Below are 72,089 nucleotides of genomic sequence, written 5' to 3'. Positions count from 1 at the left end.
GTGCCACAGGAATGAAAACTTCTGGAGGAATGAAGCCTGTCCTTGCAAACCCAGGGCACTGCAGACATGCAAATGGGACGATTGTTGAGGTCACCACAAAGTCGGGCTTGCTGCCAAAAAGAGAACTTGGGATGAACAAAAGAAACCCAAAGCTCCAGTCTCTGAACTGACTTATTCCTTGTGCTACCTTCTGCAGGGCAGGACAGAGAATGGGAGGGAACGTGATGGAGGGACAGGGGGACCAGGATCTCTCTTCCAGCTATTACTTTATCTCCCATCTCCTCTCTCATCCTTGGGCTTTAATTCTAGACCTCCAGGTGGGGAATGACTACTTGGGCCCCAGAAGAAAGTCAGAACAAGTCCCCAGGGGGCAAAGCCTGGGCTCTGAGTCTCTTGCTGCCATCTGGAAGGGGGAAGCAGGTGAGTGTACTGGAGGATGAAGGAGGAATCACAAACATGCTCAGCCTTTAGTGCAATCATGCTCCGCCAAAAGCTGAAAAGGGAACGAGTGGGAACACGGTGCAGTGTATGCCAAGGGGCATCTGGGACCTGGTGAGAGATAAGGGGCTGGGCTGCCAAGTCGAAGAAATCCTTCTGCTTTGATCTGACCAGCACCCAATACAACAATGATAAAGCCCCCAATACTATGAGCTTGTCATGACTCCATTATTCACTTAGAGCAACTTATTCTCCCAGACATGAAAGTCTCACTCTACACTCTAAGTCACGCACAACCTCAACTAAGGTAGTCTAAGGAACAAAGGTACAGTGATAAAGTATCTCAGAGACTAACCCGATCTTCTGATTTTATAGATAAGAAGACTGAGGCCCACAGAGGCAATGCAGCTCATCCAAGTTTACCCAATCAGTGAGTGAATAGCCAGGATGAATGCCCAAGTCTCTCACCCCAGGGATCTGTCCATATACTCTACTGTCCTTCCTGTGAAGCATCGTTATAGGTTTGCTTGGTCTTTAGTAAAGGAAGGCAAACGTGCAAGTAAATGCCAGGCACTGTGCTAAGGGCTTGAATATATATTATCTCCAAAAGATTAAAAACTAACCTACCTCAACAAAAGTTTACAAATAAACCTTTTGTCGAAAAGAAAGTTTGGCTCTGATTCTGGCTCTGCCACTTTTCAACTGTATGACAATGGATTGGTCACTGTACTTTTCTAGGTGCCATTCTGCCCCCGTCACCTGTAGAACCTCCATATATCATTCACCAAATCACAGAATGAGGACTAGTCTGGTCCAAAGCAGAAAGGAAAAGACAAGGCGAAGGAAAACTAGATCAGGGATGTGAATGATCTAGGTTCCATTTCCTCTCACAAATGCCTGGAGGAAGCAGAATTGTGATGATGGCCCACTTAGAACCTACTCCACATCCTTGAGTGAGCCATAAAACACCTCCATGTCTGTACGTGGGAACTACTCATCCTATCCATTGCCTATGAGAGTCATTCCATGAGTTGAAACACTCCAAGCTGTTCCCAGAAAAGAACTGTAGGAGATGCAAGGACCATCTCCCTAGGTTGTTTCAACCTTCCTCCCAAGAACTGAGTCCCTAAAGATTCAAACAATCTGAAACTTCCTCATCCCACACAGGGCTCCTCCCTTGGAGGGAAAGCAAATTAGCTCTTCGTGTCATTTAAGTTAAGCACAACTTTGAGAAGCATGCTCATTCTAGCAGTTGGCACTTGGAAAAAACATGAACTGTGACTCACTAGTCATTTTGAGCCAAGTATTTTGAATTGGCTCAGGGCAGGAAAATGGCCAGGGGTGTGGATGGGGAGGGGAGAGGAGGACGCAAGTAGATGATGGCTGAGAACTACCCAACTCTGTTCCAAAAAGGCAAGTACAGGGGATACTCTCAGAATTTATGCTCCCGTTCTTGTTGTTTCACTGCCAGGAACCTCCTAAATCATTGTGAAATGGCTGCTTTCTGCTTGCTTCCATCATGTATTATGGGACATTAATAAATAATGGGAGGTTGTATGACCAAAAGGCAGGAAAACCCAAAGGGAAGGTGATGGAGAAGTATAATTTAACAAGTAAATGAAAGAAGCTATTAAATCATTGTTAAATTATGCTGGCACTGGCCAAAAAAAAAAAAAAAGGGAAAAAAAAGAAAAGGATTTCCTGTTGTAAAGTGCTTTTAATAAAAGATTGAAATTTCTCTCCTGGCTGCCAGAGGTACCTCCCAATCATAAGGATAGGAGTCTGAAGCCTACAGCTCCATTAGATACTGAGCTCGGGCAAGGGCTCTGAGGAAGGAGAGTTTCAAGGTGCTTCTCAGTACATACTTTTCCTAGGATGAGTCCACATTCAATATTTGATGCCCCATCTATTATCCAACTATTGCTAGTGGTCTCAGTAACCAGTTGGCTATTTTATGCCTATTTCTCCATTGACTCCCTTTGGCACATTTTGGGGTTCCCACCTTAGAGGAGGGGAAATTGAGGTTGCCAAAGTTGTAACTTAAAAATAACTCTTTGACTGTATGTACAGTGTTCTACTTTCTCAAGTACCATCATATCAATTAAAACTTTGACATTTACTATAACGCTTCCAGGTAGGGGGTGAACTCTTTCAACAGGGAAGCTATATCATGTTTATCTTTGTGCACCCAGAACTCAGAAAACTGCACACTTTATAAAATTGAGTTGGACGAATGGGTAGATGCATCATGCCTGGAAAGGTGGGCGAATGAATGAATTCTCATGTTACAGCTAAGATGCATAGGAGCAGTTAAGTGACTTGCCTAAGACTGAACTATGCAGAGTGGGAGCTGTAACCAAGCAGCCACACTTTCAAAAACTCAACCCTGTGCTCTTTCAACACAGCATGTCATCTCTCTTCAAGGTCACACAGTAAACTAGATCAGAGCTAGTACACACACAAGCAAAAGAAGACACATTTTTCTCTGTTGGGATTGGGTTTTTGTGGCATAGACTGCTATAGAGTACTTGAAGGACCTTGAGGGTCTCTATCTGAAGGAAGTTTCTGGAATACTTTGGCAGAAGATCCACACGGAAGCCAGGCCACTTCACAGTAAGGATCTCCCTTTCCTTGTTTCCAGGAATGTCTGTTCTGGTCTTGGCAGGAAAAGTTGCTTCCATTCAATTTCTCAGACATGCTGGGGCCCCAAGCCCCAATGGGAGAAGCATGTGTATCAACATGCCAGGGGAATAAAGTCATGGAAGAGTAGATTTGTTTGGACAGGCAGGCTTAGCAGTCTGACAGGGTGTGCAAGACATCCATGCTACCCTGCATTTTAAAAAAGAGCTACTTGGCAAACATACCAGGTAGCTAGGGGATAAGTTTATACAGGGTCCCTGAATGGTCGGGGGTACAGAGGTTGGTTGGAGCATCTTTCAATACAGTGAAGGGGCCTCCGAACCTCTCTCCAGACAGCAGCAGCTCGACCAAACTATGCTTGCTTGGAAGAATCTTTAGGCCACGAGAAAAGAAAAGAAAATTACCTAGAGGCCTGTACTTACGAACAAGAAACCTGGGACAGCAGGAAGAGACCCGGCAGTGGGCTTTGGAATCAGAGAGAACCAGGCTCTAGCACTTACAACTTGCTACTTAGGTAATTTTAAGCAAGTTATCTAACCTCTTTGAGCCCCAATTTCTTTTTCTTTTAAATGGGAATATTTGAATCTACTGTATCAATTAGGATTCAATTTAGCTACAAGTGACAGAAACTCTAAAACCCCAAGTGACCAAAATGAGATGTTAAAGAAAATAAAAATAACCTGGATGCAAGTAGTTTTAGATGAGTAGGATGGCTCCACAGGTTGTCAAGGCTCCCGGCTCCTTTTATCAGATTGCCCCACCTTCCTATAACACATACTTACTTACACCATGTGGTTCAAAATGACTTTGCAAGTTCCAGGCACTCTGTCCAAAGTCCAGTCATCAGGCAGAAGGGGAATGCACCATCTCCCCTTTAAGGATATTTCTCAGAAGTTCTCCACAGCCCTTCCTCTTATAGTTCACTGGCCAGAACTTAGTCACGTGGCCACATCTTTGTGCAAGATGGGCTGGGAGATTTAGTTTTTTATTTCTAGTATTCATGTACCCAGCCAAAGCTCAGAGGTTTCATTTCTCATTAAAAGCAGGAGTTCAGTATCAGGGCAACAATCAATAAAGTCTCTCATGTCTAATTTACAGGACAAAATGAAACAATGGTTGTAAATCATCTACTTCAGGTCCTAGCATGTAGGTAGGGCTTGGTAAATACTGATGTCTGCTATGGTTAAGGTTGATGTACCTTCACTCAGGAATAGATTTCTGTGGGAGAGTCTTCGTAATGCCCAATACTTGACTTCATCCCAAGGACACTGTGTAATCCTATCAAATTTATCACTGTGATCAAAGTGAATGTCCCAGTAATGTCAAATATTGAACTTGGAGAGGGCTCAGAGGAGAGAAATGAAGATGAGTAGAGCACTGATAAATAGCACTTCCAAAGGAGACATTAAGGAGATTACAACCAGAAGGCAGGGGTCTTCAAAGTTGCAATATCTATTTTATCAGTGATGGCAGCCAAATTCCACTTTCCTCCACTGACACTAAAAGCAAAGAAAAAGATATGAAACAAGGTAAGAGCTGGATGATATCTGGGGTTCTCATGTATATAGGTTTTCATGCAGGGGAAAGAGATGGAGTAGGTGAAGGGGGTTATTGTCAGTGTAAAGAAGAATCGTTTTATTGGCATGATCCCAGCACCCAATCGTTTTATTGCCACCTTGTGGCTGGCTATCCAGTATTTCTTGAAGAGAAGAAGAAACGGTAATCTCGCTGGAGGAATATGGGTATGAAGACTGTATCAGTCAAGGTTCTTCTTCAGAAGGAGCGAGACACAGAGAGATTGATTGATTTTAGGGAATTGGCTCATAAAACTGTGGAAGCTGGCAAGTCCCAATCTGCAGAGTTGGCCTGCTGACTGGAGACTCAGGGAAGAGTTGATATTGCAGTTTGAGTCCAAAGGCAATCTGCCACGTCCTGGGGAATTCTTTCTTCCTCAGAAGAGGACAGCATTTTTCTTAAGGTGTTCAACTGATTAGATAAGGCCACCCACGCGATGGAGGGTAATCTATTTTACCCTCTATTTTCAAAGTTTCTGGTGTCTAAATGTTAAACTCATCTAAAAAATACCTTCATAGCAACATCCAGACGTGTTTGACCAAATTTCCGGTTATCACGGTCTAGCCACTTTGACACAGAAAATCAACCATCACCAAGACGACTGGAGTCTTATCCAGCAACAGAATCATATTCAGTTGGGTAATTCTTTTTGCTGTTAGGGTCTTTTTGGTTAAAAAGTCTTTAGTAGACAAAACAAATAGATGACAAAAAAATACCTTGCAATATATTAAAATACAAAAAAGTGCATCAATGAAGGGGTCAGAATCGAGAAAAAGGAAATGGCTTTTCATTTCAGAGTCAATAAAAATTAAAATCAAATGCAAGGCAAGGGGGATGGGGGTGTTGGGCCTTCATACTGGACAGCATGGAACAGATTGAAATGATAGGAAATGATCACAACCAGGGGTGACTGATGGAGAGCCCTGACCCATGAAAAGCCTGTTCACTACTAAAGCAGTAGATGGATATTTCATGGAAATTAATTGACTTTTTGCCCTCATTGCTCCCAATGGAACCAAAGTAACTGGAGGAGGAGGTATAAGTGAGTGAGTGAATATGCTGAGTGTGTGAGTGTACATGTTTATATTTGAGATGTACTTAAACAAAAGAGAGAGGAATAGGCAGAAGAAGGGTAAGGATATTAATATTTTTAAAAATGTTTTATTGACGTATAGTTGATTTACAATGTTGTGTTAATTTCTACTGTACAGCAAAGTGACTCAGTTATACACATATATACATTCTTTTTTTTTATTCTTTTCCATTATGGTTTATCCCAGGATATTGAATATAGTTCCCTGTACTATACAGTAGGATCCTGATCTTTATCCATTCTATTCTATTTATAATAGGTTGCATCTACTAAACCCAAACTCCTAACCCGTCCCTCCCCTACTGCCCTCCCCCTTGGCAACCACAAGTCTATTCTCTATGCCGGTGAGTCTGTTTCTGTTTTGTAGGCAATTTCCTTTGTGTCATAGTTTAGATTCCACATATAAGTGATATCATATGGTATTCTTCTTTCTCTTTCTGACTTATTTCACTTAGTATGATAATCTCTATTTTTTTTTTTAATTGGAGTATAAGTGCTTTACAATGTTGTGCTAGTTTCTGCTATACAACAAAGTGTAGTTGCATCCATGTTGCTGCAAATGGCATTATTTCGTTCTTTTTTATGGCTGAGTAATATTCCATTGTATATATGTACCATCTTCTTTATCCATTCATCTGTCAATGGACACTTAGGTTGCTTCCATGTCTTGGCTATTTTGAATAGTGCTGCTATGAACACTGCGGTGCATGTATCTTTTTGAATTATAGTTTTGTCCAGATATATGCACAGGAGTGGGATTGCTGGATCATATGGTAATTCTATTTTTAGTTTTCTGAGGAAGGAAATATCAATATTTAAGAAAGCTTTACTTTCTTTCTTTTTTTTTTTTTTTTTTTTTTTTTTTTTTTTTTTTTTTTTTCATTACTCGGGCCTCTCACCATTGTGGCCTCTCCCATTGTGGAGCACAGGCTCCGGACACACAGGCTCAGTGGCCATGGCTCACGGGCCTAGCCGCTCCGCGGCATGAGGGATCTTCCCGGACCGGGGCACGAACCCATGTCCCCTCAATCGGCAGGCAGATTCTCAACCACTGCGCCACCAGGGAAGCCCGAAAGCTTTACTTTCTTGAAGTGAAATATAATATATGAAACTGAGGAAGTCTCAGTGTCCACCTTGACTTTCCATGACCAGAGGAAGAGAAGAGAACCTATGGGTGATTTGAGGGGTGCTGTGAAGACACCTATCATCTTCTTTCTCTGCTGTTCCTTCTTCTTGGAAGACCCGCTGTGAGTCACTCCCTTGCGCTGCAGCACTGGCTGGGCTGGCACATGGAGCAGAGGCCAGCCTGGCACTAAGAGCCCCAGGCCATTAAGCTCATGAAGGATTCCTTCAGCACAAATCCAAGTCCTGAGCAGAGTCCAGGAGATCTCCTCCAAAGCCCAGCTGTGGTCATGCCTTGTATAGCTCAGAAGACTTCAGAGGCTTCCATGGCCAAATGAATACAGTGCTGGTATCTCTGACTTCACAACATGGCCCTGACTTTCCATTCTGGCCTTACCTGCTGCTATGTCCCTGCCCATGACCAGCACTCCAACCAAGCCTTCCTAGTTCTGGCTCCCTGAGCCTTCTCAATGTTTGCCTGAGTCTGTGCTTTTCCTCGAGCTGTGTCTTCAGGCTGGAATTCTTCTTCCTGCCCCTCAGCCCATCCACAGAGCTTTTCAAATCCAGTCCCATGCTGCCTTTATCATGAAGTCCTTTCTTGTTCATTTTAATTGCAAAAAGAACAAACTGATCATAAATACTCATTCATATCAGGAAAGTATAAAGTAAAAGATTTCTCCATGCCATACCTCCCACCACCACTACCAAGAATGACAACCTGGCATCTCCCTGGTGCCAGGGATGAGGGTTTGATATGCTTGGTGGGCATCTAAAACCCTCTGATACCCCCATTTACGTAAGTGGGTAAGATCTCTCCAACCTCTGAAGTGCCCTGGCACTTAATATCCCTCTTACGATACTTTATCTTGTTCTGCATTATATTACAGTTGTATGTAGATTTATCTTAATTGACCTCCATACTCACTAAAATGTAACTTATCTGAGGGTCTTCTGTGTTTCCCCTTTGCAGAGCTTAGGACAGTTGGCTCCATATTTAGTTTAGCATATCAAATCTCTATAAGCACCTGTCCTGGACCCTATTCACCTAAGGACCAAAGAGGAAAAAGAAAACACAACCCAGCATTCAAGGAACCTGCAGCTTAGGTGACCTTTCTCTTCTACCAAATAACAAACAAAACTGTGTGTGGAATTTTTAGATACTAACTACATAGAAGCAATAGATCCTGTGGAGGCAGCACTTTGAGCAAAAAATGGCTTACCAAAAATATTGAGCACTTACAAAGCAATCATCAAATATGAACACATGACACTGAGTTCAAAATGAGGGCATGGAATGAGAAGGAATGTGGGTGGAGGGGGCTTCAGATGGAGGTTCTCTAGAGGACAGTGACTGAGGGGGTAGTTGGAGCACCTGGGACATTATTTACGATGCATTGAAAGCTGTCAACAGCATTCTTCCAGAGAATTCTGCCTGCAAGGGGAAATAATTTAAAAAGGAGGCCTGCCACACTGGAATGGATAAAGCCTTCCAGCTTCTAGTTTATTCCTTCTGATCCTGGAGATGAATTTCTATTTCTGTTGATCTTTCCTGGTCTTCTGTCAGCTACTATTATTTATAGTTTCAGTCAGTGTAGCATATATGTAGTGAAGAGGCTTTGATGTCAGAAAGACCAAGGTTCAAATGTCAACTCTGAGTTCACTGGGGACCAGAGCAACCAAGAGCCCAAATTTCCTCATCTGTAAAATGGGAGTAACAGTACCTAACACACATGGCTGTTATGAGATGAAATTTAATTGCATTTGGGCAATGGTTTAGCTCAGTAGGTTAGCACAAAGCAAGTGATCAATGAACAGGATCTATTTTTATTGTTAGACCCTTTACCTCTAACTAGAGCATAATCATTTTTAAGAGAGAGAGTCCATCTCCTGGCCCTCCTAGACACTAGCCAGATTCCCATGTGCTAAGAGCATTCATTAACTGCCACTGAGGTTCCTGCCTCTGCTTGAAGAATGCTTCTCCCAAAGGAGATGAAAATACACAAGTTCCCACACCAGCTCATCATGGATGGAGCGAAGAAGTGGGAGGGGTGGTCAACAATATCCCACAAAGTTTCAAAAGGATGGTTTACAAGCCAGAAAATGGATGGAAAGAGAGTATCAATATAAGCAGGAGTGTGAATCACCAAAGGACCTTTTCTATTAGACTGTGTGGGCGCCTGAAGTGCACTGCCCAAAACCCTCAAGACAGGTTTAAATAGGTAAAGAGAGAGTTTACATTTTGTTCCATAGAAAGAAGATATTTTTGTAAAATATGATGTCTTGTGCAAGAGGGCAAAGCCATGGCTTGTATGAAAATATGGCTATGAGGCAATGATCTGAAATCTTTAGAGAAGTGAGCTCAAAATTTTGCACTGACCCTGAGGAAAAAAATATTCCCACCAAAGAAGAGATGAATATGGAAGATTTGTTCCAGTTTCCTTGGGACTTATAAATGCATATTTTCATATCAAATCTCACTCTATGTACTATACACAAGATCAAACTTAGGGGAGATGAGACCAATATTGAAGCTCTGTCTGAGATCTCATCTCTTTACTACTGTTCTCATTTCCTTTAGTGGTAGAAATAGAGCTAATCTCTGTCTTTCAAAAAGTTGTTTTGCATTTTTTGATCGAGGAGAATTAAGTTGAATTAGATGGCTCTGGAGTGCTTATTAGAACCATTAGCTTTGGCATAATGGACATACCTAGAGAAAACATTTACATAAGGAAATCAAAGCTGGACTCATATTTTATCCAGTGTTCTGACCTCTATTTGATTCTGACAAGCAGAATTTAGATGAATATTTCTTAAGATGGTACATGTAACAGTAAAATGTATCCCCTAAAATATTTACATAAATCCACATTTCCTTTTGCTCAAAGGAAAAACTGCTGAGAGAGAGAGTGAGAGCGAGAGTGAGGGGTGGGGGGGGCTCTTCTCAAATATTTATAGGCATATTTTTCATCTGGGTCCTTATTTGAATTTTACTCTCATTTAGAATACAATTCTGACAACTCCATCATTAATACCAGCTCTGGCAATATTTCATGAAAAAAACAACAATATAACACAAAATCTAGTTGTGAAGAGGATTATGATGTCATATTTTAAAAAGTGGAAAGAAAATTAAAATGAGACCTATCTGAAACCATCAGAAATGAAATTCTCCTTGGGATAAAATGGTCTCTTCCAGAAATGCAGCCATTTAAAATAAGATTAAAGTGATATTTTATAAGAACTAAAGCAGAATATAAATGATCTCTCCCTGAATGAACTCATATTTGCATACAACGGAAGGTAAAAGAAAAAGAGGGCATTTTTAGGCTATCAGACTGAAGCTTCTCCACTTTGCTCAACAATTTCTCAACATACATTCCTACATCAATAACATCAGGGGTCTGTGTTAATGAAGAAAATTCTAGGGCTCCATGACCTCAGAATCAGAATCAGAATGTGTATGGGGGAGAGGAAGAGATTCTGCATTTTAAATTAGCCTCCAGGTGATTCTAAAACCCACTGATTTTGAGAACCTCTGGTTTGGAGGGTCTCTGGGGAGTACAGGTAGACCTGGACAGAATTCAAAGCAGCCTTCATATCCTAAGAACCACCAACTCTATTCAGTAGTCCTGAGTTCAAGCCATTCCTATTTCTACCAGTGACCTTAAACTTAATCACTTAATTGACAAGTCAATCTCCCAATTTTCTCATTTATAAAATGGGATCATTTGTTTCACAGGTTGCCTTGAGCCTTGAGAAGTCGATAGTCTTCTATAAAAGTTATTCCTTGTTACCATTATTGTTACTATGTGGACAACGGTGTGATAATAAATGATAACTTTGTTTAACTAGCAACATCCCCACTGTTAAGGGAAGGAATATAGAGATCACAAACTAAGTAGCTCAGAAAATAACTAGCTGGTAAAATTCTGTATGATCATCAAATATCTGTCAACAGTAAATATGAATCAGTCAGTTGGCACACACTGAGATGAAAAGAATATTGATGGGAATGACAAGGTAGAATTAAGTGGGGACAAAGCCATGATGGTACATGAATGATCAGACCAGGGTGGCTGCCAGGAAGTATGTGGTTTTGTTTCTCAGAGGCATCATAATGATGAGGATTGGTGAGTGGAAATATGGACAGGTGACTATCTGTCACCTGATCTGGGGACCAAAATCAGAGAGGAAAAAAGAAATTTCCAAACACCTGTGTCTGAGATGAAACACATCAAATGGAGGAAGGTGAGGTGGACATGGCAATTAGAAATCACAGCAAAGGAACAATGAAGAATCCTAAGGCTAACTTTTATTTCCAACTCTGAAGCAAATCATCAGAATACCAGAATAGAGGGAATTTTAAAATAGTTCCCTGATAACAAATGATGCAAGTTTAATTACTGAAAACCACAGCCTTGCTCTCCTTGCAGGTTCCCCATGTCTTTGGTAGGGGTAGGGGAGGAAAGGAGGGAAGGAGGGTGCTGTGCTTCTCCTGGAATGGGAACCAGAAACACCAGGACCCAGAGTAGCTTCACTCCAAAAGGGTAGAGCTCTGGCTTCCTTTGCGTCAAGCTCTTGGAGTTTAAACTTAAATACCTGAGGGTCTCTCCCCTTGAAGCCCAGATACATTGATGTCCTTCCTGGAAGTTCCGTCCTGTGCCCAGCTTTACCTCATTTTGTTCCCTTGTCTGAGAATGCCCTTCCTTGCCCCCGTCTCTGACCTTTGAAGTCCTAATTAATCCCTAACTACTGATTCTGTCAACTCACCCACCGCTCTCCTCTCCATTACATCCATCACTCCCTTCTCTCTGACCTATGTTAGTATTAGGCACCTGCATATGAGTTTAGGTTGAGAAAGTTCTTTGAGGTCAAGGACTACATCTGATTCACTATGTGTCTCTCTAGATGCCTTCTTCTGTATAGTAAGGATGCTCAAAACACATTGACAAAGATACCCCCTTCGTCCTATACCTTTACTGGACTTTGGGTTGTTGTTCAACCTGAACAGATAGAACATCATTCAACAGACCCAACATAGGAAGAAATAGCCATGGGATTCTCTGATCCTTACAGCAGGATCTAAAGAAGGCTGCTTCCATGCCAGCAAGCCAGAGGATCGCAGTAAAGGGATGTCTTCACCAGAGACCTTTGTTAGGAAAGATCATCTATTATTGAAGGTTGAGAGCCTGGGACACCTATCCAGCTTTTCTCAGCTGTCAGACTTACCCTTTCTCACACAACTGCATGTGGTCAGGACAGATGTCTCTGCTCAGTATACACTGGTAAGGTCTGGCCTATACATGGGATTCTCTCTATTGGTTGCCTGTTGTAGGAACTCCCTACTGACTAAAGTCATAACACAGATCAAATCAAGGAAAGTAAAAGATGTCAAGTGCCTGAGCATGGCTCCTTTGGACTCTAGCAGTTCATATGCTTATTTTCACCCAGGACTTGGCTTTGAACATCCTAGTGAGTGAGTCCATACCAATAGGGATTCTCAAGGAGAAAAATTCGATTCCAGCTTCTCTTCTTAGAGGGCTCAAAGACTGTCTGGTGCTGGAGGGGAATTTCAGATCACTCAATCCAACACCTTATTTCAGGAGGAGACCGAAGTCAGAGAAGGGAAGGTACATACTCTGTTACTGGCCAAAGTGAGACTAGAGCTCTGAAGTTTTTCAGCTTCTCCAGCGAGTCCTCCATCTCTAAGGAAAGCAACACTTCATCTTCCCATATAAAGTATCACAGGTCCTCACATCCATCTCTATCAGAGTCCGGCTTCCCACTTGGTTTACAAATAGGTCAAGAAAACCCCCTCTGTGTGAATGTAATGTATGCAAGGACAGCTCACTTGAACACGCAAACTTGTCCTGCTGAGGTGCTGGACCTCCGCTGCTTCTTTAGCATCCAACCCTCTTCCCTGCACGCCAGTCCACCTCCCACTACCTGGCTGTCTTCACGTATCACCTTCTCAGAGAGTGTTTCTCTGGCATCCTTATCCAAATTTTGCCCCAAATACACACATCCACCGATTGTATTATATCTTCCTGATTTTTCAATCTCCATGGAATTTTTGTGACTTGGGATTATGGTATTTAGTTAGTTCGTTTTTGTCCTCTCACACCAGAATGTAAGCCCCATGAGGTTAGGGACCTTCCTGTCTAATTCTCTTTGTGTCTCCAAACACCTAGAAGACTGCTTGGTACAGAGTTGGTACTTGGTTATTGCCTATTGTATAAAGGAGTGAATAAATGAACTGAAAAGCAATGAGACCCTGGCTGTTACTTATAGATACACAGAAACAGTCTGCACACAGACAGAGGGAGAGGGGAAATGATCGTTTTTATGGACACTACTGGCCAGTGAAATCTAGAATGTTAACAGCATGGCCACATTCTTAGTTAACTACAAATCAAGGGTGGAAAGGTGATAATGTCGGGCCAGACATTTTGACCACACTGTCTGATTTATTCAAAGAGCTGGTATGGAATTTTAGTCCAGTAAGGATACACCATTGTTGGCACTACACACATGCATACAAAGAGTGTGTACATACACATATACACTCACTCACACCCTCTTATTACCTCCTGCCTATTAGATATTCTAACAAAGCCCTCAAGCTAAAAATGACATGATGTCGTTAAGTTTCTCAGGAGAATCACCTACCCATGGAACTCAAGAGAGCAAAAAGTCTGGTCTACTGAGAAAAATAAGAGTCCAAAAACAATTATATTTGTCATTTTTTACTGAAAATATTTGTTTAGTCTGAGAACTAGCAAAGAAATGTTGAAAAGGCAGGGAAAAAAAAAAAAAAAAGAAAAGGCAGGGACTTTTTGACATCATTTATTTTTTTTCATACAGTTCTACGCCCTCTGCCTTGGAGATACATCTGGCATTAAGATGTAAACATCTTCCAAATTAAAAAAGAAAGAAACTTTTTTTTTTTTAAATAAAGACATGCCCACAACGCAACTTGTTTCTCATTAAGCACTGTATATGTCCAGCTATGGTGGAGAATTTAGAGGGAAACGAAATCCAACTCCAGTTTAATTTCCGTTTTCCTGTTTAGCTCCAAGCTCAGTATGTGATCTTATAAGTTGACAGGGGTAACATTGCACCTATTAGCGCTCGTCAACGGAAAGTAGATTGTTCAGGTTTCAATAAATGTTTTTTGAATTGGATTTAGGTTAGTGAGAAAATAAATTAAGTCATAAATTCTTTGAGGCAAATTACATACTGAAATGAACAGTTTGATGCACAACCCCTCCGTCACCCCCTGCCAGAAAAAAAGACAGAAAGAAAGGAAAAAAGCAGAAGTCTTGCTTTTCTACGCTCTGAGAACTTCTTCTGCTGTTGCATCTGTGAACACTTTACGAGGCAATATCCACAGTTGGATTTTAACAGCCCGTGTTTGATGGGAGCTTGAGTGACATCTGGGGCTGTATTTTTGGAGAAATTTCAAAGCTAATGGTTTCCAGTTTTTAATCACCAGAGTATTTATTTTCTACCAAAGCATAATTGCCCGTTGCTCCACAGTTATTTTCTATGGGAGCAGTGCAAAATGAAAATCAGGATGAATTACTAACTTGATCTTGTATCTCTCAAGGTTCAATGGCTCTTACCTGCTCTAGAGGCTAAAAGCCAAAGGTGCTGACCTCACCTAACTGTGCTGGAAAAATTGAGCACATGGCCGTTGTCAAGGACAAAACACCCTCAGTTATAAGAACAAAAGGAACAGCAAAGGCTAGTGAGGGAAGAGGCCATGCACCCCAGACAAGTACACAGCATCCTGCACCTCTGCTCAGACCTGGGTCATGTCTGTGGTCACAGGTGCCACAGGCAGAAGAGTGGGCTGTGCAGAAATCATTTTCACCCCTTTCTACTTAAAAAGGAAAACCTCACAGTGGATCAGCCTGCTCCTCCGCAAGGGAATGAGTAAGTGCTTGCTTTTCACTGTGGTTTAATCCAAAAGCTTGGTGTGCTTGAAACTAAGAACAAGAACAGAGGCTGCTCACCTGCAAACTGACCAGGGCTTCTACTGCCCAGCATTAGATTTGGGGTTTGGTTGTTTGGTGAGGTGGGGTGGAACAACAAAAAAGAGGGTAAAGTGAGGGTCTTAAATTTGTAAGAGCTGCATGACATGGAGGGGCTTTGAGGAAAATTGATGGATGGTGTTTTCAGTGTCCCCCTCCCCCCGCCCCCCACTGCCTCTTTCTGGCTTCACTTTTCACCAAGCCCTCCTTTACTCTGAGTTCCGTCTGGGCAAGTCCTGAGCTCCTGGAATGCATCTCTGCCTGCCTTATCTGGGAGCTAATCACTAAATAGCAGGTGGTGAAGATTCTGCTTTTCATCTCTTTTGCTCTCTCCCCTCCTCTCTTTTACTCATTTCCTCAGGGCTGTGAATCTCTGAATAATCTGAAGCAGGAAACCTCCCTGATTTGTTCACACCTGGAATACCACCCTCTCTTTGTTTGGAGAGGAAGGAGCAGGGAGAATCAAGAGAAGAAGCCCATTGTCTAGAGAAGGAAGAGAGATGTCAGCAGTTAAATATTAATATACACACTCAATGAGGCAGGGACACATTCACATATTTTAAGTCAAGCATCCTTTCTTTCAATTCCTATATTTCTCCACTCCCAAACAATGTCTTACAAGACAAATTTACTGTGTGTCACTTCAGTTATCAACACTCCACACAAATAGGTTGACAGAGGAAACAGGCAAAGTACCTTTGCAAGTCTGTTTGGGGTTGAAATACCAACTACACAGCCTAGAGGCTCCCAGAGATTAGCTTACTTTTTGCTCCTACAAATATTAGAAACTGGCTTTTGTGGAAAGCTGTCATCAACCTCCCCTTTTGCCGTGGGTGTTAGGAAGTCCCAGCCTTCCTTAAGTTGTACATTTTGTCCTCTTCGTAGACTTTCCATTCGACCTTTGGCATGTCAACTGGTGCAGGTTCCCACCTTTAGTTATCATGTGTCTCTAAACTCAGAGACTGGTATTTGTGGTCTGCTGAATACTAAGCTCCCTCGGGGGAAAATGGAAGAAAATATTGGATCCAAGGGTGGACATTTAAATCTGTGATTTCCAATCTGTGGGCCCTGGAACCCCACAGGGGCACCATCTTTGTGTGAATCAGTACCTATAGTTGTACATGAATCATACTATTTAGTCAACTATTCTGATACTTCTAATGTACTCATTTATTCATTCTACAAATATACATAAGGTGCCTACTTTGCACCAGGAACTGTGCTAGGTGCTGAGTACACAACAGATAGTGAACAAGGCAAATCAACTATGGCCTTGTGGGGTTTCCAGGCCAGTGGTGAAGACAAAGATTTACAGAAACACAGAAGGAAAGCAATAACTCAGATTTGGGATAGTATGTAGATAAGATGGTGATTAATAGCATTCAAATCCCCTTTAATGTGATAGCCTCTATTATTAATATTTGCTCTCCCAGTGCATTCCTAAAGTGTAAGTATCTTTATCTGCAGGTCTATAAATTTTTTGAAATTAAAATGTGCTCTCCATACTAAAATAGTCTGGACACCACTGACCTAAATCAGCCCCAAGAGATGTCTTTTCAATCGCAGATGAATGAATTAAATAGCACGAAGTGATATTTCACCAATATTCCAGCAACTCTCAGGTGGATAATTCTTCCCTAGGTCTAAGTTTGCATTGTTTCATTGAAAGTTAAACTCAGACTCTCTGTACCCCATCATCCAGGAATACCACCTCTCCGGGGAACCCTGGAGAAATCAAGAAAGAACATACCCATTTGGTCATAGATTCCTCCTCCCCACGGGGCAGAGAGCAGCCCCACCTATGCCCTGACTTGGGTGAGGTCGGAGGAAAGTCTTGTGGTTGATTTTGGTATGCTGGGGAATTGTAGGCCTGGAGCCATGGGACATGACTTGCTGCTCTATTAGACATGCTAGATAATCTCCTGAAACAAAGAAATAAAGCAAAGATTAGATGGGAGGATTTTCTTGTCAAGAATTATGAATGCAAAAATAACCCAGAAAATATAGCTAGATTTGAACAGGGACCAGGCAAGATAATGGACAGGAAGACCTGTTAAACGTGAGGTGCCATTTAAATCAAAATGAGCCGCCAACTCTGAGCTCCCAATTGGGCCTCTGTATGCATATTCCAGGGTAGAAATATTCTAGGGACATTATTACTGTATTAGACAATGTGGTGGGCACTGAACCTGCAAATAAAATATGGTCCTTCGAGAGGCTATTTTTTAGCAAAGAAAAGGTAAAGAGCAATGCTCATTTAAAAGATGATTAAACAGTAGTTTAGGCTTTGTGACAATAAGGCAGAACACCAGCATGGGGGGCAGCACCCAGTTTAGAGTCAAGAGACTGGATTTTATCCTGGTTCAACATCAAATTTGAGTCTTACATTTGGCAAGTCACTTCCCTCTTATCCTCAACTCAGTTTTCTGACCTGTAAGAGGACAAAGGTTATTTCCAGCTCCTAGTGCTATGATTCCAGGCCCCATATCAGAAAGCACTTCTTTTTTTAAAATTTATTTTTTATTGAAGTATAGTTGAATTACAATGTCGTGTTCATTACAGAAAAGACAAAGGGACAAAGGTCCCTTAACTTATTTGGTCACGGTTATCCTTCCTACAGAATTTGTCACAGCAGGACAGAAAATCCACCTATTTGCAATAGGCCTGGGTTGTAGGATAAGATATTTCCTGACAGACTCCAGAAGTATCCACAGGTCCTCTCCAAGTGACACCACAAGAAGACCTATTAAAGGAAGGAGATCAAAAAGCCAAATGGCTGGGATCTCCTGGTGGCGCAGTGGTTGAGAGTCCACCTGCCGATGCAGGGGACACGGGTTCGTGTCCCGGTCCGGGAGGATCCCACATGCCGCAGAGCGGCTGGGCCCGTGAGCCATGGCCTCTGAGCCTGCGCGTCCGGAGCCTGTGCTTCACAACGGGAGAGGCTGCAACAGTGAGAGGTCCGCGTACTGAAAAAAAAAAAAAAAAAAAGCCAAATGGTGAGGACAATTTGGGGGACCACTTGTCGGAAACGGATCCACTTATTTAGTAGGTGGAAACATAAATGCATGTATCATACACTTCGCCAATACCCCACTCCCACCACAAAAAGAAAGAACGCAGCAAAATCGTTGGCACTGTTAGACTGCACCCGTTTTCAGCCGTGGTCTTTCACTGAGGTAATTTCTTCATCTGCTGTCAACTTGACAGGTTGGTGTAGGTAACTGCTGCTTCATTCTGACTCATCACAATGTGCTTTGTGGCAGTGAACCCAGCAGCCATTGTTCCCTGGTGATCTCTGGCCTCCTTCTTCCAAATTGCCATCCGGCAGCCATGGAGCAATGGAGCTGAACTGACTTTCCCTCGGTTAGTCAACGGCCCTTGCCCAGCTCCCTCCTGATCCTCTTTAAACCCTCCTGAGAAGTCACAATGTAGAAGTTCTGGTAAAAACCTCCCACATTCTGCTAATTCAGTAACAGAATTTTAAAGAGTAAAGACTGGGCACCCCAAGCCCCTGTAAAGTGTCACATATGCCACACCCTCCAAAATCAGCTACTTGAGGAGATTAAGCAGAATGGGATGAGGGCTTGCATTCTGAAGTCAGATAAACTTCAATCAGATCAACCCCAGGGCAACACTGAACTGCTCATAGCTCCACATACCTTGCTATTTTTAATTCCACCCGTTGACTGTGCGATCTACTCTTTCTGAAATGCCCTGCCCCACCCCACATACTTTCTTCTAACTCCTGCTTATCCTTAACCCTCAGCTCAAACATCACCTTCTCCAGGAAGTCTTCCCTGACCCTCCCAAGCTGCATTAGATGTCCCCTTGGTGCTTAGCCCAATCCCCTATGTATAGCTCTATCATTTTACTTACCATGTTGCTGTATAATTGCTGTCTTCCTCTCCTAGACTGTGAATTTCTTGTCAACTAGAACCAACTCAACTTCTTTTTTTTTCTCTGCATAGCTTAAGGCATAATCTAGTTTGTTTACTGAATGAATAAATTATCTCATTCATCCACTTAGTAGTAGCCTGTTCTGGGCAATTTAATTTACTTCTCTGGGCCTCTAATTTCTCATCTGTAGATTGGAGATGACAATCCATTGCTCATTGAGATGTTGTTCAGACTTGGAGGTAACATACGTAAAGGCCTACCACAATGCTGATGCATAGGCATGGAGAATTAATGCACATAGGCCGTGGATCTGCACAGGGCGTGATGAAAAGGAAAGAGAACACAGCAAGCTCATTTGAGAGCAGTGAAGACTCCCACAGTCAGTCTGCCGTGCCTACCTCTATGGATGTATGTTCCCAGCCAGCAGCTGCCTCCCTATGGGGAAGCCTGGAAGTCCTTGTTTTTTGCCTTTTCTTAAATGAAAAATAGCAGATCATTCCTAAAAGTTTCCTGGGACTCCAGCATCTCCAGTTGGATTGATTGACTAGCACAGTAACTGTTATCATTTCTTGCATTGACAAAGGGCCCTGTAAGCCTAGGACACCCCCCCAACCCCCCCCCCCCCCGCAGACAACCCTCGACTCTATTGTAAATAGGTCCTTCCGTGGTGAGGTCAGGCTTACACAGAGAGTTTCTGGTGATTTATCTGCATACTTTTGGTAGGAAAAGAGGAAGCAGCTGTGGTCTGAGCCTCCTGGAAACTTGACAATTGCCCTGACACTTGGAGGGTTTGCTCAAGGTGTCTAGAAAAATTTCCAAATAATGGAGGTAAGGAAGCAGGGACAGCTTAGCAGAAGCTAGGTGGTCACCATGGCAGCAAGTGCTATTGGCCTGGCCCACCATATCATTACACAGGACTGTCCCCACATGCCCCGAGTTCCTGCAAAACACCCATGCACATGAACACACACACACACACACACACACACACACACACACACACACACACACACACACACTGCCTCCCTCCGGGAACATGCAGGGCCCTCCACTGGTCAAATCCTCCCAAATCCTCTGGTGAATCAAGCTGAATCAGACCCTCTGAGTCATCTAGGGCTCATGCAAGCCAGGGTTAATTTATTCAATGGTCATTTACTGAGCAAGTGCCAATGCCAGTTTTGTGCTAGGCACTGCAGGCCGATGCCTTCTAGAACATTCTTGAGAGAATTTCTCTCCAAGCTGCCCCATGGGGGAGAAACCACTTCTGTCAGAAAGTTGGTGAAGCAACGGCTTGACATGGAGGTATTGCCAAAGAAGAGATCTGTACTGAACTGGGCATGGATCATTATCAATCAACTCTTTCTGCAAGAACACACAAGAGGGTGCCAACACTTCCAGGGACCCACAAAATGGCCATCCAATGGCAAGTAAACAGTGGAGGGTCAATATTGAACAGGAGCAAATTCTCACAGAATTGCTGCCACTCTGAAACTCAGCCATGGCCAGAGAACCAAAAAGCACTTGAGCAACTTTCCTTTGGTAACCTCCAAATTATTCTGGGATCCCAGAAGTGAAGAGGAAGGAGCTTCTCTTAGGAAAAATGACAGAGAGTGATGGTGGGCTACTGTGGAGGTTTTAAAACATGTCTGAAAATATTCATACAGTCTTTCCAGGGAGAGGTAGGTTGATATCCCCTCCACCTGAATCTGGGCAGGCTTCTGGCTTGTTGTAGCCAATTGAATGTGGCAGAAATGATGCTCCATGATTTCTGCAGCTAGGTGGAAAAAGGCCTTGCAGCTTCTACCTTGTTTGCTGGAACACTTGCACTCTGAGCCCTGAACCCTGAGCCACTGTGTAAGGCTGCCCTTAGGCCACCATGCTGTGAGGAAGCTCAAGGATGTGGAGCAGCCATGTGTGTGTATTTTGCCCCGACAGCCACACTGAGGTCCCAGCCTATCGCCAGTACCCATGTCAGACTTGTGAACGGAGAAGCCTCCTAATGATCCCAGCCCCAAGGCCTTGAATTGCCCCCAGCTTTGGAGTCTTCCCAGCTGAAGCTCCAGACGTTGTGGAGCAGAGACAAAGCATCCCTGCCGTGCCCTGTGTGAACCCCTGCCCCACAGAATCCATGAGCAGAATGAAATGGTTGTTTTATGCCACTAAGTCTGGGCAATCTGTGGTGAGTGGCAGGACTTCATTGACCCAGTGATCCTGGAGGCGAGAGCGAACGGTATTAGAAAAAAGAAAGAGGAAAGTACAAACAAGGGAATGACACTAGGAGAAAAGGACAATGACCTGAATGATGCTGTTTGTACTCTGTTTTCTTTTCTGATGTGAAAAAGGAACCACATGTAATCACATTTCACAAGCAATCCCTAGGCTTAGCTTTCTGGTAGCCCAGCCTTGCAGTGGCCCCGGAGTACTCACACCCGGTGGTCCACAGCCTCCCATGGCATGGCCCTTCCCTTATTGCCCCTCAGGGAAGATAGGAGCATCCAGCATTTCAGAGGCCCCCCTCCGTGGGGGGAAGCCAAATGACTTCATGGTGGCTGAAGCTGAGGCTTCTTTCCCTTACCACCTCCCAGGGGTGCTCCAGGAGGAGGTGACAAGGACTGTGTCTGCCCAAAGGCAAGCTCAGTTATCCCTGAGACAGTTGGTAGTTATCATTCTAAAAGAGACCCTAACCAGCACTGAAAGTGTTAATTTCATCTGAGCTTCTGGGAGTTACTTGTGGCAAAGAGCTCTTTACTCTTTGAGTTTCTTCTAGTTCCGCTGCTAGGAAAAAAGACCACCTTCTTACCCCCATTCCTCCCACCAGACTGCTAGGAATATTTACCCTTGTTTAGACAGCCCTTTATTAGAACTCAAGTGAGTTTTAAGAAACCCCTTTGGGCTTCCCTGGTGGCGCAGTGGTTGAGAATCCGCCTGCCGATGCAGGAGACACGGGTTCGTGCCCTGGTCCGGGAAGATCCCACATGCCGCGGAGCAACTAAGCCCGTGAGCCATGGCCGCGGAGCCTGTGCTCCGCAACGGGAGAGGCCAGACAGTGAGAGGCCCGCATACTGCAAAAAAAAAAAAAAAAAGAAACCCCTTTGACACCCTTGCCCTAGAAGGAAAGGGAGGCGGCCTTTCAACAGGCCCAGCAGGGACCTCACCCAGTGGTCAGGTCCCAGATCAGGGAGCATCCAGGACCTCTGGAGTCCTTGAGGACAGGCCTGGTCAGAACTCACTACAGTCAGTGTAGCAGTGGGGAGGGTTCCCAGATCTGCAGGACTCACCCACTGGCCTTTGTTTTGGTTTTCTGAACAGCCCCATTTTCTGAAGGTTCACGCATATCATCAGAAGGCCTTTCTATCTGTCTTGGTTTGCTCCGATTTCAATCTCCTCCTTCAACTTAGTGGCTGAATTAGACCTGAAGTTATAGACTCTTTGAACTAGTTATAGACTCTTTGAACTAGTTATAGACTCTTTGAACTACCAAACGACCTTAAAAATCATCTAGGTCTACCCCCAGGAAGGGAAAGTGACTTGTCCAGGGTCACACAGCAAGGGTTCTTTAGTGTTAGAATAAGGACTGGAAATAGGGCCCCAGGCTCCCAAGCCAGGGCTCTTTGTACAGTGCTCTTGGTGCTGTCAGACTACCCAGATGGCTTGCTCCCTGGAGAGTATGAATTCAAAGAATCTGCTTGAACCCAACCAACCACAGGAATCCTGGGTTCCAAAGATCCTGTTTGCAAACCCCACTCCTTCCTCCTCTCCTCCCTACCTCAAACCCAACCTCGCAAACCTCTAGAATATTTTGGATGCAAGTAAAAAACAATCTGCCCAGGCAGTGTTCTACTTTGAGGCATCCTTAGAATTAAAGCTCCTGGTTGCTTTAGAAATTAAGACTTTCCCACCCACCTCTCTCTCTCTCCCCTTTTCATTCTCCTTCCCACCCTGGCTCTGATTTCATGTCTGCTTTTCTGTTTCCTTAGCTACATGAGGCATTTCACATGGCCAAGCTTCATATAGACTATTTCCTATAAATGCAAACACTGTCTTGGACACACCAATAAAACTTAATTTTGGTCAATGTGCTGTTTGGGGAATTTTTAATAAATTATACCCCTTGAACACATTTTTTAAAACATCTTTATTGGAGTATAATTGCTTTACAATAGTGTGTTAGTTTCTGCTTTACAACAAAGTGAATCAGTTATACATATACATATGTTCCCATATCTCTTCCCTTGAACACATTTGTGAACAAAATGAAATACCAGGAAAAGAAGAACATGGTTATTTGCAAACAGTGGAGGGACCACTTAGACATAAACGTTAGAATAGAGGGACAGACTGTCCTCCATTATAACTGTTTGGGTAAGTATCTATTTTTCTGACTGGAACTGACTCCTGAAGGGTTTACCTCATGTCTTTTTTTCAATTCTATGTCCCTCATAACCCCAAACATACCACTTTTCACATACAAGGGCCGATATAAATGTTTGTTAAATTGAATCTTTTTTTTTTTTTAATTTACTGAGAGCCTACTATGTAATAGGCAGAAGGCTAGATATTTTCATAGCTTTTTAAAAATTGATTCTCATGATCCCTCATCAGTTATTTCTTGCCACATTAATGATATTTTACAAACCACCCTAATAATCCTGACTCCGATTCCAATGGATGTGGGGTTTTCCCAAACCAACCAAGCAATTCTGCAACACCATCTGGGTGTCCTACAGTTCAACTTAATCCTGACACTATCTTCCTGGAGACAGCATCAGATCCACAGGTTGAGGGCTCAGTCCCACAGGACTGCCCCCCACTTCAGATGCCAATCACAAGCCCAGGCTGTCACCTATACTTATGACTGCCCGGCTCTAAATCAGAGGTTTCCAAAACCCCCTCCTTGGGTTTGACTAATTTGCTAGAGTGGCTCACAGAACTAACTCAGAGACACATTTTACTTACTAGACCACTGTTTTATTATAAAAGGATATAACTCAGGCACAGCCAGATGGAAGAGATACTGAGGGCAAGGCATGGGGAAAGTACATGGAGCTTCCATGCCCTCTCCAGGCATGCCCCTCTCCCCACAATTGTTCACCAACCAGAAGCTCTCTGAACCCTGTCCTTTTAGGGTTATATTGAGGCTTCATTACCTAGCATGATTGATTAAATCACTGACCATTGGTCATGACTGATTGAACCTCCAGCCCCCACTCTCCTCCCCAGAGGTCAGGGGGTGGGACTGAAAGAGCCAACCCTATAATCAGGTGGTTGGCTCTACTGTAAACCATCCCCCATCCTTAGGTGCTTCCCAAAGGTCACCTCATTAACATAACAAAAGACACTTTTATAGCTCTCCACACTTAGGAAATTCCAAGGATTTTAGGAGCTCTATGACAGGAAGGGGTGGAAGACCCAATGCCTATTCTTATTATAAATCAAAATAGCGTACACCCTAAAGCTTAGTAGCTTCCAACAGCCCCGTTCTGCTATATCTGTGTGTCTCCAGGCTGGCTTGCCAGTGCTGCTGATCCAGGCTGGGCTTGGCCAGTCTTGGTGAAGCTTAGCTGGAGGGCAGCTGGGCAGGCTGATCTATCGTGGCCCTAAGCCAGGGTGGCAAGAATGATTGGGGCCTCTCCCCCCATGATTTTCACTTTCCAGCAGGCTAGCCCAACCTTATCCTCCCAGTGGAGATAACAGGTTCCAAAAGAGCAAGCAGAAGCATGCAGGGTTGTTTGAGGTTTTGGCTCAGAACAGGCACACCTTCACAGTGACCACACTTTATGGGTCAAAGCGAGTCATAAGGCCAACCCCAGACTGAAGGGCGGGGGAAATCAATTCCACCTCTCAATGGAAGGAGCAAAAAAGTCATATCACAATATATAAAAGGATTAGGATTGAGGTCATTTTTGTAATAAATCCACCGTGTAAGTCCAATTGTAAGATGAAGGGAAAAAAAATGGAGAGAGGTTAAAAGATTTATAAAAAATGTTATAAAATTGCATTGTATCAATGGTTGCACAACTCTATACATTTACTGAAAATCATTGAACTGTACACCTACAATGGCTGACTTTTACAGTATGTAAATTATTCCTCAGTAAAGCTGTTTAAAAAAACTGAAAATAAATTAAACATTTACTGACAGTCATTCAACTAATAATTGTCCAAATCTGCATTTAAACTCAGGTATTCTAGCACAAAACTCAGTAATCTTTTCAATGCACTATATATGTCTTACCTAAAGTATTAGATTCTCAGAATCAAAGCATCTAAGAGCTAGAAAGAGCTCCTACTGACTATTTTGCCTACCCCTCTTCCTTCAAGCAGCTGAATGTGTAAGCCTTCTGGTGCAGGTGCAAGAATCCTCTTCTTAGGCTGAAAAACAGAAACAACAGTGCAGGAAACCTGAACCATTTGAAAAATACCCCTCATCTTCTCATACACTTTTGGGATCTCGAGTGATTAACATTGGAAAGAACTTGACCCACTGTTCTTTCTAGAACCAGAAGCTGCCGACAATTCTTTTGATTATGGCTCCCCTCATTTTATGCTGACCATATCATAAATAGCCAGGATCCCTAATGTGTCTAGATTCTGGTGTTAACAGTGAAGGCATTTTTCTTCTATTTCATTACTCAGTGTCCAAATGGGCTGAAGGCTGTATTCAAATTAAATGTAGCCCAAGGGACATCCTCTGTGGGTAAAAATCTCTGACATGAGGACTCTGGGAATAACAACAGTTAAAGAAAAAAAGGTGGATTGTGCACCGTGGTCCTTCTCTCATGAACATTAAGGCATCTGTGAGGATGATGAACACATGGGAAGTGACATGGTTTTGTCCTATAATTTGGACTTGTTTCTGGAAAGAAAAAGAGTGAAGTCCCGAGGAGATGCATCCAAGCCCTCCATAAACAGAGCTTTGAAAAGCAAATTGAGCAGCTTTCATCAATCACACACAGACCACATCAAAAGCTGCCTGAGGAGAAGCACTCACCCCATGTCAGGCAGGGTCAGGCAAACATTATCAAACGCTCTTTCAAGATATTACGAACCAGAATCAGAGAGAGAGAGAGAGAAAGGTAAAGAGGAGTGTCAAAAATAAGATCATGAAAGGAAGGGAGGCAAATAAGGTAGAGAATGTGATGCAGTAGGAAAGAGGATGAAGAGCGAGGACAAAGGGAGAAGAAGGGAAACAGGAGGATATCAGGAGAGATGGCAGGAGACAGAGCCAAAGGCAGAAGCTAAAGGAGGGTGTGGCAAAATGGAACAAAAGTAAATCAACAGCTAAAGAGAGGCAGAGAAAGGAAAGCTCAGAAGCAAAGTGGAGAGAAACAGCCTTTACACAGGGTGGAGGCCATGTTGGCAGCCATCTGTCCTGAGGACAAGTGGTCTACGTGGACTTCTGTGGAAAATTAGCCAGAACAGATCTATTTTCTCACCTAGAGGAGCATCATTAAGTCCCACTGAAAGGGGGTGGAACAGAAAACAAAGAAAAAAAATGAACACTCCAAACTTCTTCCTCTCCAGCTCCCCCAAATTATCTTTTATCTACTATGAAGGGCTCTTTGATCATCCTGGGTGGCTTTATGAAAATCGGAGGGAACAGTCATTAGAAACCCAGCCTGATGTCCACCCAAGCCTCCACTGGAGCGATTTCATCTTTTATTACAACAAAGCGAGGGCAGTCATGTATCAGCTCAGGTTATAAATCTGTCTTCTTCAAAGATCAAGTTCGATTTTCCAACTAATTGGAAGCAAACAAATCCACTCCTGGATCAAACCAGGCAAATTTCCCTTTCTCAGTAAAGGACCTGGCTCTGTCTTAATCAAGAGTTAAGGGTCCAGCAGTACTTCACCGAATGCATGTGTCACCAATTATTGAAGTAATTTCTTGGTGTTGGTCATTTCATTTTTTATTCTTAAAGATGATACTTTCAAAAACACCTTTGCCAAGAAAGAAAAAAAACAACAGGAGGTAAAGTTCCAGGTGCCTGGGTGTTCCCACGAGGAGCCCTGGGGGAGTCCAGGGTCAGTGGGAGGGTACCAGGTGTGAAAAAGGGAAACCTTTGCAACAAGGGGGAAGAGATGATAAGTGGGAAATGGAAGAGATGATAAGTTTCCTTCTCCAAAGCAAACTCTGCTCATTGTACATTTTAACCCCATAAAGTGATATTGGGAATAAGGATGCATTAAGAAACAGTGTCCTAGAGACGTCCTTGCTCTTGCCACTCTGTGCACATTTGTTGAAATAATGCAGGATACTAGGAATGATTTGCTAGTGGTTCCCAATCCTTGACTGCAGGGTCTAGATTGGAGCTGAGAGAATAACAGTGTCCAAATTTATGGAGGCAATCATTTTACTTGCATCATTTCATTTAATCCTCACAACAAACCTATGAGGCAGACATTCCGATTATTATTCCCCATTTTACTGATGAGGAAAGAGAAGCTCAGAGAGGTTAAATGACTGATCCAAAGTCCCAGAGTGAGAATCTGGTGGAGCAGAAATCTGAGCTGCAGCTAACCCCAGAGCTGGTCGTACATGGCCAGCGTTGCTCAAGTAACAGATGGAGGCGATGGAAGACCACTTTGTCCTTGTCCCCTTGGAGCAGCGTGCAGGATGGGAAGGAAGGAGATCCAAAACAACCTCAGTTCAGTTGGGCAGGATCAGGGTTTCAAGTAAGATGGTAACTAACAGTCCATGCTGCAAAATAGAAGCCAATGTATGCTATGAACATTTTTTGAGCTTGGGGATAAATGGTACAGCCATATACCAAGAAGAAGGTAGCATTACTATGGGCTGTGACAAGTGTGGGGAGCTCTTGAAATTCTTCGATTTCCCTTTATAAAAGCAAAAGACCAAAAAAATTATGCATAATTACAGAGCCATCAGCACTGAATTACAACATCTCTTGCATGGACCAACATGGCAAATGACTCCACAGCATCAATGAGTGTCCTAAGTTCCTCCTCCCACCCCCAACTCCACACTGGCATAAGCAGCCCACACCACACACAAGCAGGGTCCAGAACACAGGCTGTGTGGTTAGACAGCCATGTGTTCAGATCTTGTCTCTACCACTTACTACCTGAGTAACTTTAAACACTTTGTTCAAAGTCTCTGAGCCACAGTTTCCTCATCTGTAAAATGGGGGCTATAAAAATACCTGAGACCCAAGTAATGTTAGGATAAAATTAAAAGATGAATGCATAACATCTAGAACAATACCAAATACATAATAAGCACTCTTTTTCTTAAAATAAAAAAGCTATCATTATATTTTTCCATCTTCCTTATTTGAAGCTAAAAGAGGAAGAGGCAGATCAACAGAAATTGCTACATAAAAACCAGATAGAGCCTGGCTATTCCACCAGAGGCAATAATTATAAAGCTGCTTCAGAGCACAGAGAGTTCCAAGAACAGAATACACATTTGGAACAAGTTCATTAAAAGAAACTGCTTACTTATAAAAGCTGCTATCGTTATAGCCTGACAAATGGAAAACACAGCACTGATAAATAAGATGCCAGCGGTAAACAAGACAGCTACACCAAGAGGTCGCTTGATTTCTCTCTTCCCATCCTCCAACAGTTTCTTAACCTTTTATGGGATTATAATGACAAGTTCAGTTAGGTTTTATGTGCCTGTTTACTGAGTTTCTCCCAAACTCCACATCGAGGGAAGAAGCCTTAGACGTCTCTGCCAAGCCTCCAGGAATAGAATGAGGCAGGCATGGCACCCAGCAGGCCCTTTCTCACTTCTTTGCCGAGTCGAGTCAGCTCCAAGCTTTTCCAACCTCTTCAGCCTTTCTAGAGACCCCAAAACCCTCAGCATCTCTGCTCCAATGCTGCCCCTCATACCTCATTGATCCACTCCAAGAAGAACTCTCTCCTGGCCAGTCTGTGCCCTGTGCCTTCTTCGCCCAGCCTGAGTGGGTCACATTCCCGGTAGTAGAATGACTGCTAGATGGAAAGTCAGGAGACTTTATCACCCCAAGGTGATAATGCAGCTCAAGCCACTTAGCTGGACGTTGTCACTGAACTTCTCTGAGCCTCAGTTTTGTTGTCTACAAAATGGTAGTAACAACACCCCCGTCATGGTGTTTCTGTGTAGCTTCAGTAAGTTTATGGTCATGAACTTTCCCTGTAGAGTGCCTGGCACCAGCGGCAGCTGTTGCAGCCAGACAATGACAATGACTAAGCCCCCTGGAAAGTGGTGGTGGGGGAGGCCCCACACATGTGCCCTCACAACTCGCTAGAGATCACTGAGACTTTCAAAGAGTTTCTAGGTGCAGAAATGACCTGAGGAAACTCCGCTGTTCCTTCCCTGTCCCTGCCCTGCTCTAGCCCCAACAGACGTGGCTAGGTCTTATTCCCTTGCCAAAGAAGAGCCAGCAACATCAAAAGGAAGCAGGTTAGTGCTTTTACAGGGCCTGTGGCAAAACAGACTTTTGCCAGCATTTACCAGAAACCATGGCAAACCTTCTAAATTCTCACATAATGAAAACCAGCGATCTCCATCTACTCCTTTTTCACCCAATCACCACCTCCTTGACTACTGCTTTTCTGGAGGTTAAAACAAAAATTACGTGTCACTAAATCAAACCAATCAACAGCTAATTTAGGCTTTGAAAACTTTATTTCTTTTGTAAAAAGGGGACTAAACGCTAAGTAATACCTTTTGGGAGCCAAATCCTTCCGAAGCAAAATTTCCTGGACAACTGGCTTTCTGTGTGAGTGTGCTTGGAGACTGGATATGGCTGGCTTAGATTTGAATATGTAAATGCTAGGCTTTTAGGCAGCCACTCAATTATTCTAGAAATCTAGACGTCATTCTAGAAATTGAATACCCACTATGTGCAAAGCATTGCATTAGGTGCTGAGATACCGAGACAGATCCAACGCATGATTATTTCCTGTTCACCAGAAACAACTGGGGAGTTTTTAAATAATGAAGATGACTGGGTCTCACCACTAGATAATCTAATTTAATGGAAATGGGGTAAGGGCCGGCGTTTTGTTCCCCCGCAGGTGAATATCACGTGCATTCAAGGTGGATAAACACGGGCTATCAGGAATAGTACAGGTGGAGGAAAGACAGGAGTCCAGGCTGGAAAGGACCAGTCGTGGCAAGCTTGATTCATTCACTCTACAAAGAGCTACATATCAAGGACTGTGTTAGGTGCCGGGGGTACAAAGGAGCCAAAGAGCTGGCTCCTGCCATCAGGGACTGGACAGAATAATGAGACAGGTGCAATTATTCTGTGTGTAGGTTCTGTGATGAACTTGAACACAGAGGCAGCTCCTGGAGCACTCTGGTGAGTAACAAAAGCCTTCCCAGAGGAGATGATACCCAAACCATATCCTGACAGATGAGAAAGAGTTAAGCAAACACAGGGACAGACGTTGACAACATCCCTAGCTGAGAAAACTACCCCCACAAAAGTCCCAAGCGAGGCAAGAGAGAGCTCATTGAGATCTGGGGACCACAGCCGTTGTGCATAGCAGAGTTGGGGCCAATGAAGGGGCTGGATGGGCAGCGGGGAGGGACCAGAGCATGATGAGCTTCTCACATTTCAGACCACTTGATCATCACTGTGTCACTGACCCCCAGCTCCTAACACAGGGCCTGACACACAATAAACTTGCAACCACCATTAGTTGGATACATGAGAACAAGAAGAAACCTGAGGACAGAGCTCTGGGGGAACACAGACACTTAAAGGTTCACAGAGAGAATTGGCAAAAGAGAGGATGCAGTCAGAGAAAAAGGAGAAAATGAGATTAGTGGCCCATAACCCAGGGAAGACAGTTTCCAGAAACAGGGGACTAGTGTCAAAGGCTGGAAGGAAGCAAAGGAAACATACAAAAGGCCAGCTGTTGGATAACAGTGAGATGGTCACTAGCAGTTTGGCAAGAGCCAGGCACGTGGGAGCTAAGGGAGGAACATGATGGTAATGAACTCAGGAGGGAACTCTGGGGAAGTCGATTACTCTGTGAAGAGGCTCCACCGTGAAAGGGCAGGTGAGGGTGAGATGGCAGTGAGAGGGTAGATGGGGCAAGAGAAGGTTAGGTTTTTGTTTTTTCTCTTTTTAGATGAGTTAGACTTGATTTTTTTTTTTGTTTTTTAACATATTCAACTGAAAGATCCTGTAGAAAAGGCTAGCCATGTGGGACAGTGGGCTGCGATGACAAGAGACACCTGCTGTGTGACTCTGGGACCATTACATAACCTCCCTGAGCCTCAGTTCTAATCTGTAAAACAAGGACAACCACGCTTGACTTGAACAGCTGTTGTAATAAGTGAAGAAACTGTGTCTAGTGATTGGCTCCTGTAGGTTTTCAAGTTTTCTTTTTTTTCATCTTTAATTGAAAGAGGAGTTTCACTTAAAAGTTGGTGTGATAGAAAGACTTGTGTTCTCCTTCTATCTCTCCTCTTAGGAATTTAGTGGCCTCTCGCTAAACACCGTGTGCTTACTTTAGTTTCCTCAATCAAATGGGTTACACAAGTCCCTGCCTCGTACAGCTGAGGCTTTTACATTTACTGTGAACAGAACAGTAGAAGACACTTGCAAAAGTTAAAAGTGCCATTGACGTCATATTATCACTATCTAGGAAATACAAAAAGGAGAACCTTGAGACTGGGTGACCAATATTACCTTAGAGTCAGGCTGACTCATGGATTCATTCTTAAGGAAGATGAACAGAGAGCTTCTGTATCTTGATGTCTAAAAGGATTAAAATGTTTTTCAAATGTATGAAGTTTTCTGAATGTAGTAAATGTCAATAAATGTTACTTTCTTGTCTCCTGATCTGGAAATTTTAAAAACAGTATTATCTTACATCTCCATGGAGTAGTCTGAGAGGAATTTGGCTCAGTTATAAAGGAAAGACAAGAAGATTCAAGTTCAAGTTTAGGAAATGATCATTAGAAGGCTCAAGAAGAAGAGGCAAGCTGTTTCTAAACTAAGCTGCTGCTGGGGACCCTCCATGGTGATCTCTTAGCCTTAACAACAGGTCATATATTTAACTAAAATCTTCATCCTACCAACACTTGTCCCAAACCAGCACCTTGATCAGAACATAATGGCCAGTCCCTCTGATTTGATTACAAGCTCCGTAGAGGGACAAGAACAGAGCCTTAATCATTCTTTTCTCCAGCTCTAGGTTCAGCACTTGCTCCACCCTTAAGACTCACTATACAGTGATGTTATATAGACCTGGGTTCCAATCTCTGTGGCATTCCATGCAGGTGCCATTAACAGAGTGTTCCAACCTCAACAATAAGCTGCAGTTTCCTCATCTATAAAATGGAGGCACCTGTGATTTGCAAAGGTGGGAGGGAGGGACAGAGTGAAGGTCTGTATGAAGGTGGCCCAGCAACCAGTCACTTAGTAGGAGATCAGCACATCATGGGAGCATATATTATTATTAAGAATAGGAGCCCACAGGGTCCCAGGCAAGGGAGCCCAGTGAGATTAGAGTGCACACAGGGGTGATAGAATATGGACAGTCAGATTTTACAGCTAAAAAGAGGAAAAAAGGCTCAAGTGAATTTTCTCCCCATTTCACCAAAAAAATATGCTCCAAGCCTGAGACCTACTGTCTACTGCCCAAAACTCATTTCTCCAACAGAGATCTGAGCCACCATAAATCCCATCAGGGGTCAAAATGGCTGACACAATTTTAACTACAAGAGAGCACAGCATGAATGGCATTGTTATTATCCCCAAGGGCTGCTCTCTGCCTTTTCTAGGGGACAAAAGAAAAAGTCATATTTTTTAACCTGGAAATATATAGTATTCACACATTTTTGACAGACAGATCCAAGAACTCAGAAGCACAAAGGCTGTTAAAGGAAAGTATGACCAGACTTAAAGGGAACAATTTTTCTGCCTTTAAAAAAATCTCTTTATTGCTGTCTTACCAAAAATCTAAAGACACTGTTTCTAAATAAAGTCAGTTCTGCCTCCAATTGCCTCTGACTGTATAGTCCTTTCTATGCCTCTATATTCTATAACCACATCTCTTTTAGTAATGGGGCACTCAGTCCCTCACTGAGTCCACACACTTTCTCCTGGGGAGCTTCAATATTGCAGTGCATTTCTGACACCAACTACCTGGACTTAGCTCAGACTTCACGAGTTAAGGGCACAGTCTCCAACAACACTGCCCTCAATTCAGGCAACGGCCATAAGTGCAGGGCTCCCCAGGCCACCTGCGCTTCTGACCAACTGGCTATCAATGCAGGGGTTCCCACAGCTCCCTCAGGTTCAATCACTCAGAATGACTCACAGAATGCAGGAAAGTGCTGTACTTATGATTAAAGTTTTATCATAAAGGATACAACTATCCAGGCCAGACAAATAAAAAGATGCATAGCCCTGGGGGGCCCTGAAAGTGAAGGTTTTGTGTCCTCACTGACGGAAGCAGGATGCACCACCCTGCTGATACTTTGATGTGTTCACCAATCTGTAAGCTCAACCAAGCCTCAGTGTCCAGAGTTTTTACTGGGGTTTCATTATGTCAGCATCATTAAATTGAATCACTGGCCATGTGTTTAAATTCAATCTCCAGCTCCCCTCCACTACTGAAGGCTGGGCCAATATCATGTGGCTCAAAGCCCCAGTACTCTAATCATATGGCTGGTCTTTCCAGCCTAGCCACCCCCCATCCTGAAACTACCCAGGGGCTCACTACGAATCACTCCATTTGCATAAGTTCAACCGTGGTCCCAAGGCTTCACCATGAATAACAAAGACACTCCCATCATTTTGGACATTCCAAGGGTTTCAAAGCTCCATCCCAAGAACCCAGGACAAAGAACAGACAAGTACTTTGTTACACAACAGGAGGGGAGGGTCTAACCTCTAAAATGCTCAATGTTGACACTGTAGACCCACTGCTTGTTCACCTGTTGCCAACTTCAGCAAGTCAAACACTTCCTTTCTGAAGTCTTAGTCTCCGTCTTGGAGCACCACTGTGCCTGGCTGACCTCATTTCCACTATTCCCCATCACAAAATCTGTACCTTACTCCTCCTGTTCCGTGATAAGGCATGGAATGCTAAGATAACCTTGAGAGCACAGATGAGTAAGACCAGAAGAGGACCTGGGACAGAACCGCCTCTAATATTTAAGAGCAAGCAGAGGAAGAGCGGCCTACAAGGAAGCCTGAAGAGGTAGGAAAATTCAACTGCTGCACGTGGCCCTGGAGGCACAGGAAATGAGCTTTCAACATGCTAGGAAGGACCAAAAGTGTCAGCTCCTACAGATAGGTCAAGGAAGATAATGGCTTAAAAGTTTCCATTGGATTCAGCAATAAAATAGTCATGGATGACCTTGCTGAGAGCAGTTTCCGTAGAGTGACAAGGGCAGAAGCCAGATTGCAGTGGCTAGAACAGAGAATGGGAAATAAAGAAGCAGAGAAGCAGATACATATGTCTCTTCAAAGAGAAAGCAATGGCTGAAAGGTGCCATGAGGTTTGAAAGGAATTGGATATTCGGGATGAAAGATTTGAACATGTTCAAGTGCTGATAGGCAGAGGCCAAAAGGGAAAGGGCAGGGTGATGGTGTAGGAAAGAGAGAAGGAACACTGATCAAGCCAGGCTGCTAAGGACTGGGAGAGAAGAGCTCCAGAGGACCAGTGGAGGGACCAGCCCAGATAGGGATGCTCCTCTTCCATTGTAACAGAAGCAAAGGAGGGAGGCATGGAGGTGGTAATAGCTAACTTGTAGGTTTGATAGCAGTAAGTTAAGGGGAGGGTGGGGAAGTGTTTCCATCTTTGGCATCTACTTTCTCTGTGAAGCAGGAAGAAATGCCGTATGCTTAACTTGTGAAAGTCAAACATTTGAGGAGAGGAGGAAAGTGCAAAAGGCATGCAAAAGCTAGTCTAGAGAACTAGAGAGAGAATTGGCTAAGGAACAATAGAACGGTTACAGGGCAGCAGTGGAAAGCCAGGAGAGTCCAAACCATGAAGTTGTGGTGAAATTAATCTGCACATCTGTGCAGTTTTCTCTCCAACACTTAGCAGTACTGGTAGAGAAGGCTGATAGTTCATTAGATCTGGGGTTGAGGTTTTGCCCGTCAAGTATGAAAGAAATCCTTGAAGCAAGGCTGAAGGAAGATGAAGCTGGAGAGGGAATGAGGAGGGGCTTGTAAATACGAGGAATAGAGAGTATATGGTGTGAACTCAAGAATCAGCATGGAAAGAATACTGGTCAGTCTATCCCTCACTCTACAACATTGTAATGCCTCCCCTATGCTCTCTATATCTTGCCTTCCTCTCTCCAGGCCTCTCTTAAACAAACTCATACTGATCTGTGATCTTGGTACACCTTTCCATTCAGATTTCCAATGGTAGATTTTCCTCCTCTTTACCTTTTTGCTGTGCTCTCCTTATCCAAAAAGAGCAATAAAAGGAATCAGAGAAGAACTCACAGTTTCTCACCTTGTCTCACTTCAGTCTAAACAAGAAAACATCTTATTAAAAAAGGAGGGGGGTTGGGCTGCGGGGAGAGAAAGGTGATATTTAATTTTATTGTGGAGAACGGATCATTGCTGGAGAATGCCTGCGGCTAAATGAGGCCACCAAACCAAGAGCAGAGCAGCGAACCGAGCGCACAAATATGAAGTAATATCTTTCTGCTCCAGGGGAAACTGACACTCAATTTCAGAAGCTTCAGGCAGGCAGCTCAGAGTAGGGTGAAATCACTGCCGCCTTCTTGGAACCATTTACAATGGCTTCTAATCTCTGCTGTGAAAGTTTAAAAATGCAAATGAAATGGGGCCATTTAAAGAAAAATATCCCTGCTAACTGTGCTCTGGGAAAGGAAAAAAAAAAAAAAAAAAGCTTATAGCTCAGAGGGCAATCTTAAAGTCAATGAAACTCAGCAGCTCTGGATGATGCTTCATTCTGATGGATAATATGCTCTGTGCTTCTCCCTCACGAGTTTAGAAGTATTTAAAGAAAAGGGGAAAATCACCCTGTTCAAGAGATTAATTTCTTTCTGAAAAAAATGTCTGTTTTTGCTGTCACTTTGGGTTTGATGAACAGTAAAACCAGAGCTTATTCTAAATGTTTGCCGCTGAAAATTACCAAGGTGGGGGGCCGGGTAGAAAAATCCTGAAGAGGTCAAGTCCTGCTGCATCTCCCCAGGCAAAGTCATGCTTAGATTATCCAAGAATACCTATAAAAGTATTTCTTCAGGGATACAGATTCTAATAATATGTGCTACATTTATTGAACACTGAATGCCAGGGATTGAGCTTAGCACTTTACATGAATTATATCATCTTCATAACCCCCTTCCCATACATATACACGCAGGTGGTCCTATTACTCTACCCATTTTACAGATGAGGCAACTGAGGTTAGGGAGATCAACTAACTTGCTCAAGGTTTCATAGTTGGAAAGTGACTGGGAAGGACAAATTTCAAGTTCAGGCTACAACAGTGACATTGATACAATTCAGTAAATTATGTCTTGCTTTGAAATTTCTTTCTTTGAAGACTGTATTTAGAATATAAAGTCATCAGTATTTGACAAGCAGGCACTATAAACCTAGGGCTGAGGGGCAAATTGGGAACGGCCAACTGATCAAAAGATACGTGGCATCTCCTGCCCTTCATGTGCTTAGGTTGTAATTGGAAGCCCATCTCTATTAAGCCATTTAACTCAAAAGAAGAACCCACATTGATTTGGAACCTAAATTCTTCCTGGTGCAACTCAAGTACATTTTCCCACTTTATGATGAGATAGAACCAAACTGCCAAGCTCACCACCTTCTCTAGTTCTTAGATAAAGAACTAGAGAAAAGTTCTAAAAAGACACTCAACATCACTAATTATTTGAGGAATGCAAATCAAAACCACAATGAGGTATCACCTCACACAGGTCAGAATGGCCATCATCAAAAAGTCTACAAACAATAAATGTTGGAGGGGGTGGGGAGAAAAGGGAATCCTCCTACTCTGTTGGTGGGAATGTATAGTGGAAGAGCCACTATGGAGAACAGTATGGAGGTTCCTTAAAAAAACTAAAAATAGAGTTATCATATGATCCTGCAATCCCACTCCTGGGTATATATCCAGAGGAAACTCTAATTTGAAAAGAAACAGGCACTTCAGCGTTTATAGCAACACCAAGACTTGGAAGCAACCTAAATGCCCATCGACAGATGAATGGATAAAGAAAATGTGGTATGTATATACAATGGGATATTACTCAGTCATGAAAAAGAATGAAATAAATGCCACTTGCAGCAGTGTGGATGGACCTAGAGATTATCATATTAAGTGAAGTAAGTCAGACGGAGAAAGATAAATATATGATATCACTTATATGTGGAATCTAAAAAAAATGATACAAATGAACTTATTTACAAAACAGAAATAGATTCACAGACATAGAAAACAAACTTTGCCTACAAAAGGGGAAAGGAGAGGAGGAATAAATTTGGAATTTGGGATTAACAGATACAGACTACTTTATACAAAATAAACAACAATGACCTATTGTATAGCACAGAGAGTTATATTCAATATGTTGTACTAACCTAAAATGGAAAGAATCTGAAAAGGAATTTATATTATATATAAATATATATTTACATATATATATAAAACTGAATCACTTTGCTGCCTGAAACACTGCAAATCAACTATACTTCAATAACAAAATAAAAAATTTAAAAAAAAACCTGCAGTCTGAATCTGACAAATACATGGAACAATGAGAGCTGGTACATTGCTGGTGGCCATGTAGATTAATACAGTCTTTAGGAAGATACTTCGGCATTATCTTGAACATTTGGGGATGTGTGTACCCTATAACTCAGAACTTTTATTCCCAGGTAATAATTATAGCAGCAATGTCTATAAAAACTAAAAGCTGGAAACAGCCCAAATGTCCATCAAAAGCAGTAACAATAAATAAATGGCAGCATATACACACAAGGGAACAGTGTGATCTCTTGAAAATGAATTAATTACAGCTGCATCCATGTATCAACACTGTGAATCTTGTAAGCACAATGAGCTAAAGAAGAAAGTAACAAATGAAAACCTATTATATGATACATATACCATTCAAAACAGGCAAAATTAAACTATGTTATTTAGGGATGCATAATAGGTAGTAAGGCTATTTTAAAAAGGTCAGGAACAGGTCATCACAAAAATCTGGAGAGAGGATCTGACTGGGAAAGGGCACATGGCCCATAAGATACTGGCAATGTTTCAGCATTCAAACTGCATGGGGGCTAAATGGGTATCCATTTAAAAAATATTCATTCAACAGTATATTTTGGAATGAACGTTTGTTATAAAACATGGTCTTATGTTTGTATGACATATTATATATGAATACTCATGTGTGTGTAATACAATATTAAGAAAGTATGCAGTCTGACTCTGTGTCATGGAGTTAAGTCTCTGATTTCATGCCGAGTAATAGAAGTTCTGAAATCATTGGCATTGATCCCTTCTAATCATGAAATTCCCCTAGAGCATGCCACATGAGATTGTCCAGCCCCCTTCTTGGATACCTACAGTTATGGGAAGCTCAGTACCTCTCATAGCAGCCCATTTGTTCTTTGACTTTTAGGGTTGATTCTGTAGGCAATGGAGCTCTTGACTTGTTTCTTTAACTGTGGTAAGATATACATAAGATACAAATTCACCATCTTAATCATTTTTAAGCATACAGTCCTCTGGCACTAAGTACATTCACATTGTTCTGCAATCATCACCACCATCCATCTTCAGAAGTTTTTATCTTCCCAAACTGAAGTTCTATTATACCCATTAAACCACTCCCCATCCCCTCTTCTCTCAGCCCCTGACAACCGTCATTCTACTTTCTATCTCTATGAATCTGACTACTCTAGGTACCTCATATAAGCAGAATCATACAATATTTAGTCTTTCGTGCCTGGCTTATTTCACTTTGCATAATGTCTTCAAGGGTCAACCATGTTGTAGTGTGTGTCAGAATTTCCTTCTTCTTTAAGACTGAATAAGATTCTGTTGTATGTATATACCCCATTTGTTTATCCATTGATGGACACTTGGGTTGCTTCTACCTTTTGGCTACTGTGAATAATGCTGCAGTGAACATGGGTGGAAGCCCATTTCTTCTCAACTACTAGTAAGTTTTTCCTTTTACTCAACTAAAATGTTTTCCTTGTAACTTCTGCCTGTTGGTCTTCATTCTACTACCTTAAGTTCTTATAAGGTAAACCCTCTCCCTTTTCCCCATAAGGAAACCGTAAATATTGGAAGACAATCTGGATGTTCTAGTCACCTCTTCTTTAGCCCAATTATTACGAGGTCTTTTGTTACTTTAGTAATCCTTCATATGATGCATTCTCCAAGCCTCTCATCAACTTAACGTGCTTCTCTGGAGACTTCCCAGATAACAATAACTTTTATGGAAATCACAACCCACTATTGTTTCATCTCCTGCTTCTTGTACAATAAAAAGGTCTTCAGCTAGAAAGCCCTCTCCCCTTTAAAGTTAACATCTACAAAAACGGGTCCCCTAATTCTGTGGTTGTGCAGTTGATTTTTTGAATTTCAATACAGCAGATTAACATTTTATATTTGGTAATCTCATCTTCTTGAATTTGGTTCAGACTCCCAGGCTATTGAGATCACTGTAACATTTTCCCATATGACTCTATGTCATACAAAGAAATTGGAAATCATATTTGTTACTGTGTTCCTTCAAAATATTGATGTATAGATTGAACACAACACGGTTACGGCAAAGGTAAATTTCACTGACTTCTCCTTCCAAATGATCATTTGTTAACACTCTTTAAATACATAAATTCGACCAACTAGAAATTCACTTAACTGCAATACTTCTTAATATACCTATTGTAGTCTTATCCACCAGGATATCATGGAAGGCTTTGTTAAACATGTTGTAGAAATCGAAATATCCTAGGTTTATGGATCTTCACAGATTTGTCAATGTAGTTGGCCCATTGTGGGTCAGTTTATGGTAGCAGTATCCATATTGGCTGCCAGAAATCACCTCATTTTTTTCTAAGCATGCATAAATCATGCTTAATGTACTTTAATGTACTGTTGAGGAGTTTTACCAGATGTAATGTCAAGTGCCCTTGGAGTTGGCTTCCAGAACTACTTTTTCTCTCTTTCCGAAAATTAGAAGAATATTTTTCTATTTCTAGTATTCTGGGAACTTTTCCATTCTTCATGGTTACTGAAAACGAGTTTCGAGATTTCATCTGCAAATGTCTTTAATACAGGAGGGTGCAACCACCTGGACTTGGAGACTGTGATCTGATTCATGTTAAAATCTCCCACACTCATATTTTAACATCTCTTCTTTGACTACCCTATTCTTGATGAAGACTGAACTTAAACTACCACTGGGCTTCTATCATCTCTCATTCATCCATTAACATTATAATTTTCTCAAGCCATTGGCTCATCCATTCTTGGCAATTGTGATTTTCATTGTTCTTCTTGCACCTTTAAGCCCTTTTGTTGGTTAGGAAAATAAGATTTGTTGTCCCCATTGGATAAGAAGGAAAAAAAAAAAAATAGATATCCAAATACTAAGACATACCACGTTTTGATTGGTTCTCCCATTACATAATGGAGGTCTCTTCACATTAGCTGTGCAACTACTAGTAAAGCTGGCATACGGGAATAAAAGAAACTGGATTGAGTCAAAGCTAGACCTGTAAATCAGCCCCATTCACTGTCAGTTTATTGACCTAGGGAATATCAGGCCTTAGTATCTTCATAACTTAAATGATGAGCTGGACTCAATGTTCTAAACAGAAGCACTACTGCCATTTTGGACAGGGAAGTTCTCAGCTGCTTAGAATGATATCACACCATACAGCATGTAAAAGTGTAAAATGCTTAGCATCCGTAATTGCAGAACACTAAGTTTAATTATGCCCCTCAGTCATGGTCATTGTGACATTCCAAAGCAAGCAAATACATTTCTAAGTGCCCCTGGTTGAGACCCACTGAAATATGTCTCTTTTAAAAAAATATTTATTCATTTATTTATTTATTTGGCTTCTCCTGGTCTTAGTCGCGGTACCTGGGATCTTCTTTGCTGTGTGTGGGATCTTTAGTTGTGACATGCGAGATCTAATTCCCTGACCATGGATCGAACCCAGGCCCCCTGCTTTGGGAGCACCAAGTCTTAAACACTGGACACCAGGGAAGTCCCGAAAGATGTCTTTAAAGTCCTTTCAGCTCTGAATTTCTGGGTCTATAATTCTTTGCAAAGACTCTGAAGTTTTAAAATAACATATTGCATTACTGAAAGTCATTTTCCAGATGAAATAGAGGTAATCTGTTCAATTTCAGCAGACATGCAACATTTTTATACAAATTTTTAAAATTAGCAGGAGTAACTAATTACAAATCTAGACATCCAGAAAAACTAGTACACAGTGAATCATTTAAGTCAGTTGGAGAAAGAACCTAGATGAATAAGAAATGATGACACATTCTTATCACAGTATCACAATAAAGAAAAGAAAGCTGCTAAATCTAGTCATTTTCCTTTGTTTTAAAGGAGTGAAAGCCTAAAAAGCTTCTCACTCTCTACTGTACCTGGAAATTCTCCTGCAGATGAAAAGAATTTCTCCCAATCCAGGAGAATTATCTTCCTGCTCAAAACTTGTGTCAGAGCAAATAATTTAGTCCATCAACAGTGTGCCTTCCAAGAAGGCTTATTTCTTTATCCTTCCCCTTTGCAATACCTTCCTGTCCCCACTCCCACCCCCAACACACACCAGTCCCTTCCATCACCCCCATCATCACCACCACTGGCACAGTCACCATCACCACCCAAGGAGAGCCAGAGCCATGGATGGCTGGCTTCCCCTCAGCAGAACTGACACAACTACTCCAGGGCAATGCAGGGGTCTCTACAGCCAACACGTGCAGGAAGTGTTTTCCTTCCGCAAGCAGAAGGCTACCGTCCTACAAAAATACCTGGCACCTTCCAAGGCTTCTGAGCTAGTCCAGACAGAGAGAGATGATTGTGAATCTCTTCTTTTTCCCTTGATAGGGGGTAAAAAATAGGGAAGGAGTGCTTTTCAAACTATGCATTCTGTCAGGCTTCCCTTCCCTTCCCCACAGTTCTAGGATCTAGCATCAGCAAAACATGTTATATCACGTTCTGGTGTGGAAACAAAGAGAGAAGAGAATTCACTTTGCTAGGGTGGGGCTTTGAGACTTTTCTCTTACTGTATTGTGATCTCCTTTCTTCCTGGATTTGGGGGGAAAGAAAAGACTGCAAAGGATTGGGACAGAAAAAGTGAAGGGACAGAGTATTTGAGAAGCTGAGATGTACATAGCTACTGTAAAGACATCGGAAGTCGAGCACAAGCCTCAGTTTCATTTTTGTTTTTCTGCTAATTATCTGGCATAGAAAGCCAGCCCTGGGGCAGGTCTCCTCCCAGCAAAAGGATTCAGGTCTCCGGCCTGGATTGGAACCAGGTTTTGGACAAAGGCTGTATAATCCCTGCAGCTTCTTCTGCCACATACAGAAGAAATGGGATGAGTTATTCTTCCTTAGGGACAGAGCCAATGAAAACAGATTTATACTATAGCAGTTGGGATCCAGGTTAGATAATGAAGTTACTGGCCATGAGTCCTGCAGCGAAGGGATGTTATGAAACGTCTCATCTGAGGTCTTAATATTTGAAGAGTTCCTCATCTCCCTCCTGTGTCTAGCCTGGTCTTTTCAGGACATAGGAGTTGGTAATAGATTCATTTGTCGTTCCTTGCTTTCCCCGTTTCTTGATTTAGCCAACATTTTTTCAGCATCTATTGTGTCAGTCTCCGTTCTTGGAACTGGGAGGCAAGGAGGGGAAGCCTTCTCCTTTTGATTCTAATCCAGGTGCTTAATACCTGTGGTCTGCACCAGTGTGGGAGTAATGAGAATGGAACAAAATGGCTGGATTAAAGGCCTATTAAGGTGATGAAATTGACAGGTTTTGATGAGAAATAGGATGTGAAGAATAAGGGGAAGAAAAGAATCAGGGGTGACTCCTAAATTTCCGGCATGAGCAACTGGGTGAAAGGTGATGTTATTTACAGAGAAAAGGAACACAGGAGTGTTTGAGGGAACAAGTTTGGGGGAAAATACGATGAATTCAATTTTGACATATTGAGTCTGAATTGTAGCTGTTCAAGAGAAAGTTGGACAAACAGGTCTTATGCTTAGGACAAAGATCTGGGCTGAAGACATGAATGTGGGAGGCATGCCATAAGGTAATTTGTAAAGTGGGAAAAAAGGAAGGGATGGAGAAGTTATGTGGATCTTTCCAGCCCCCAAAGAGATAAGAAGATGCAAATGGAAATCCCAAGGGGCTTTGGGAATTGATCACTAGCCTAGATGTGAAAGAAAGATGCTGAATTAGTGAGGAAAACCCCATGAAGTCACTAAACCTCCCTTTCTACTCTGCCAGGCCTGGCCCATGATGTCATGATCTTTCAAATGACCTTTCAAATGCCGTAAGATCCTGGTAAAGAAGGCTTTACAAGCAAAGTCCCCTGGGCTCAGCTGAATAGCACCACCAAACCCAGTTTCCCCAGAATGGATTCATAGGGTGGGTATTTAGCATCCCATTCAATACTTTTTAAAATTATTTTTTAAGGGAAGTTGACTTGGCTTTATCCCAAGAGCTTTGAGATCTTCCCAACCTGTCCTGGATTTGCCTCCGTCCTCATGACAGCACCACAATAAGCAAAGAGTTTCTCCCCAAGTCTAGCACAGAGGTTCCCAAGGGAGTATTTTTTAAAGGCATAGAACCTCTGTGGGTACCCTTGGAAAGAAGGCTGGTAGTAGGTGAGGTGGGATGACATGGCAGGGGCTGCACTGAGCACAGAGAAGAGAGAGGGTGGGGTGCCATATGGTGCCCGACCAGAACCAGGGCAGTGCTGAGGCTGCCCGCCAAGATATGAACCTCTCTCCATTACAGATGCTTAGATGTCAAACCAAGCCCACTCCTGTAGGGCTAACATTTGTTTCTTCTTGGCTGAGGAAGATTTCACATTTTCAAAAAGGAGAGAGGCAATGAGAAATCAGAAGAAAATCCTAAAGGTCTTATTAAATGACACTTAAATACTTCTGTCAATATAAAAAGCACCAGAAATATACAAATTTCCTGAAACATCCCGCTTGACAGAACAAACATGCTTTTAGGTTACCAGGAAGGGTTTGTTTTGCTTTGTTTTGTTTTTCAGAAGTGGCCATTAAAACATTAACTGATGAAAGAAAAAAATAGCAAGTTCATTTTCAAGGTTGACTCAAAGCACACCTCATCCCAACTTTCTGACCAAATCGAAAAATCACACCAGGAAGGGGCTCCCGGTCTTTTCTAAGAACAGGTTTTAAGAGTAAAACCTGTTTTTCTTCTCTTTCTTTTTCCTTTTATTTTGGATTTTTTAATAATTTTTTTTATTTTTCATCTTAGAATAGTTTCAAATTGACTTTCCCTTTCTTTTCACTATCCCACAATACTACTTAAAAGAAAATCAAGTATTGATTCATCAATTCTGATGAAGTGTATTTAAGAACCACCAACAGGACTGTCTAACTTTAAAGAAACCTGGACTTCAAGGAAAAGCTTAGTCTGACAAAAGATACCAGCTGTAAGCCTCACAGGGTTGTTTGTGGCCTCTGGGTCAGCTGAAGCCAAACTCTGCGTGTTTTTACAGATCAGAATTAATATAAAAATATTCCTGAGCTTTTAGCACTTTACAATTGACCAGAAGAATTTTCCCATATTTCAGTTCACAGCTCTGCTAGGTTACCATGCTGTGTTATATATAGGCCCAGAGAGGTAGAGAAACTAAATGAATAACACTAGAAAAGGCCAGAGCTAGGAGTAAAATACAGTTCGTCTAAGTCTAAGCCCAGCTGTCATACCCCAGGTGCTGGAGAGGTCAGGAGTCCTGCATGACAGTGCAAAGGACACATGTTAAAGAAAAGAAAGGAAAGGAAAGGAAAGGAGAGGAGAGGAGAGGAGAGGAGAGGGGAGGGGAGGCAAGGGGAGGGGAGGCAAGGCGAGGAAAAGAAAGCACAAACACCTAGTAGAGTCATTCTCATAAGGCATCTGCAGTGAGCACTTCCATACTGGAAACACAAATCCCCCTTTGAAATGTTGTGTCTCCAGCATTTCCTAACATACGTTCTGCAGGGCCAACTGGTACCCCTTCCACACCTTCCTTAGCTAAGCCCAGGGACAAGCCTTGCTGTTTCCCATGGCTGGTTCCCCATCCAGGGAACAACTAAGGCACTGAAGCATAGGAGTCACAAGAAAGAGATGTGGCCCACACTTCCAAACTCAGCTGACCAGGTCCACATAAGATGATGAAAGACATGATGCCCCCTTGGTCCTCATGTCCCTTAGTTCTCTGTGTAACAGAACTGTACAGACCAGTGCTTCTCAAACCTGGGGATCTTGTGAATCCGGGGTTGTGGATTCTGATTAAGTAGGTCTTGTAGGAGACCTGAAATGCTGCCTTCATAACAAGCTCCCAGGTGCTACTGCAGGCCCAAGGACCACATTTTGAGTGGCAAGGGTATGAACACTGTCAGACCTAGAACGGCCATAGAGAGCAACGTTCTCAGCGCTCTTCAAACTGGGTTCCTGGGAAGTTCTAACAAGGGGGATATTTCAGGGGATAATTTGAAAGACCAGAAGGAAACCAAGAGCCTCTGTGTACCCCAGGTTCAATCAGAATGGCTCTGCTTTTCTGCTATAGAAATTGTAATTCTTCATAAGATTTCATTTGATAAAAGGGTTCTTTTGTTTTATAAATTTGAAATCTACTGCTTTGCTCCAACTACCTCACTTTACAGAAGGGGAGTTTGAGAGTAAGAGAGGGTAAGTGAGTCACACGAGATGACACAGCAAATGGGTGGCCAAGCCAAATCGGAGCCCTGGTCTCTTCTTCTCCACTCTACTCTTGCTCTCTTTGGGTAAAGACTTAAAAAGGCCATGACTCAGTGGTTTCTCCTCTTTCTCCTGGGTTTACTAAAGTAAACCCATCAGAACCTCACCATGATGCTCTGGCTCTCAAAGGAAAGAGTCCAGTCTCTCCCCACCAAGGGCTGGCTCTTCAGAGGTGCCCTGCCATCTACACCTGACAAGTCAGGGCAGCCAGCGGAGGAGGGAAGTAGCAAGGTAAAAGTAAGGAGCATTCCCAGAGGCAAGATGGGGTTTGGCTGTGGAATCGTGCCACGGATGGGCAGGCATGTGCCTGCAAGACCTCAGAATTCCTTGTCTTCCAGGAGGGGCCCAACTGACTCACCAGGGCGCTTACAGACAGCTTACTTCAAGCTGTTTTGCAGCAGGCATGCTAGGGCAACTGCAGGGCTCCAGCTGAAAAAGAAAGTTCGTCACGGACAGGAGCAAAGCAGGAGCTAGGGGAAGTGTGCGGAGGCAGGGGGAATGTCTAGTACAAAACCTGTGACCATGAACGATCAGACACTGAGGCCAGCGAGCTTAGGCCAGGGGGTGATTCAAGAAGACATGGTCCCTGGGCCCCAAGAATCTTACAATCTGGAGAGGTTGTGAAGAGGTAAAGAACACAAATGAAACAACAGGAGAACAATACAAAACAACATGGAATTAAAAGCTAGACTGAAGCGTTCAGAATGTAATGGCCGCAGCAGGTTGGTGCAAAACAGATCACCATGGGTTGGGGCAGCTGGGGGAAAAAAATGTGATGAAGGCCAGACAGCAGCCTAGAGAATGGGTACAGTAAGACAGGAGGAGAGAAATAAGTCAGGGATGGTGATCCACGTGGTCAGAGGAACCAGTGGGTGCTATAAACAGTATCTGTAGGGGTGCAACATGAAGTTACATCTTCAAGAAAGCAAGGGAGGGCATAGCTGGCTTGGAGTCAGAGTCCTAGCAGAACCACGACTGATCCAATCCAGTCCAGGCCGATTCAAATCTGTCTCTGCATTTCCACAGGGTTTGTCTAATTTCTCAAGCTATTGGACAACTCCAAGAGCTCTGCAGGATACAGGCAACAGAAGAAATGCTGAGCTCCACTTCATGGTGATCCTAAGCCAAGTTCAAAGTCACATGTCAAAAAAACAATACCCATGCATTGTTTCTGGCTCTGGCTAAAGCCTCTCTACTCAAAGACTTGGATACACTCAAGGAACAGATTCAGGTTAGCCTCAAGAAGGACATCAACACCGGAGATTCGGAGAGACTAAATGCTTTGTTGGAAACCACTCAGTCAATTAGGAAAGAGAAATCCATCACCACTTTTCTCCTCACTCCTATCTCTGGTCTGATCCCAACTAAAGAGCAAGAGTGAGCCTTATTAAAATCTCATCCCCTACTCACATACAATCTTCCCACATCTACACTTCTGAGGTAGGGAGTCTGAGTGAAACCCACTTCCCAAGGATGCCCTGCTCAGTCTATAAACCCAAGGGTGGAATTGCAAAGCCTTCTACTTTCTGCCTCACCACCTCATCGCCCACCTATATGGCACCATCTTCCGACCTCTGCACTGTGTTCAGCCGAAACAACTCAGCAGCCTGGCATTCTTCAAGCTCACTGGGATTCCCAAGGGTTGTAAATAAAAAATCATGGAATCTGATTCTGCTACGCCTGCCTCTCTCTGACCAATACTAAGGTCATAACTTTCCCCCCGTCTTTCAGCAATTTGATTTGGGTACTTTCCAAAGTCTACCTGCAACCTTCTGAAGAGTTAAGCTCTACATTAATAATCATCTAAGACTGTTGGAGCTGGAAGGAGCATTAGAGTCTGTCTTCTCCAGCCCCATCTCTTGACAAATGAGAAAACTAAGATCCACAGATGTGAAGTGACTTGTCCAGGGTCACACAGCTCCTTAGTAACAGGTGGGTAGCTGGAATCCTGGTCTTCTAACTTCCAGACCTCAGGCAGTTTGAATCACCTTATGAGAAGGTGGCATTATTGCCCAAGACCCTACCTGGTCTCAACTTAACCATATCCCTGGAGCCATCTGCAAGTGAAGACACATATCTGATGGCCACAGGTCCATAAGGGATCCCGGTGATGGGAGGAAGAAGAGCCTGGGTCAGCTATTTGATATTATTTTACTTCACTTTAAGACTCAGCCAGAAATGCTGAGTTAAGGTGCTGACCTAGATGGCACACCTTTATCGAACAGTCACCTCAAAAGGAAGGTAAGGTAACCGGCATCATTAAAGAGTGAAATGGCAAAGCAGAGCTTATGAACACCCTGGTTAGATCTTGCAACAATAGCATGATTAATTCAGATCACTCCCTGATGCTTCTTTTCAGTCATTCAAACCACTCATTGTCTGCAACCGTTTCCTCAGGCCCCAAGCAACAGAAATCCCACGCTGTCTCCGTCTTCAATTCTGCTGGAAATAATCTGTGTGTGGGTCTGGCAGGCTGTCCTGAGTGCAATGAGCCCTGGGCTGAGAGCCCAGGACACCTGGGTTTGTTATTCACTGAGTAACCTTGAGCAAGAGGGTTTACCTCTCTCTGTGTTTCACCTGTGCGTGAGAGTTAAGTTGGAGGCTGAGAAGTAAGCAAGACAATCTCTCCAGGTGCCTTTCAGTGTAAGGAGTCTGTGACATTGGCTGATACCAATATTCTTCACTGCTTCCATTTAGGGCAGAATGAGAACATGGGAAACTAATATTTATTGACCATTCACCACGTGCCAAGGATTGTGCTGGGGCTCACACCAGTCTGTGATGCAGTATTAGCTAAGTCTCAGATGTGGAAACAGTGATCAGAAATGTAAAGCTGTTCATCCAAAGTAACACAGTTGGTGAACAAGGGAGCCAGGATTTAAGTAAGTTTCTCTGACTCAGAAGACCTTCTTCTTTGCAGTACTTCACACTGCCTTCAATAAAAGATGAGTTCATATTACTGAGAGATAGTGGGGTGGGAGGGTGCAAATTGACAGAGAGACAGAGAGGGACCCAAGGATACAAATCATTCAAATGCCAACAGTCAAGAAGTTTAAGTAAATGAGTGATGAGGGCTGGAAGGCAAGTGATACACTCATTGCCTTCTTGAAAGGACCTAAGATTCAAGGTCCAGCAGAGTGTGGTAATGAAGAACTTCTGCCCAGCATTGGCAGACTTTTTTTTTTTAAGGGGAAGCTGAAATCTGTAATTTTTTTTTAAATTAATTTATTTATTTGGCTGTGTTGGGTCTTCGTTTCTGCACGAGGGCTTTCTCTAGTTGCGGCAAGTGGGGGCCACTCTTCATCGCGGTGCGCGGGCCTCTCACTATTGCGGCCTCTCTTGTTGCGGAGCACAGGCTCCAGATGCGCAGGCTCAGCAGCTGTGGCTCACGGGCCCAGTTGCTCCGTGGCATGTGGGATCTTCCCAGACCAGGGCTCGAAACCATGTCCCCTGCATTGGCAAGCAGATTCTCAACCACTGCGCCACCAGGGAAGCCCTGAAATCCATAATTTTATGTGAAACCACTTAATTTACATCTGTGGCCCTAACCCATTCTCAGGTTCAACCCATACACCCTCTCGCCCCCCCAGTTTATAAACTCTGGAGGTTGAAAATAATCTCACCACAGGAGTGAGAAAGACTGAAACATTTCCCTTTGGGAGCCTAGGAAGGCCTCATCTCTGATTTCCTTTTTAGAGAAAGTGAACCTTCTGGAATGTTCAGATCTAGGATACAAGGGTGCTGTGATTCAACCAACCCCACTAAATTGCTGGGGCTCATACCAGCAATTCTTTTCTCCCTTGGGGAGTTGGGGGGAGCCATACATGCCACTAAAGCCAGTACGATTACCCTTTTTTTTCTAATAAGCAACAAATTATTTGAGGGGGACTTGGTTGAAAACTAATTCTACCTCTATAGTTAAATCCAATTATACCATAATTACAGGGAGTCTGCACACATCAGAGCTTTGCTGGAAAAGAATAGGAACACCGTGTTTCTTCAAAACATTGGCCGGAGGTAAACCTATAATTTCACCGACCATCGACCTGGCAGAACCTTCATGGGAAAGAAGATACACTTAGCTCTTGACTTGTCATCAGAGGACAACCCAACTGGTGCCTCTTGACCACTGTGTGTTATTGGCTTTCTTACGGTTCAGAAAAGACAGGAGTATGGAGATGTCTCTCTCTTTTTTTTTTTTTTTTAAAGTTAGCATCTTTTTAAAAAAATTATTTATTTATTTTTCCTGTGTTGGGTCTTCGTTTCTGTGCGAGGGCTTTCTCTAGTTGCGGCAAGCGGGGGCCATTCTTCATCGCAGTGCGCTGGCCTTTCACTATCGCGGCCTCTCTTGTGGCGGAGCACAAGCTCCAGGCGCGCAGGCTCAGTAATTGTGGTTCACGGGCCTAGTTGCTCCGCGGCATGTGGGATCTTCCCAGACCAGGACTCGAACCCTTGTCCCCTGCATTAGCAGGCAGATTCTCAACCACTGTGCCACCAGGGAAGCCCCTGGAGATGTCTCTTATTTCCTTTGAAACTGCTTGAGAAATAAGAATGGACTCATATCTCTAAGCCCAAACAGAATTAGGCACTAAACGTATGGAGAAATAGGAAACTCTCATTGTTAAATCGTTACCATTCCCTACTTTTATTGTGTTTTTTCTTGAGGTGGGGATGAAAGGAACACTTTAAATAAATAAATAAATAAATAAATAAATAAATAAAATCTCCAACGAAAACCTTTGGAAGCATCTCTTATTCATTGCCAAAAGCCCATTTACTTGTCCATTTTTCATTCTCACATGGATCCCCCATCCTCAGATTTAAGGAAATGTTCAATTGTCCTGACTACCACACGAACAAGAGGCAGAAAAACTTTACTAAATCTTGGAAGGTCTGACACATGCAATATCATACCTGCGTATTTTGCTGAATAATATTCTTCTGCTGAAGTCCACAGACATGTCCATTTCTGTTAAAACCCTTTCAGCTGCCTTCACACAGACTCCAGGCTTCACTCTGAAGGGAACATCTAGCCAAGTACCTACTGGGAAAAATATCCTCAGGGCTTTGCTGAAGACAAGGTTGATTTTGTAGAAATAATATCATGCTATAATTCCTCCCTAATCTCCACCTCATTTTTGTCACAAAAAATTACATGACTGAGAGGAAGTGAAGTTTTAGTCAATTCATCATGCAGGCATTAAACCCTGACACTGTGCAGGGCATTGGCCTGGGTTCCATGGGGAAGAGGAAAAATGACTACAGGTATGAAAACGTGATGGGAAGAGTAATGGCAAAAGCTCTGGCCCAAGGAGTCAGGAAAAAGCTCTTCTCAAATCTCAATCCTAACACTTCCCAGTTAAGTTACCTCATACGACTTAACCTCAGTTTCCATATCTGTAAAATGTCTGTACCACGAGGATTATAGGAAAGCCTGGCATAACCATTATAAGAGAGTCATTCATGGAGGGAAGAGTGTAATCAAAAGCACAGAGATGAACCTATCTGCCGGGCAGGAATAGAGACGCAGATGTAGAGAACGGATGTGTGGACCCAGGGTGGGGTGTGGGGGAAGGAGGGGGTGGGATAAACTGGGAGATTGGGATTGACATATATACACTACTATGTGTAGAATAGATAGCTAGTGGGAACCTGCTGTATAGCACAGGGAAATCAGCTCAGTGCTCTGTGGTGACCTAGATGGGTGACATGGGAAGTCCAAGAAGGAGGGGATATAGGTATACATAGAGTTGAATCACTTCGTTGTATAGCAGAAACTCACACAACATTGTAAAGCAACTATACCCCAATAAAAAACCAAAACAAAACCTTATACACTCTAGAAAAAAAAAAACACACACAGAGTTACAAAAAAACATTTGGATGATGTGGATAGCATTCCTGGAAACAGGGAGCAGCCCAGTGGGACTGGAGCCTGGGTTGCAGGACCAGAACCAGGTCCCCCTCATGGCCCCCAGAATCCCTGCTCCAATGTGCTCAGTGTGGCTGAGGAGAAAAACAGGCAGGGAAGCCGGCCCTAGGGAAGCAACGTGGAAAACCAGTGAAGAGGGAAAGATGAGATCTGAGGTGTGCTGGTAAATGCTTAACAACCAACTCTCAGGAGGACCCTGATTTGTAGCATGGTATAAGTACCTCCACGGTGGCTGATTTCAAGCTACCAACACATTTAACAACCAGATGGGAAACTATTTCCTGAAATGTTAACAATTGGCTCTCACAGCTGCAGTACATCTCCGGGTTGGGTTGAGGAAAACTGGGGAATACCAGCCAGGTCCTCAGCGCCCAACACAGAACCCCAAAACAGGATACACCTAGCAGCTCGAGTCCATAAAACTCTGCATTTTAACATTTTGGAATCTCAGGTGTGATAAACATTTATCATGATTCTGAAAGCCTTCATAGTTTTAGGGGAATATTCCCATGCATTATCCAGGCATCACTATTATGCCCATTTTATAGATGAGGAAACAGAGTGACTTGCGACTTGACTAAATGGCAAAATTAGCAATGAATGGAGTCTGACCTCTCTGCCCACCCCAGAGAGGTCTCACTGCCTGACACCTGGTTCAGCCCACTTCAGTAAGAATGAGCCCTTCTCGAGCTCTTCCCCATCCTGAGTTTCAAATGATGCTGAATAGACTTAGGTCATCCATCCTCCTAGCCTTTGGAAAGTGAATCCCAGGGTTACCAGCGAAGCTCTGGCCCTCTTCTTCCTCAGCTTGCCCTCATCCCATCCCCCACCCCAGCATAACAAACCCCAAACTCCTTCTCACAGGCTTCTCTCTGGCCCAGCAAGTTACTGCAATCTCATCACCTGCAAACAATGTGCTTCAGTCCTGCTTCATGTTCCTGCTTATTAAATTGTAGGATTACCCCACTCCGCTGCAGCAAAAGGGCTCCCGGACTGGTTTATTGTTCTATTGCTCAGAACTGCTGAACTCAGCACCAGCGTCGGCTTCTCCAGGACTATGCATGATGGATGAGCTGGCACCCGCCAGCGTCTGAGAGCAGAGACCTGTGCTCCGAGCCCCAAAACAACTCCCCACCTGAAGGTTTGGTTTCCAATTATTTCTTCTAAGAGTGGCAGGTATAAGAGAGACCCAAACTTGGCTTATTTCCCCCTCCGACAACTCAGCAAGGGTTGGAACGTTTCACAGAAAAGTTTTGCAACTGTCCAATGCTCCGCCTCTTTTTCTACCTCATTCATTTTGCCCACCTAATCGCTTTTCTGTGACTAGCAGGTAAACTGGGCTAAAATGCTCTGGTGCTGTAATTAGCTGCAGGTACACGTGCGCACGTGGGCACGGACACACATGCGTGGGCCAACCCTACCTGGTGCCGAGCTAAGCACTCTGGTGGCCTCAAGTCTATCTGTCTCCCTTTACCAGCTCACCAGTCAGTTTCTCCCCATTAAAACTCGCCCCTCTCCTGCTGACCTCTTTATTTAGCAAATTCTAACTGGCATCTCATGAAACACACAGAAACACGCGGAGAGGCAGCCAACAGAGATTGACAAACTTGATGACCTGTGTAGATCCATCTTGCAGAGGTGCTGATGAAGTTTGGCTAGATTTTTTTTTCCTCCTAGGCAGCGTGGGCTCTTTCTATCCCCTCCCATCCTTCACTCCAGATCCCCCAGGTAGTAAACCAGCTGTCTGGGCAAGTGACCCAGGGTAGAGCTTACACTTTTTTATCTTTTTCTTTAGGAAGAAGGCAACCTGCCCACCCCTGCTCAGCCCTGCCACCCCAAGGAGTCCCCACACCAAATTCTCTCTTTTCTCCAGTTGGCACATTTTATCTTGTATTTCTGAGCTCATCTGGGTAGCACCTCTTCCGTGAAGCCTTCCTGATATACAAGGCAGGGACAGAGGCTCCTCTCTCTTGGCTACTACAGTGCTAGCTAGCACAGGGGCTACTGTCCTTGCCCCTCCCTCTTGTAGCCCATGTCACCACACTGGCTCCCTCACTGCACTGTAAAGTCTTTGTGTCCAGGGGCTGAATCTTAGCCATCCATTGATCTCCAGCATCTGATAGAGTATCTGGCACATAGTAGGTACACAATAAAGATTGAGTGAAGTTATCAGTGAACAAATGACACCTGTCTCTCCTCTGTGTTCTCCAAACCCTCTAGTTCTCCAAATGATGAGGGCCACGAGTCGAGGACAGAGGAAGGCGCAAGCTATCTCTAGCTCAGTGTTTTTGGATTCTGCTCTTGATGTCAAATAACATGAACTGCTTCAGCTTTTCAAAGCCTCTTCTATTAAGAATGCTCCCCCACCCCTCTGCTTTCCTAAAGTGGTATTCAGATGTTGATGTAGAATAATAAAATCTCAAACAACCATTCTCCATGGAAATGGAAGTTCCCCCAACCCAGAAAACCTCCAGGCAAGTTGGAGAGACTTTTTTTTTTGGAGCCGATAACTGTAAGAAAAGACCAGAGTGGATAAATGTGCTAAAGACAAATGATTTTGCTTTCATGCGCCATAATGTCCCCTGGGGTCCCTCTTCTGTCCAGGAGGGGCACGTGGGCAGGCCTCGAAGTTGTTTCTCTCACCTGAAGGACTAGGTTAGGCCTTGGGAGGGAGGGGCCTGGGAGAGGAGACCCACAACAGGGCCGGCTTCAGCCCGCCTTGCTGCCTCTACAGCTTCCAGAGAATGTGCCCACCTCAGGAATGAGGGGCCTCCAGCCCCAGCCCAGAAATAAGATGAGTGGACAACAAGCCATCAGATGTCCCAGAGCAGGAAAACATCTGGTGGCAGGTCCTGAAACTCTGGGACAGTTCTGATCCATATAGGAGTGGAACAGGGCCAGGAGAGTTGGAGGCGGCAGTGTTAGCCCCAGACCCCAAGTCCCCTCAGTAACAGAGGGTCAGGATTCCCTGTTCAGGCCTCTCCTCACCTTCACCCAGTCAACAAATGTTTACTGAGCACTTACCCCAAGCCAGGAACTTCTAGATGCTGGCTTTCTTTTAAGAGGTTCAGGGTCTAGAGAGAGAGAAAGACAAGAAATCAATACCTATAAGGTAACGTATTATAGAGGTGTGCACTGATCACAGGATCATACGTACAGACTGGGGATGTGGCATCAGGAAAACAGTCAATGTACAAAGGGCTGGCTAGTGAAAAGTAACCCCAAACTCAACTTCTGGGGGCACAACACTTGCACCAGGCAGGTCAACTAAGGAGATACCATGAAGTGGGAGGGAAGGTGTATTCACGAGGGCAGGAAGGGGCCTCAATTTGATTTACTGACTTGGGTTTAGGGCTTTGTCTCCACCTGTTCAGACGGGTGTTCTGTACCACCTGGTGAGTGTATGCAGAAAGCATGCCTAGTCCTTCCACTTTGGGGTGAGAGTTTACCCTCTCTGAGGGGCCTCTATTGACTCCAGAACCATCAGGTTTCTTTTGCTGCCTGCCTGTGTCCTTTGTGGTCTATTTCTAAGAAGTTACTTCTATAGGGAACTGGGGGTAGGAAAAGAAGTTACCCCTCATTCTATCCCACGAGACCACTAGGAACAAATATAAACCTCTTTTACATGGCATATCTTCATGTATTGATGAAAACAGCTGTCATATCCCTCCCTCTACTCCCCAGTAATTGCTTCTCCAGACTAATCAGCCCCTGTCTCTTAATCCTTCGTCAGAGTGATCTATGTTCAAGTCCTCTCACCATTCTGATCATTTTTTTCTCACTTTCAGACTTGTTTTGACCCCTCTTAACATGTGGAGCCCATAGCCAAACATAGTAAACCAAGTATAATCTGAGCAGTACAGAGTAGGAATATCACCTCCCTTGTTTCTGGTCTCATATTTCTAATAATACAACCAAAGATAGAGTTTCCTCTTTTGGCAGCCACATCAAAACATTGAGTCCCATAAAGCTTACCATAAGCTCAAATCCTAAGTTTTTTGTTTTGTTTTGTTTTCTATTTATGTTGTTGCTAAATCACATCTTTCCTACCTTACATTTGTGCAGGTACTTTCTGGGCCAAAGTACAGAACTAGGCAGAGGCAGGTGAATTAGCATGCATTCCTCCTGACTTTGGGCCCTGAGAAACCTCTCAGGAAGAGGTCCTCCTGGCTCTTCAATATGTAGAGCGGAGGCCCAGGACCAGTATAAAGCTGCTAATGAAAGCTCCAGTCCGCAGGCAGCCCAAGGGGGCACTCCCCAACCCCCAGGCATAGGCACTGTTGTCCCCAGCAGGTTCCTGGAAAGAAGCTGTCTCTTTGTGTCATACTATCCTACCTGTTTCACTCCAAGAGGCCAGCCCGCTCCAAATGTTGTGCAACAGGGCTCTTTGAAACCTCCTCTGCTGTCCCTCCCCAGTAGAAAGAATTGCAGCTGATTCCACAGACCTTCACGGGAAGACCTCAGGCACAGGGCAAGGTGTGGAAGTGCAGCTGCAAACTTAGATGAGCTTGTAACCAGAATCTAATTGAATCAGGTGCTAGAATATTTGGGAGACTTTGCAGTCTTTTGCCTGTTTCTTCAGAAATAAAGGGGTGACAGTCAGACAAGGGGCTGGAGGTCAGAGCAGAGGGAATTGTCGTGGGTTTCCAGGACCCAGAGAGGCATGTGGGGACCAAAGATCCTCCACAGCAGAGCAGCCTGACTCAGGCACGGTGAGGGGAGGAGTCAGGATCAGGGATACACAGTCAAACCAAAATGTGCAGCTCAGTTGGAGAAAATGAGCAAATACCGCTAGAATGGCCAGCTCCTGAGTGGAGATGGGGAGCCCCGGGCTCCCAGCCCCACAGCCCTGCCCTCGCCACTCCATTCTCCTCTGCCCACAAGCACACTCTCGCAGGCAGGCAGGCAGGCAGGCAGGCAGGGCGGCAACCCTTGAAAGAGTCTGGGGAAAGCCTCTTAGAGACGCGGACCTAGAAGTCTGTGGGGGAAGGGAGGACTCCTAGGGCTTTTACCTCTCAAGCTGACTTTGGGACAAAGAGCCAGACCCAGGGGTGGGGAGACAGGAGGTTTTCAACAAAGCCACCCTGATGTGCTTCCACCCCCTTGTTGACCTGCCATACAAACCAATGTCCAGCCAATCCACAGAGCATCCTCCTGGACCCTTGTGAATCAAGTTGAGGGGAAGGTAGATAATACTACTACTAATAAAGGGCAGGTGAGACTTTCCTGGCCATGTCAGCTGGGCTATAATTTGTTCCCATTTTGCTGAACAAATTCAGAGGTCTAAGATGACCCCTGGAGGGGAAAGAATCTGACCAGCAGGATTTGTGCCTATTTTCTGCCCTCGGTACGCCCCGTTCCCTTCCCTTCACCCCACATTTTGGGGCCAGCAGCGAGCCACCTACCTCTAGTCTTACCTGGGAGCAGGGCGAGCTTCTGAACTAGAGGGGGAGGGTTCCTTCTTCAGGTCTTTCATTCAAGCCAGGTCCTTACTGACTTCCTGTTCCCTCCTCATCTTTCCAGAGTCAGCTCAGGTGTCACCTTCTCTGTGGGACCTTCCCTGAATCTCACAGACAAAAGTTGGCAGTTTCTTTTTTGGGGGGGTATTCATAGTGTTTTTCTCATTGGCCTGTTTTTTCTGTCTGTCCACGTACATGTGTAACTAAGTTGGGAGTTCCTCAAGGGTAAGCACAGCCCCTCACTCACCTGGTACAGAGTTGATGCCATCGTGGAGTGAGGCAGTGAGGGAGAGAGTGAATGAATAGAGGGAGGGAGGGATGGACAAGGGCACAGAGAGTGAAAGAATGAAATAGAGCGAGGGGGGATGGAGAAGTATACAGAGTGAATGAATGAAATAAGGGGGGATGGAGAAGTACACAGAAAGTGAATGAATGAAATGGGGGGATGGACAAGGGCCCAGAGAGTGAATGAATGAAATACAGGGAGGGAGGTTGGACAAGGGCACAGGGTCTCTACTCCACAAGTGTGGGTCATCTTGGTCATCTCTGCCTCTCAGTCTACATAAATAGTTGGGAAATGGAAGAGCTGAGGCTGTGATAAGGCAAACTGAGTCCAGGTGTCAGGGAAATCATGTGCCCTGATGGTCTGGGGGAGGAGTCCATAGACTTGAGAAAGCTCTCACCTGGAAAATCTCCCTCCCATACGCCCCAACGGAACTTTTTCTTCTTCCAGAAAGAGTGCAGGATGCTCCAGGCAGATGCAAGGCCCTCCAGAACTGGGGAAGGCAATCATGGAGTGTCTGTTGTAAAGAGCCCTTTAATGGAAGCCAGGAGATCCAGGTATATTTGAATCTTAACCCTACCATGGCTGCATGAACCTGAGACAGAAATTTTCCTCTTAGAGCCTCAGTTTTCCCATCTGTTTGGTAAGAAGTTTGGATTGGTTGATGTCTGAAGAGATTTTGAGCAGAGAGAATTCGGGTTCTACAAAGCACTGTGGGACTGCACAGCCCCGCGATATGCTATAAATTGGGTTCTTTAATTCCCCTCCTTTCCTGGGAGTGGGGAGGAATCTACTTTCCCTGAGCACCAGGAGATCTGCCTTAAGAACACACGGAAGCCAGGCTAGGAGTCTTGGCAAAATACACCACATCTGAGGAGACTTCAAGTGCCCTTGCCCTCACAGTGTGGCAAGAGGGAGAAATGGGGAGAGGGGGAGGAGACGGGGAAGGGGAATTAAAATAATCAGTAGTTGACAGACCAACCTCCTTAATGTTCCTAATGAGTTGTCTGGCTCTTTCTCCAATTCCTTTTGTCTCTTCCCAACTTCCTCTCACACAGGGTAGTGTTTTTCCCCACCCCCTGGAATGAAAGAGAAGAGGGTCTGAAAGCCTCTTGGATTATAAAAGCCTCTTACTCTTCACGAGGAGTGCAGCAAAGTCACTCTGTACTAAATGCCAGGATAACCCACTGGCTGGGCCTCTCCTCGGACCCAAAGGTCCCTGGATGGGGTGGCGGATCTCTGCTGGATTCCTGAAGACGCACCCGAGGGTACGGCTAAAAGCTCCAGAGGCCATCCAGTTCCACTACCTGTGCGCTCACACACACACACACACACACACACACACACACACACACACACACACACACACACACACACACAGCCCCTCCTAGCCGAGATAAGATCTGAGATTCCCTTTCTTCCTTCCCCAGGTTTCTGGGAGGCCAGGAACAGCGCTCAGATCACCTGAGTCTCTCCAAGGATAGAGACCTCCCCTCCTTTTCTGGTGTTTACAGAACAGTAAGAAAGCGAGGTTAGGTGCAGAAGGGCCTCGCCATTCCTGGCCCCCAGGGGGTGTGGATGCTGAGAGGTGGAGCCAGCAGCCCAGGCCTCTCCGCATTGGGCGGGCTCCGCAGGTAACCCGAAGCTTGGCGGAGAGGTGCATAAATAAAGTGTGGAAGTAGCACCACCTCCTTGAAAGGGGCTGAGTCCTACTTCTTCACCTTCGCCTTAGAAAAACTGGCTTCTCTCTCTTTTAGTGTCTGTGCTGAAAGTTCAACTGAGCCCCACCATACCCCAAACTCTTTCTTTCTGGCTGAATTTGCTCCCCTCTTCTCAATCTCCCCTTTCCTCTGCTTTCATATGCTTTTTAAATTAAAGGTAAAGTGACTGTTCAGGACCGGCCCCCACCTGCCCTCTGTTCTGCACGGGCCACTCAGCTGGACACTTTATACCGTAAGCGCTCCTCCTTTCTTATTCCCTGTCCTCAAACTTTAGGAGTGAAAGAACATTCCAAGACTTGGAATTCCTTTTCTTCCTCTCATATGCACGAGTCTCCAGCCATCTCTTTGTTCTGAATTATCTTATGAAAAAAAATCTATGTATTATTTTGAATCAAGCTCAAAGGAGGTCCTGTTACCTGAAGGTACAGACACTCATACTGACAGGTGAGTCTGAAATCTCTGGATTGGGGGCTGGGGGGCATTGGAAAACCAAAGCCAAGAGGCTCCATCAGGAGAATCACTGGGCAAAAAGGGAAGAGAGTGAGCTGTGGAAAAAGTCACAGTCACTGGAAGTTGATTATCAACTTCCCCCAAGGTTCAAAGAACTGAACCTGCTGTATGTTCACCAAATCCCCAGTCAGTTCCATGTTCTCTTGGACACTGCCACATCAAGTTGGCGAAGGCATGTTGGGCAGAAGAATCTTGAACTTGAGGTATGGGGTCCAGAGTGGATCAAGGTTCCTGATACAGGTTTCAGCTCGTCCTTTCCTGTCTGTCTTGTTGCAGCTGCAGGTCTGTAGGGTGAGGGGAGGGTGATAAGGGAAGGGCCTGCCTTTTCTGGGCTCTCTAATATCGGTGCTACCTCCTGTTTGCACAGCCTTTCACAGTTAAAGTGCTTTTACAGACTCTGCCGTCGCTGGAGTATCCACCCTGGAGGTTAAGGACCCCATATGACGGTGATGCTGTCTGCACACCCCGATTGAGGATTTGAAGAATCTGATGGACGGTACGTGTTGGGAGGGGTAAGGGTAGGGTAAGGGGGGTCTGGAGAGAGAGGAATTGTCCCTTGTGCTCTCTGACTTGGGCTGAAATCCAGAGAGAAAGCAAAGAATCTTTCCATCCCAGAACTATTTCCTCCCATCATCGCCTGCCATCATTTATCAGAGCTAAACAGGTTGGTCTCCTTCTTCCTTTAAGTATGAAATGGTTCAAAGACATTGCAGGGGGGACCATATCATCTAGATCATTCACAAGTGGGGCACATTTCTCTCTCATGATTGAGAACCATGAGTACTTACGAAGAAGGCTGAGGGGAGAGGATGGGCCAGCCTCCTTCCTCCTGGTACCCAGATCCCTGCCCAGAGCACACCCTGTGTTCGCCCTGACCAAGGAAAGCGGGGCTCTGCCTCAGCAATGGCTGGAACCCCGAGCCCTTGTTGAAGAGGCTTTTTGAGATGCCCAATGCCCGGGGGGTTGGATGGGGGTGGGGAGCCACGTTACAAGCTGCTGCCTCCCTGCTTCGGGCCAGAACAAGCCCCAGGAAGAAAGTATTCCAAACAACAGGGTGGATCTGCCCTAACTCACCCAGTCTGCAAGTCGGTGCTGAGAACAGCCTTTTATGGGGCTTACACTGAGCCCAGGGCACGTCTGAACACAGCGAGGAAGGGGAGGGGCAGTAACTACACAGCAACGGGTGGATGGCATTTCTTTTTAGGAGGACAGAGAGCTCTCAGAGGGTTTCCATCCTCTCTGTTTATCAGTCTCTGAAATCCAGGTTATGGCCTCCCTCTCCACATTCCCCATCCCCAAGCCCCGAGAAGATGCCATTTCCAGGCAGGTTTGGGAAAGCATGGGGGGCCCCCGGAAATCGGCTGTCCTAGATGAGTCTGTAGGAGTGAGAGCAGGAAGGGTCACCCTCACATGCCCTCCTCCCCCAGCCCCGACCAGGGCGCCCGGCTCCAGCCGGCTGTTCTTCCTCCCATTTCGCACCTGCAAGTGGGCCTGCCAAATGCTGCACACGCTCTCTGGACAGTGCGTTCTGGAGAGGAACGCCCCCGCCCCTGCCTTCCACCGCCTTGGTAGGCAAGTGCACAGTAGACGGATTCTTGTAAAGCAATTTCAGAACACCTGCCTTCTGCAGCCAGGACCAAGCTCGGTTACGGCACACGCAGGGGGACACAGACCAAAGGGGAGGATGACCACCGTCCATCTAGGTGAACGCAGAGAAGTTTCCACACGGACTGATGTGGAATGGCTGCTTCCAGGGCAAGAAACGGCAAGGGTCCCAGTCCCGCAGGCCATCCCCACCACTCAGTATCTTCGGTGCTGCAGACACAGGGGGCTCTTGGTGAGCTGGATCTCTGCAGCTCCTGGGAGGAAGTGATCCTGGGAAGATGTGAGTACTCAGATCTCCCACACCTCCCAAGTCTATGATTCAAAGATCCTGAAGGATTTCGGCCGGGCAACAACCCCACGTGCAGAGGCCGGGGTTGACACGCGGCCCACCCTCTGAGAAAAAGACCTCAGACAGTCCATGTGTTTCTCTTGTCCTTCATTCCACCGGAGTCTGTCTCATACCCAACCAGATTTCAGTGGAGTGAAGTTCAGGAGGCGTGGAGCTGACACCAGAGCAGCTACAAGAGTAGCTCTGACTTGGAAAAGGAAAGGCCCAGTGAGAGGTGTGAGAGATGCAGACATCTGCTGTACGTATCCTTCCGCAGATGGGATGTGTGATGGGAAGATTGTCCAAAGCACCACAGATGGGACCTGCATATTCTTTCTAAAATGGATGCTATGGACGTGTGTGTTTGCCGTAACTCATAAAAATTAAACGTTTTCTGTCTCTGTGATTCATGCTGTTGGATGCTGACTCCCTGGCCTTCTAAGTCACCTCCCCTTTGAGCTAAAACGGAGACATGGGCTTGGACAACCGACAAGGAATCCCTGCTCTCCTTGGGTTCTCCAGGCAGGTGGCTGGAACACTGTTTGAAATCAGCAAGGAACCCTCCTGCCCTCAGCCTCCCTGCAGTGCCAGCAGGACCTGCAGAATGGGGTAAAAAACTCTATCAAGATGTTTAAAACCCATTTATATTGTAATAAAATAAATGTAAGTAAGATTTAAGTGAGGGCAGATTGCAGATATTTGAGACGCTATACAAGATATATCTCATATAGTACGGGTGTAAATTCTGTAAAGGTTAATGCACTTCAACATATTTGACACTTAAAAATGTCAGGTCTAACATTTAATCACTTACCAATTGTAATTGCCCTTATATGGGTCTCTTCTCCCCAAGACATATGATTAAAACACCAGGCTTGGCGGAAATCTGGAAGGGAAAAAAACAAATAATACTTCTCAGCTTTCAGGGTCTATGATTTGCTTTGAGAGATTTAGCATTGATTTCATTGGCTTTACAGTCCTGTGTGATTTGCCTTTTTTTTTTTTTTTTCTCCACATCCCTTCTTTAGGGAAGAGAAGGTTATGGGAAAGAGTGTGGGCCCCTAAGTCCAAAGGAAGTCCCACCCAGTTACTGAGGAGATGCCCAAGCCTTTCTGTGAATTGCCCCTTCCTCGGGTAAACAGGGGCTCTTTCAGGGAGCCAGTCCGCTAAAGAGGCAAAATCTGAACAAAGCCTGGCTCTGACAAGACTTCAGAAAAACCGGTTTTCACCTCCAGAATGTGCCCCAAACGGTAAAAGTCAATAGATGCCCCTGGCTTGGCTGAGTGGTGTTTTTCTTAGGAGCCCAGCTTTATAGATGGACGCCTGTCACCTGGGTATCCAAGCCCCCTCCCCCAGCCAGTGACCTCTGAGGGGAGGGGTCTCTTCACCCCTCCACCCCTTCCTGGGACTCCGCCCCTCAGGAATAAAGGGCTCCCAGACTGAGCGCAGGAGCCAAGAGGAGTAAGCCTTTCGAGAAAATATTGTCCTGCTTCAAATTCAAAGGGACTCAAAACCTCTTCCCTGTCACCCTTGGCCCTTCATTCTGAGGCTCATGGACAACAAAAGAATGAGGAGGCCAAGCCACAGGCAGTTTTTGAAGACGTGTTTACCCATAAAAATTATGCAGAGAATGGAGTTGGAGACAGGGTCAGAGCACTCAGGGCTAATGAACCAGCAAATACCTTCCATTCAAGGTCCTGAAGGAAGAGAAAAGGGCACAAAGCAGAGTGATGGGGCATTTTCATGTGCAGCTTCGTTTGAGCCCTACCGCCTGGGATCTTTTTAAAGGAAGAAAGATGGTGTGTTTGTGTATGTGTGTGTCACCTGGCTCAAGTGGGGACTGGAACTAAAAACAGTGACGAGAGGGCCAACTGTCAAACACCAGCCAGGGCACAGTTCTGTGCCTACACAGAGCTCTACGTGATGCACTGTTGGGTCTCCATACCCCAGATCATCGCACTCCAACGCCATCTTCGCAGCAGGGACACAGAGTCTGAGCTGCCCCCTCCCCCTGCTGGTGCAGCATGGGCAGGATGGTTAATTTCCCGTTCAGAAGGAGCTTGAGCCAGCCCAGAGCAGCCTGCCAGGGAAGCCAGCATGTGCTGTGAGCTGGAGCGAACTGCCCCATCCATCTTCCCCATCCAGCCCCGGCTATTTTATGTCCCATATCTTCATTGCAAAGCATGGCTCGCCACAACACAACACAGAGAAAATGATTTAATCAAAATTCCCCTGCAACAACAAATAATACTGCCCTGCTCGCTTTATTCATGATCTTTTATTGAGGCAAAAGGCAAATATCATTAAGCCAAACCTGAACAGACAAATATATACAACCACTGGTGATTTCATAGTTTGTGCTAATGGTATACACTGTAGATACAATCTGAGAAGAGTAAATTACAATCCTATCAATAATACATCACACCCGGGCTCCGGTTTCCTAGTTCACGAGAAAATGTGTACTGGCAAAAGGCTCTCCAAACAGTAAAAGCCATGCATATAATGAGACAGAAGCTACCTGCTCCCCTAGGGCTGTAGTCTGGTCTTTGTTATCAAGGTCCTTTATGGAAGAAATATCCCACATTGAAATATCCTAAAGCCGGTGCTAAATAAAGAAATCCGATTCACGTTCTCGGCAGACCCCCGGGAGAAGCTTCAGTCGCAGAATAAGCTACAATCTGGGCCTCCGCTTGCCAGACAGCTCAGAGAACTGCATCCTTTTGGATGCCTCGAGTCTGTGGTAAATGTCTAGGGTCTGTGGGAGGGACCTACAACGATGGACAGGGGTCTGCAGAGAGCCCCAGTGCAGACGGCAGTGTCAGAGGGAAAAAACCGCATGGCTTCAGAGCTCTCATCCTGACCCTAACTCTGACCCTGTCTGTGGTCCCCCAAAAGAAAGGAAGAAGGGAGGGAGGACTGATAAAGGCAAACAGCCAAGCACCTGCAAAAGAGAAGAGATTTATTCTGGAATTTTAAAAGTCCCTAGTTCTTAAAAGTCAGTGGATCCAAATCCCCTTACTCTTCCAACCCCCATCCCCGCGTCCTCTTCCCTGCCCCCAGAGAAGCAAATGACTATTTCATCTGAAAGTGAGGAAGAAGTCTTTCTGTCAAGGTAATACTACTAACAGGGACGAATTCGGTTACTGTTTGCAAGAGTGCTAGTTCGTGCCATAGTCACGCACTGATTCCTGTCTTTGACCTCCTCTGATTAAGGATGTGAGGAGGAATCAGTACGTCCCTTAACTCTTTTTAAATTAGACCCTGAAAGAAAGAGCCCACAGAAGGATGAGAGCCTGTCAGGGGCTTTCAGGCGAAAGGAAGACAATGCAGGCAGGCAGCAGCCTCAGACTCAAGCTCAGAAATGCTAAGGGCTGGCCAGACACCAGTTCATCAGTGGAAATAACAGCTTCCTAAACTGTAGGGAACTGACTCTAGGCTTTCTAGAGAGAGACACCTATGCATCAAAGTAAAACAATGCAAAAGACTACCTTTGTCCGGAGGCAAGGAGCAGCTTCTAGAAGACTCGTCACAGTCTCCCCCCTCCTCCCCACAACGCGTCCGTCCCCCCTCGATTCCTTTTTCCCCTTTGGAGGGGTGAAGAAGGCCATTTTTCCTTGATGCGTGTCAGATAGCAGGGCTGGGTGGGACACCTGGTGGTTAATAGGGGAATTACACCCACATTGGCTCTCAAGCATCGCTCCAGGTCTGAGACTTGTGCAACCTCGGAGATCATGGGAAATAACAAGGCAAGCAGCTGCTAGGGTATATTGAAGCGGACTTTAAATATAGTAGCAATTGGGTAGATACCCACCTACGTTTCTGCTATGTTCAACTGTATTGGGGAAGTATTTGGCTAGGAATAAATATAAGTAACTGGAATCTATAAATAAACAAATATACACTATGATTTGCAATACAACTCCTGTATTATTTTAAATTTACTTAAAGTCCTATTGAAAGGAGATACCATCCCAGAGGCCTCATCTTGCTGAACAGCTGGGAGAAGTTCCCCAGGAGATAATCCATAGATGAGAAACTCTCACCAAAAATAATCAAATATTGACTGCTTAAGGCTAATACAATTCCTTATTTGCACCCAAGTGTATAGCTGGCAGCAGGCTGCGGTTTCTGAGTCAGTGTGTGAAGTACTTAAGAAGGGTCAGATTAGATCTGGTGCCAATGTGATCTGGCTAGGGGACTTCTGGGCCAGACCCTTAACCTCTCTAAGACCCAATTTCCCTATCTGTCAAGTGGAAATAATGATAATAATGGCGAGTACTTATTAAGGGCCAGACACTGTGTGTCTTTGTGTATATTAAATCGTTTAATGCTCACAATCACCTTATAAGGTATGATTGATATTTCAATTTTATCATCATAAAAGTGAAACAGAGAGAGGATAAGGGACTTGTCCAAGGCCACCCAGTTTGTGAGCAGCAACCCTGGGCTCCCGGGCCCTGGAGCTCACACACGAGACTTACTCTCTCCCATTTCTTGTTGCTGGTGTGAGGATGAGATAGGATAATGCATGCAAAGGGTTCAGCAAGTGTCCAGTAAAACATAAGAATTTTTAAATAGTATTTACTGTTGTAACCTCAGTAAGAAGTACCTTTGATAAGCTTGCCTTGTGTCTGCCGACCAGGAAATAAGTAACTATATGCACATCTTTGGTGCCAGCAATCCAGTGTTGAGTTCACTGTGCAATTTAGTCCCAACTACAAGCCACCTCGGCTTCTAGAACAGTTCTCTCTTCCTCCCATCCTCTTCATTTTAGGGGAGTTTTCGCTTTTTAGCTTCACATTCAGTGCATGTATTATACCTTAAGGCCTTGAGGATTTTTTTTTTTTTTCAAAATAGGTGTGGCATAAATCAGAAGTTAAGTAACCGTTTTTCCAGGATAAGTGCCATTTCAAATTTTCACTCTATTTTCCCAGGGGCAAGTGGAAAGTATGAGGGAAAAAGAAACTGGTGAAGAGCTAATAAAGAAAAAATGGTTTCAGCTCCCAAGAAAGTGGAACATTCAAGAGATGATTCAAGAAAGACATCAAGAAATAGCAGACAGACCATCAGCAAGGAGGCCGCGATGGCTCTGAGCTCAGTACCCTGAAGCCAGAGGCTGAGGTTTGAGGAGAAGTTTCGTACTGAAGCCATGACATGGAGGTCCCAGTCGGGAGACTGCAGTTCTGACAGCAAGCGTGCCGTCCCCCCACTGGGGCTCATTCCCCAAGGGTTTTCACAGATGGGAGTGGGGCTGTTATGCCACACGGACCTGCCAGGTGCCTGGCTCTCAGATCACCACTACCTCCTAGAGTGCCCAGCTGATCTCAGAGTATGAGGGTACTGGCTGGAGACTACTTATCTGGTAGGTGCCAGTACCAGGGAGGTTCTCACCGGCAGCTGGACAAAGGAAGGCTGAAAGAGAAACGGAAATGTTTACAGAACCTGTTCCTTTTGTCTCATTACCTTAGCCCAGACTATTTGCTTTCTAAGAAAGAGAGCCTGGAACAAAGAAAGTGTTCTTTTTTTTATAACATAACCGTATCAATTATGTTTCATCACTAAACCATTATGGCACGTTGCATTATAATCCAGCTGTTTATGGCCTCACCTCAAAAGTCCACAGCACTCCCCTTTGCCCTCCTGAAGCCCTGGCTTTCAGCTAAGTTGCTTTATCTACTGCAGTCTGGTCCAGAGTCCTTCCTTCCTCAGTCAAGCCCATGCCAATAATGGCAGCAACTTCCCTGGGGCCCTCCAAGCGGGGTCTATTAAACATGTCTCGCCCCTAAGAGGTTAATTTTCAATGTTTCTACGGGTTAACAAACCAGCAGTGCTTCTTTAACTTGAATGTGCACACAAGGCCCCTGGGAATCTTGTAAAAATGATTCAGCAGATGTAGGGTGGGGCCTGAGGTCTGCATTTTGAATAAGTTCCCAGGCAATGCCCCTGTGGTGCCAGGCCTACACTTGGAATAGCAAAGAAGTAGAGGGCTTGAGATTCAAAGCCAGTTCCCCCAACACCATGCCTCTCAGTTCAACAGAGGGCCAGGACCCACTTCTCAGCTTTCCTTTGCTCCTTTTCTTCTGGTTTTTCTTTCAAGTCCCTGGCGTCTTAGCCACTCCGGGGACACATGAGAGCCGCAGAGGGCAGAAGGGTGGTTTGGGCTTGTCATGGCAGCCCAGGCTCTGACATGTGATGAAGAAGTTGGGGTCTTTTCTAGACGTAAGAATGGCCCAGGTGATCCCAATTCAAAGAACCCACAGCAGTTTAGAATAGTAATGGTACCTCCAATGCCTAATATACGAGGTACGTTACTATGGATAAAATCTTTGGGACCCAGGAACTAAGAGGAAGCACCTTCAAGGATCTTGGCCCATGACCACTGATCTGGAGCTAGGAACCATGAGTATACTTTGGCTGCCAGAAAACTCAGAGCTAAACTTAGTGAGCAATTTTGAAGATGAAGGAAGAAGTCAGATAATTTACCAAAGATTAAGATTCTGGGCCAGACCTTGAACTGACCTAGTCCTCCCGCCTTGTAGACTAGTGATACTTTCAACAAGCCACTCTGTTGCTGTGCTAAGAGCCTCCTGCTCTCTTGCCTAATTACCACGTGGATTTATCAACACCCTGAAACTCAATGCCTCAATTCATTTTTTTGTAACAGGGGGACTGTAGAGCTGTTAAAATACAAAAATTAAATATTTAATATCATATATATTTATAAAAGTATACTTATAATATTGAGTTACTTTCTCAGCGGTTACTGGAGAAGTGAATACTACAGATAAATGACTCTTCTGAGCAGTACTATGTTGGCTCAGGAAATCAATGACTGGGTGGAAAGAGCTGAAGCAGGACAGATTTGGGTTCAAATCCAGAGTCTGCGGCCCTAAGTAAAATAATAAACCTATCTGTGCTTCAGCTTACAAAAAAATTACAAAGCAAATCATGTTCCTTATCTCTCAAAGTCATTGTAGGTACAAGAGTACTCAGTGAATGATAAATAGGAATAGGAGTATTTTTTTACATCTCACTGGTAGTCGGACATAGAGAGAATGAAAGACAGCAGGACCCGGAGAACTGAGGAAAGACTGCGAGGTCACAGTCAGAGGAGATTAAAGACACACAAAAAACTCAGAGGCCTCAACAAAGTAGGAGTCTAAAACACAATGGGCAGAGAGGCAAGTGTGGATTCCAAAAGGCAAATCATCCCTGGATCCAAATGGATGTTGGAGGTATACATAGGCAGAGGGAAGACACATTGTGACCGATCATCAGAATAAAGTAGTGGTTCAGCAGACCACACAGTGTAGGGGTTCAGGAAGATGCATTTCCCTGAGTAACGGTGAGACAATGAGTTGGAAAGCCAGACAGGTTGGTGGTCAAGAAACATACCCACCACAAGAAACAAGCAACAGGAGGCTAAGAATTGACCTTGCTGGAGGCAAGTATCTGGCCCAGTCGAGTCCCTCAGTGCTTTCTATCAGGGCATAGATGGCTTCCAAGCCTGCAAGTACGGGCAGGAAATAACAGAAGCAACAGCGTCTGGCTAGGTTGCAAAGAGAATATTGGGGCAGCGCCTGACAGCAGATTCTGACACAGCACCATTAACATATTCCTGACCCACATTCATTTTGTCAAAAGATGCTTTTCAGAATTGAGTCTTTATTGAGAAGACATGCACCTAGATCTGATCTGAGCAGGCAACATAGCTGCATTGCAAAATAAGAGGTTAGAGAGAAACTGTTTTACACCATACTCTATAGCGAGAAGCAGAGCGCCCTATTTTGTATTCATATTCTGTGTTCCAGATAAACTGTCAGGTTCCTCTGCCAGATTTTTATGGATAATTAGAAGGTTGCAAGAAGCAGATGTTATGAAACTATCTATGACTAGTCCTTAATGGTGGATGACAAGAACTCAGCACCGCTTCTTAATTACACAAGACATAGTGAGAGACATAAAAAAAATAGAGGGAGAACTTGTCAAAGCCTGACAAGGTATCAAATGGTTAATCACCCACATTGAACCTGAACACTTCTTTGCTATGTAATTCAGAATACAGATCTCACCTCCCTTTAGCTGAATAATTTTCTAAGGTGTGCATTCTCCTGTGTTTTAATAACTAAAATATCATTTCAGGTTTTAATAACTAAAATATGAGCTCCTGCATAAAATAGTTAGATTTCTGGTTAAAACTTCCCTGACAGGAAAATTGGCATTTTATTAAATATAGATAAAATTTTGCTACATCAGATCCTATTCAGTAAGATAAAAGGAAGACACAGTACCTGGAAAACTGGGCTCTTGTCCCATGAATATAATGGCCACAATTTTTTTGAGATCTTGCTCTGTAGCGGGTGCGATGTAAGCTTACGGCCACGCAACATCTCAAGTCTAAGTAGGTCGGCATTTTATTAGGCCCATTTTTTAGAAAAGGAAACTAGTACTAATAATAGCAACAATAGCAACAGAAGCAACATCAGCTACAACTGTTGGCAGTTATCAGGTACTTATACGTCTTAACATTCTGCATTTCATATATCAGCTCATTTAATAGGGCTAGTGCCATAATGATTTTAATTTTCATTTAACAGAAGAAGGAACTAGGGCTCCAAGAAATTAAACAACATACCCAAGTGATTATAAGTGTAAAGTCATAATTCCAACCTTAGTCTTCCTGACTCTAAATATAGTATATTTAATCTCTGGGCTTAGCTGCCTCCTTCTGGCAGGGTCACTGTTATGGGCTGAATTGTGTTCCTCAAAATTCATATTTTGAAGTCCTAACCCTCAGTACCTCAGCGTGTGACGGTATTTGGAGAGAGAGCCTTTAAAGAGGTAATGAATGTAAAATGAGGTCATATGGATGGGCCCTAATCCGATATGACTTTAAGAAGAGGAGATTAGGGCACAGACAGGCACAGAGGGAAAGTCATGTGAAGACTCCGGGGCGGGGGAGGGAAGGACTGGGAGTTTGGGATTAGCAGATGCAAACTATTGCATATACAATGGATAATCAACAAGGTCCTACGGTGTAGCACAAGGAACTATATTCAATATCCTGTGATAAACCATAATGGAAAAGAATATGGGAAAGAATATATATATTAGCCCTATTAAATGAGCTGATGTATGAAATGCAGAATGTTAAGACGTGTAAGTACCTGATAACTGCCAACAGTTGTAGCTGATGTGACTTCTGTTGCTATTGTTGCTATTATTAGTACTAGTTTCCTTTTCTAAAAAATGGGCCTAATAAAATGCCGACCTACTTAGACTTGAGATGCTGCGTGGCCATAAGCTTATACCGCACCTGCCACAGAGAAAACAGTCCACTGACTGGGGGAGTGCAGGACCTCACTAGCAGTGGAACACCCTTCCCAAGGGATTTGGGGCAGGAGCAAGTTTTACAGGGGTGTGAGGAGAGGCAATTCGGACACAGGGCTTGAATGACCAGGAGGTGGAGGGATTTCCTTATAAGTCTTGAAGAGCCTATCTTCTAGGTAAGGTAAGCTACTTAAAGCTGAGTTGGGGGGTTGTGACCAGCGTGTGTGAGGTTTCCTTTACAGTGAGGCATTAAGTGTGGGCTGACTAAGGTTTAGATTTGTGATGTGGGCCAGGCCACTGGGGTGCCCTCATTTTGTGGTTCCTGATACACAAATTAACTTTATCAAATTAAAAACACAAATAGATATTCTGAAGGGGTGGAACAGAGTTCATCAGACTTTCCATAGAGCATTTCCCCCCACCCCAGTCAAAAATGAGGCCGGGCTTCCCTGGTGGTGCAGTGGGTAAGAATCTGCTTGCTAATGCAGGGGACACGGGTTCGAGCCCTGGTCCGGGAAGATCCCACATGCCACGGAGCAACTAAGCACATGAGCCACAACTACTGAGCCTGTGATCCAGAGCCCGCGAGCCACAACTACTGAAGCCCACAAGTCACAACTACTGAAGCCCATGCACCTAGAGCCCGTGCTCCACAACAAGAGAAGCCACCGCAATGGGAAGCCCATGCACCACAACGAAGAGTAGCCCCTGCTCGCCACAACTAGAGAAAGCCCGCACACAGCAAGGAAGACCCACACAGCCAAAAATAAAATAAATAATTTTTTTTAAAAATTCCAAGGTCAAAAAAAAAAAAAAAATGAGGCCAAAAAATGCAAATACTCCAGAAAGAGAGTATACTAACTTAAAGTCACACCAAGCTATAAGTGATTAAATCAGTCCCTTTCCTAGAGCTCAGTTTTATGAAAAGGATGAAAGAGCAGAGGTAGTGGGGTGCTGGGACTGGGGAAAGAACTAAGGAAAGAGTTGCTGAATAACTGAAGACTAATGTCTTCTGCCTCCCAATTTCCCCCAGGGCCACACCTGGCTGTTTTGCTCTGTGTTTCAGGAAATCTGTTAGGGTTTACCAAGTTCTTACTGAGGAAAGAAGACAAACGTAAAGCAACAGACACTACAGAAAGACAGAGAAGTAA

The 72,089-nt window shown here is 44.2% G+C and overlaps 1 long non-coding RNA gene across 1 annotated transcript; it reads right to left on the bottom strand.

Moving 5' to 3' along the window:
* Positions 1-24,977: 24,977 nt before the first annotated feature.
* Positions 24,978-58,520, bottom strand: LOC136793772 (uncharacterized). Its single transcript, XR_010839445.1, has 3 exons — positions 58,424-58,520; positions 54,724-54,773; positions 24,978-25,173 (listed from the first exon to the last, which is right to left on the bottom strand). It is a non-coding gene; the product is annotated as an uncharacterized lncRNA (long non-coding RNA).
* Between the last annotated feature and the right edge of the window lie 13,569 nt (positions 58,521-72,089).

This window comes from Kogia breviceps, chromosome 1, assembly GCF_026419965.1.
Source record: "Kogia breviceps isolate mKogBre1 chromosome 1, mKogBre1 haplotype 1, whole genome shotgun sequence".
Lineage (NCBI taxonomy): Eukaryota > Metazoa > Chordata > Mammalia > Artiodactyla > Physeteridae > Kogia > Kogia breviceps.
The sequence above is the reverse complement of the archived record's forward strand: the minus strand, read 5'-3'. Positions and strand labels throughout refer to the sequence as shown.